General features: G+C 36.1%; 2 protein-coding genes across 3 annotated transcripts; one reads left to right on the top strand and one right to left on the bottom strand.

Moving 5' to 3' along the window:
• Window positions 1–28,028: 28,028 nt before the first annotated feature.
• AO (L-aspartate oxidase) lies at window positions 28,029–32,920 on the top strand. Of its 2 annotated transcripts, none has more exons than XM_078985296.1 (8): window positions 28,029–28,379; window positions 28,553–28,672; window positions 28,797–29,148; window positions 29,251–29,493; window positions 29,594–29,731; window positions 29,879–29,940; window positions 30,521–30,951; window positions 32,097–32,920. In XM_078985296.1, the coding sequence occupies exons 2-8, from the start codon at window positions 28,557–28,559 to the stop codon at window positions 32,675–32,677; spliced, it is 1,923 nt and encodes a 640-aa protein (XP_078841422.1). In that variant the 5' UTR covers window positions 28,029–28,379; window positions 28,553–28,556; the 3' UTR covers window positions 32,678–32,920. The 2 variants fall into 2 exon arrangements, with proteins under 2 accessions (XP_078841422.1, XP_078841423.1); XM_078985297.1 differs by having other exon boundaries at window positions 28,045–28,129.
• A 5,232-nt stretch (window positions 32,921–38,152) lies between these two features.
• Window positions 38,153–39,350, bottom strand: LOC145036810 (uncharacterized). The gene has a single exon (XM_078985295.1). The coding sequence runs from the start codon at window positions 39,294–39,296 to the stop codon at window positions 38,454–38,456; it is 843 nt and encodes a 280-aa protein (XP_078841421.1). The 5' UTR covers window positions 39,297–39,350; the 3' UTR covers window positions 38,153–38,453.
• Window positions 39,351–72,089: the final 32,739 nt, after the last annotated feature.

Genomic DNA, 72,089 nt, shown 5'->3' with positions numbered 1-72,089 from the left:
ACTCCAATCTTAGTATGTGAAATCTTTTATGTTTGGGGCATAGACTTCATGGGTCTATTTCCACCATCATTTGAGTTTGTATAAATCTTGTTAGCAGTGGATTATGTGTCAAAATGGGTAGAGCCGAAATCTACTCGAACAGATAACATGAAGGTTGTGGTTGAATTCGTTAAAACCAATACTTTTGCTAGGTTCGGGACACCAAAGTCCATCATCAGTGACCAAGGCATGCATTTCTGCAACCACACCCTCGAGGTTGTTCTGAAGAAGTATGGTGTTACGCATCGGGTGTCAACTACTTATCATCTACAAACTGATGGGTAGGCTAAAGCTTTTAACCGGTAGATTAACAGTATCATTGAAAAAACTAAATAAACCAATTAAGAATGATTGGAGTATTCAGTTGGATGATGCATTATGGGCTCACGGGATAACATATAAAACTTCAATCAGAATGTTGCCTTATCGAATTGATTTTGGGAAGCTATGTCGACTTGCTGTGGAGTTTGAGCATCGAGCATACTAGGCTATTAAAAAACTTAATATGAGCATGGATGAAGCTAGAAAGAAAAGAAGTTTGAATATTTAAGAGCTGGAAGAAATTTGGAACGATGCTTACGAGAACGAAACAATTTATAAGGAGAAGACAAAAGCCTTTCATGACAAGAGGATCTCACGAAAGGTATTTATTACCGGTAAAAAGGTACTCATGTATCAATCTCATTTTAAACTTATTTAAGGTAAGTTAACGTCTCGTTGGGTGAAACTTTTTATTGTTACTAATATGTTTGACCATGATTCCATAGAAATTAAAAGCAAACAAACAGGAAAAATTTTCAATGTTAATGGTCACCAGCCCAAACCTTTTTATGAAGGGTTCCAAGTCACGAATGAAGAAGTGGAGGTAGTCAAGATTTCTACATACCAAAATTGTAGGAATCAACTAACAATGTCGAGCCAACGATAGTAAATACTAGCAGCTTACCGTGAGGCAACCCGAGTGTTTGAACCTCTTATTTCTCTTTGCAACTTTTTCTTTGTTTTTGGTGTGTTGTCTTTTAGAAGTTTATTAAGTGGTTTTTAAAAAGTATTTGTGTTTACCAAACATGGGAAATAGAGAGAGTTTGCATATTAAAAACTTTCAAAAATTAGGTCAAATTTTCAAAATTGTGATCGCATTTCTTATTTGGGTGATCACATAAATGCTTTGTGGTTTTTCATACAGATTTTCGAGAGAAAAAATTGGAATTTGCGATTGGGGAATGGATTTTTGTGATCATAGAAATATATGTGTGATTGCATATTTTATTATTTCGTTCGTATTTGTTTTTCGAGGATTCCTAAACCCATTTTCAAGAAAAAGGGAAAAAATGTGATCGCAAATCTTGTCGATCACATAATTTTTTGTTTCAATCACATATGATTTTTGAGGTTTGAGTTACCAGAAGAAAAAAAAAAAAAAAATTATGAACGCTTACGTGATCGTAGAATGGTCGCAATTTTTCAAAAATGCCTTAAAATTCTCCTTTCCGGCGCATTTGACATCACCCACTTTTAGAAATCCGAAAAATCACTCTAGTTTCCCTTTCACGTGAAAAAGAACACTTAAAAATTCATAAAGTTCTCATTTTTTATCCAAATAAAGCGTAAAAGGTATTAAAATCTTCCTTTTTTACTTATACTATGCTTTTATGCTTCTAAAAACATGATTATACAGTCAAAATCTTCTAGGATTTTCATGTTATTCATTTTGAATTTTTGAACTCTCCTTAAGTTACGTTTTTCAAATCTACACCTTGTTAGAGAAGAACATGAGTTTGAAATTTGATCATTTGTTCTAGCCACTAAACAAAAGAGTTTCATCGGAACAAAAACCGAAAAAAAAAAAAACAGCCACGAAAAATACAATGCTGCTCAGCGCACAATCCTATGTATTCGTTCTAATATCAAAACTCTTCATTTTCTATCATATATATATATATATATATATATATATATATATATATATATATATATATATATGTGTGTGTGTGTGTGTGTGTGCGGGCTTACGTATCTGCCTGGGGGTAGTTAGTAAGTTATTTTTGCTTCATATTTATTTATCTGAGAAAATCTGTGCTTAGACCTGGGCTCCCAGTGCCACTCTTCTTGAGGAGTTGAACATTTCTGAAGGGATCCATACTCTCTTTGCCAACATTGGTTGGGAGAGGCTTTTGGACTTCTACTTCCCGACATCACCCTTATTAATCAGAGTGTTTTTATCTACTATTAGTGAAGTTAACCATGAAGGTTACTTCAAATTTTGTTGTTTCAACAACACTTATCAACTCCATGTAGATCAACTCTGTGCTTTTTCGATCTGCTCACCACGAACTGCTCTGCGAGTCCTGTTGGTTTTCATGCACCTAGTTTTTGGAAATTCATTACTGATCTAAACACATACAAAACTTATTCATTTTATCAAACCAGTATCAACCATCCAATCATGGAATTTTGTCTGAAAATTATTTGCAAAATTCTGTTCGCACAAGCTGAAACTGCTAAGGATGGAAAAGTTGAATTGACAATACTTTGGGCTATGGTGAGCGGTTCCTACCATTTGCATTTCGATCATTTACTTATGAAATTATTTCACAAGGTTATTCGTCTACGTTGGGGGTGGGGGGATTTCTACGGCGCTTTAATCACTTTAATCAATTGTGCTATTACTTATGAAAGGAGTCGGATACCTAGTCTCATGAGGCTTCGGTTGCCCGGATGCATAAGCAATGACTCTACCTCTTTGCATTTGAACCGCCCGTAAACCTATGATCCATGCATCACAAAATAACAAAAAATCCTCCACATCTTTAGGAAGGGTCAATACTAGGGCCTCATATAACTTCCTCCTCAGAGTCTCAAATGCCCACCTGTTGCTCAGAACCCCAATGGAAATCCACACCCTTCTTTGTCAGACGGGTCAGAGGAACAACAATCTTGGAGAAATCCTAAATAAATCTCTGATAATAGCCAACCAATCCTAGAAATCTCCTAATCTCAGATGGAGACTTTAGAACCTCCCATCGCATCGCTGCCTTAATCTTGGCTGGATCAACTAGAATCTCGTTTTGATTGAAAGGGTGTCCCATAAACTGGACCTCTCATAACCATAACTCACACTTGGAGAACTTAGCATAAATCCTCTCCTATATCAATACTCCCAACAGATCTCTAAGATGCTCCTCAGGTTGCTCCCTGATCTTGGAGTAAACCAAGATATCATCAATAAAACAATGACTCATCGATCGAGTATCAGCCTGCACACCCGATTCATCAGATCCATAAACGTTGTCGGTGAGTTGGTGAGCCCAAACGACATCACCATGAACTCGTAATGACCAAAAAAAATATAGAACATTGTCTTATCCTTGTCCTCTTCTCGGACCCTCATCTGTTGATAGCCTGATATCAAGTCAATCTTATAGAACCAAGATGTACCTTGCAACTGATAGAAAAATATCATAGTTCTTCACTGTCAATTTTTTCAACTCCCGATAATCAATACACATGCGATGAGATGCATCCTTTTTCTTCACAAATAGGATCGATGCTCTCCAAGGAGAACTTCTTGGTATGACAAACTTCTTGACCAATAGCTCCTGCAGCTGATAAGACAACTCATGCACCTCGGGTGGCGCAAGGCCATACAGTGCCTTGGCAATTGATGCCATGTTGGGGATCAGATCGATCCTGAACTCCACCTGTTTGACGGGAGGCACAACAGGTGAATCCTCAGGGAATACATCTGGAAACTCCCTAACCACTAGCACATATGAACCCTAAACAATCCTATCATCCTAAGTGTCAACCACATATGTAAGGTAACCCAAGCATGCATGTTGGAGATACTGCTAAACCTTTGCAGCTAAACAAAAAGTTGAACCTACCCTGGTACCTTCGCCATAAATAATTAGTTCTCCCCCACTTGGGGTTCGAACTACAACCTATTGTCTGTCACAGTAAATCATGGCTTCGAATCTACTCAATCAGTCCATCCTTACTACCATGCACACATCCCCCATAGGGATGGGAATCAAGTCAATCGGGTAAGACACCCTGAATATCTCCAAAGTATATTCTGAAAAAACACTCAAGGCTGCGATCTCGTGTTTTTTGGTAATGGAAACTCTCCATGGACATTCCATCTCTCAAACAATCATAAAAGAATTCATACTAAAGGACTGGGATACAAATGATTGACTCACACCCAAGTCAAAAAGCACAAGATCAGGTAAAGAGTTCACTAAGAACGTACCTATCAAAAATACAAGAATAATAATACAATGAATAACTTGAAAGAATAACAAATGAAAACATACGAGTAATGATATAGGGCACCTCCATGGTCTCCCCTGTTGTGAGACAAAAAGAACGACCTTTGGCCTTTGAGGCATTAGCTCTCCCATAAGTAGTCGGGGGTGGTGCTTGCACGGGACTTGCAGCAAGCAAGGGACACTGGGTCTTCACGTGGCCCATCTTATCATAATGGTAACAAATCTAGGTAGGGAAGCAGAACCGGAACCAAAATTGGTAATAAGGTTCAGTTACCGGTTCTTCATTTTTATGAAAACTGGCCTCGGTTCTAGAAACCAAAACCAGTTTGACATTTTTCTCATTTTTTAAAATGCGTATAACTCACTCATATGAAGTCAGAATTACTTGATTCTTTTTCCAACATGTAATTTGAGTTTTTAATTCATTTTTTATGGTACAAACATATATTTTGGTTAGATATTGAATCAGACACATGCCCCCCGAAAAAATATCAATGCTGCATTTTTTCTATTTCAACACTTTTTTTTTTGTTTTTTTGAATCTGTCCTGTTTTTTTAAATATGCATAACTCATTCATATGACGTTGGAATTACTTAAATTTTTTTCCAAAATGTAATTTGGTGTTTGTACTTCATTCTAGACTGTACGAACACATATTTTGGTTAGATATTGAATCAACTATAGACCCCGGAAGACAACATACCAATGTTGTGTATTTTTTGTTTCAACATTTTATTTTTATTTTTAGAATCTATCCCGCTTTTAAAATGCGCATAATTCACTCATATGAAATCAGAATTACTTGGTTCTTTTTTCATTATGTAATTTAGTGTTTGTACTTCAATTTAGAATGTAAAAAGTCATAATTTGATTAAATATTGAATCATTTACATGCTCCAGAAGATAACATATCATCTACAACATTTCAAACGGTTCTAGTTTAAAAAATTACTGAAAAACTGGGACCGGAACCGGCAGTCTGGTTCCCGGTTCTTATAATATAGGAAAACCGATGGTTCTAAAGCTTATTCCTAAATATGAGTACTCAAAAGTGGAGCCTGCTGACGCTAATACCTCACAAAATGCCCCTCCATTCCACATTTTTGACACCTAATAGCTAATCGATATGCGCCCACATACGCCTTCCCAAACTTGCCACAAGTGCGGCCCCTCGGACCTCCAAATCATAAATCAGTGGGTTTGAACCGCTTCACTGCTCGCTGCATTTGACCTGGAGCCTGCCTCTTCTCCCTTGGTTAGGTCTCAGTCTCAATCTCTCTCTACTAAGAAAAAGATTGCAGCTTGGAGAGAGAACTATACCTCTTGGTAGACACAAACTCCCTGATCTCCGTCTTGAGCATGCTCAAGTAACGAGACATTTAGACTTGCTCCGAAGTAGCATTCTCAGTGCGGAAAAGGTCTCTCTGTGTGAGCATCTTAGTGATCTCTATCACTGATTTTGTCATCTGCTTCATCTCAGATACTCCTGAGCTAATATCTCCCTCTTCACCAGTAACACATACTCAGTATGGAACATCTCTGAAAATTGCTCTAATGTAACTATAGCTTTCTCCACATGAGAATAAGCATTGGTCACCAGCTTCTACCAGTCCTTCGCCCCAAAACGAACAAGGTTTAGGGCACACCTGACCTTTCGGTCCTCGGATCATATGCAAGTGAAGACACAACCCTCCACGTCTGATAACCATCTTACAACAACAATCAAGTCCTTGAATCCCTCAAACTCCGAGGTCTTTGTGTTGTTAAAGTCACGACACTGAAATGGCCCTCTCCTCTGAACCCACACATCAATAACAGCTTTGGTAGCTACAACAGCAACCTCCATCACAGCGGTGTATTGTTCATTGAACAACTCAATCATGGCGGTCTTGTTAGAACCATAAACCTCTAGAATCGCCTCCCGAATAGCCATGATCACCTGGTGATCATCTCCTGAATGTTTCTTCAATCCTGGTCTCACTGGGTGTCACACCCCAAAACCGGAACGACGGAAACATTCGAGGGCGGAGGACATCATGTTTAGTATCACAAGACATGCATCATAGTAATCAAAGTACTAAACAACCATTTCATTAGAAAGAAAGTGTTTGCAAAGTATGTGTTCACAAAACATAGACTACATATGTAAATAACAAAACAAGACATGAAGCTATACTGCTCCATCTCCTGAATTCCTAGCGCACATACCTGTCTACTAGTTTCCTGAGAATACAAGTTATTTTGAAAACGTAGATCATAATTTAAGCTGGTGAGTTCATAAGATTTTAGTGATGTAATGTAAGTTGTAAGAAAGTTGTATTAAGTTGTAAGTTCTGTTTAGAAAAGTTCACATGTTTGATCTTGAGCAAAAATTTTTAGGTTGTCACACCGGGCCACCTACTTGTGATCTTGAGCCTCTAGTGATGGACATACTTAAAATAAACTGAAGAAACATCATAAAAAATGAAATTCTTGAAATACACAGACTAACGTGGGTATCTTCTGGAATCACTTTCTTGGCTCCATCTGATTGTACACATCACATCCTCCTTGTTGGTTCTTTTATAGTTAAATTTTGAAAAAAAAAAACATTTTGTAGATCTTTAATTTTGAGTCTGGAATCACACAAGTGTTCATCCAATTCTCTCAAACCAGGGCTCTGATACCAACATTTAACCTCCTAAAATCATGATTTGTTTTTATTTTTCAAACCATTTCAAAATCCATAAGTTACATAAAAACATAGTTTCTCAAACCATAACATGAAGCAGAGTATCCCAAAATCATAAGTCATATAAAAATCCAGGATGATGTGTACAATCAAGCCTTCGCCTTTCCCATATCCTCTAAAGTACTTGAAACAAAAACATCAAACTGTAAGCCAAATCTTAGTGAGTTTCCCCAAAGTACCCCACGTAGTAACATAATACAATGCATGCAACCAGTCCTAGAACACTAGTTTGGACCGCCACCGAGCCTTCAGGTATAAGCTGGACCGCTCCCAAACCTACAACATACGTTGGACCGCTTCCTTGCCTAAACATAAGTTGGACCACTCCCCCGGGCCTATGAAATCAACTGGACCGCCTAGGTATCTTGGCCTTCAGCACATAGAAGGATAGTTTTAACCAATCAAACAATAACATGTTAGCGTATACAATAATAATCATAAAAATCCTTGCTTTTCAGACATGCATGTCCAATGCATGTCTTGAACTCGTATTAGGTTAAAATAAAGGTTAATGGACAAAAATCCATGCATGACACCCACAACTCATTTCTCATCCAAATATAAAGCACCAACGATGCCAAATCTCATAGACATTCATAAAGTTGCAAACTTTATGAGATCTCACCACTCAAACCCATCAAGACATAAAGAAAAGGTGACAAAATCTAAGATCTAACAACTTAGCAAGGAAAAAGGTTGAGTGTTGACACTCACCAAGGTCTAGAAGTTGTGGAAACTAATGTAGATGATGCTCGCAAGGTAAAACACCACACCAAAGGTTTCATTCTCCTTTAAAGATCACCAAAAGCACTAATATGAGCTCACAATTGAAATGGTGGGTAGGGTTAGAGTTTTTGAGCTTGAGAGGGTTACGGAGGTTGAATGATCACGAAACCCTGGCCTTAATGTTCTTTAAATAGGGCCCAAAGCCCTTGAATTAGGGTTTCTCATTAAAACCACCTATCGCACAGTGGTAGCTATGGCGGCCCCGTGGTGGGTCATTTAAACCCGCGATCCAAAATGGTACTGCTATGCCAATGTGGAGCTTCACTACATTGTGGCCTCCTCAAAATAAAATTAATATTTAAAATTTGATTCATACCCAGAATGAGTGTTACATTTGATCTAGATTATGGCATTCATAATACATAACAAGTAGTAGCATGGTAGTTTCTTTTAATTTATTCCTATAATTTCATAAAGATATATATGCCATAGTTGTTGTTAATAATGGTCTATGAGAAATTAGTTCTTCTAATTTTTTCATAGTTTAGGTCTATGTGTGCAAAGTAATTACCTAATTCTCTTAAATATAGATATGATACAAACTTGTAACATTTTCTCTTTCTCTTTCTCTCTCTCTCTCTCTCTCTCTCTCTCTCTCTTTATATATATATATATATATATATATATATGACATAATATAGTGACATTATTTTAATTAATGATTAGTGTCATGTCCAATGGAATTAGGTCCATATTTATGTATTATAATAGGTATTTATACAAAATAGGGAAATAGTGAAACATTACATATCTACAAAATTCATATTTCAAAAATTATGACTAATTGTGCTTCACTTCATGCTATTTCACAAAATTATATCTACATGTCATTCTCAAGAGTTTTCAACTAAGAAATTATATCCTCTAAATCTTTTCGCCTAAACCAAGAATATCCTCCTTAATAAATGAATGTTTTTTTTGTCACGTGTCAGTCTCTAATGAGTTTTGACACTTGTCATTTTATAGTATTTTTGAAATAAATATTATCTACTTGTCAATTTTTGGTTTGTCTCAATTTTTAAAATTAAAATCATATACTTATATATGTAAAGTATTAAATATCATATATATGATATTATTGCAATAAATACGTTTCTTCATTTCTTATTTTAAAGTTGTACATTAAAAATATTTTCTTTTTACATCTTAATTTAATGTTTAAATTGTTTGTAAATCAACCCGTGTAATACATGAGTATCACATCTAGTATGTCACTAAAACAATAGGACATAAGACTAACTTGTTTTGTGAGATGCATATGCTTTTTTAAAAAATTGGTCGTTTAAACCATTTGATAAAATCTTTACTTTACAACATATGAGATGGTTTTATACATTGTATGTAATGCATGAATTGCACGCATTGAGATTTGAAAGTCCACACCTATTTTCGGTAACTTATTAACACATTTATTTAATAATCTCATTACTTAGTATTGTCTATATACCAATTTCCTATTTACAGATAAGATATAGCCATTGTATCTATACCATAATAATTCTTTATATTGCTGTTATATATAAGTTACTATAATTTTTTTATGTTGTTTTAGGAAATTATTTTCCAGATTAAAGAGGAAAATATACCAAATTAGTTTTGGCGGAAACAAACAGTACTCAAGAAATGAAATATGACATAGAGAAAAAAAAAAGTCGGTAAAATTTATCTTTATGACAAACATACAATATTACTATATAGATGGGAGGTTTCAAGTGGATCTACTATGATGAAAGAATATGTACATGTCTTATACACATTGAAAACATCTCAATTAGCCTAAAAAATGAAGTGGATATGAAAAGTGAAGTTGTTGAACTCGAGGATGAGCTTTGAGAAAACAAAGAGAAAGTCAAATATAGTGAGAATAAATATGTAAATATGATCAAATTTTTATCTCGAAGTTCCTGGATTCATCAAACATATTATGTCTACTTGACAAAGATGGAGTCTTGCAAATGATGACATGACAAATATATCAAATCAAGAGTAATAGTCACGACCCTTCGTGAAAATTTAGAACCTTTTTAACATATGGTTCATCTATTTACACTTTCCTTAGTTTTGTTTTTTGTTTTAGGTTTGGATGTGATCTCTCTATTATGATTTTTTATCCATACATTTGTTTGTTAATGAAAAATCCATTGTATAATTTAGTCAATATAAATGCTAGTTTGAGGCTAAAATTTAGTCATAAATTGTAGCATTTGTAACTGATTATTAATACTAAAAGTATGTATCAAGGACCGAATATTAGTCCTAATAAACAAAAGTTAAAAGACCAAATGATGTTATATGAGTACACTTTAACTAGTCCTAAAATAAACACAATCGAGACTAAATGATGATGTATTTGAGACTAATACTCAGTCATTGAATAACAGTGTATCTAAGCCCGAATGATGTTCTTTTAGGGACTGAATGAAATTGTACTCGAGCCTAATATATAGTCCCTGAAAAACCAAGTTAGAGAATGAATGGCATTGTATCTGAGGCAGACATTCACTAAAAACTAGGTTAAGGACCGAATAACATTGGATCCAAGATTGGTATTGATCACTGAAAAATAATATTAAAGACTAAAATAGATAGTACAGAATACTGATAGTCAATCCCAAAATGATTGTATCAAGTACTAATATGATGTAAGTGGGGCATTGAAGGATGTATATTAGAGACTAGACATGATAGTATCAAATAATAATATTTAGTTCTTGAAATATTGTATCAGGGAGTGATACAATGTAACATCCCGGAATCACAAGAGTAGAGTTGAAGGGCTAAAAGTGTAAGTTTTAGAGGGTGACTCGGCGAGTCCATGGATAGACTCGGCGAGTCAGGTCGCGACTATGGTCGCGTATCAAGTGGCCTACTCGGCGAGTCCAAAGATGGACTCGGCGAGTAGGTGCTGTATGGAGAAAACCCTAATTTTCGGGGTTGAGCCCTATATAAAGAGCATTATACCCCTCCACAGCCTCCCTTATTCCCTCCTTGAGTTCCAGAAACCTTAAATTCGTGGAGAGTCCATTGGTGGAGCAAATTAGAGCTTGAAGAGGTGTTGATTGAAGGAATCTTGAAGGAGAAGTGGCTTGGATCAAAGGGTTTTGCTTGGATTCGAGTTTGGTTGCTATTGAGGCATCTTTTGGAGGTAATACTTTCGTTCTTGGGCTGTATCTTCCTAGTTTCTCATTTTGGGGTTGTGTAGGGTGCTTGGTTGTGTGACATTTTGATGTTGGAGGATGGATCTGAGGTTGCTACCTCAGATCTGGAGTGGAGAAGACCTTAAGAGCATTAAAGCCCCTGTTCTTGTGTTGTTAATGAAGCTACCATGTCCCAAACCTTGGTTCTAAGGTGAATAAGGCTTAGATCTCTTTAGATTCACGTAAAGTTTGCCACTTTACGTGATGGATGGATTGTAGGAGGTTGGATCTATGTTTTGGATCAATTGCATGGCCTGAGATGCTTCTGTATGGATTCAGACCGGTGGTACTCGACGAGTCACATGGGTGGACTCGACGAGTTGCTTGAAGATGGCCTGGAACTCGACGAGTTGGAAGAACAACTCGGCGAGTAGGTTGAAGATAGCCTTGGACTCGATGAGTCCATTTAGACTCAGCGAGTCTTGTCGAGGAAGTCCCAATATTTATGGTTGAGTCGATGAATCGGTGAGTCAAGGGATGACTCGGTGAGTTGGGTGCGAGTGGACTCAAAGTTGTTGGACTCGACGAGTCTTGGGGTGACTCGGTGAGTTGGGTCGCTAATTGAAGGAAGTTCTGAGCATATGGACTCGGCGAGTCATCGGGTTGACTCGGCGAGTAGGGTCAGTCAGGGGTTGACTTTGACTTGTCCAAGGTTGACCAGTTGTCTTCCAGGGGTATTTTGGTAATTAAGGGTATTTATTGAGTTGTATGTTTTGATGTTCAGTGGAGGAGTTCGTGTCAGAGTTCGGAGCAGCGAGATCTTACCCTTTCAGCCGACAGTTTCGAGGTGAGTTATCCTCACTATATCAACAGGGTCTAAGGCACCAAGGCCGGCCCTTTATTGGATTGAGATTCGGATATGGTTATTATGTTATTGTTTGATGTGTCTGCATCGTGGTAGTTAGGGTGGTACATGCTAGGAGACCTTGTTAAGGTCAGTTTCTCGATATACAGAGTGATGCTATGCTAGTGACCGGTTAGGTCGGTAACCCGGTTAGGGTAATGATATGCTATGTGATTTGCTTGTTCGGTTTGTTGAATTTGACTGTTATATGAATGTATGTTTTGTGCACATGGTTGTTTGGACTGGAGATGGGTTGAGGCAGGTCCTACTTTGTGCTATAGGCCAAGATACCCAGGGCGGACCGGTTGTTCCGAAGGCCCAGCGAGCGGTCCGGATAGGCTGTAGGCCCCACGAGGGCGGACCAGACGTGCCGAGGCTCGGAGAGCGGACCCGGCCGACTGAAGGCCCGATGCGGGGGGACCAGTCACACTGTAGACTCAGAGAGTGGACCAGGTGGGTTGAAGGCTCGATGCGGGCGGACCAACCCCTCTGTAGACTCGAAGGACATGACTAGACCTGGAGGATGGATCCGGTGGACTGAAGGCCCGATACGATGGACCAGTCACACAGTTGACCCGATATGTATGGCTGTTCTATGTTCTGTTATGTATGTATGTTTTATATGTTTTGAACCGGAAGGTCGCAGCCTGGAAGGGCGTATACGTGGTTGGTATTTTGGGGGTATCTCACTAAGCTTTCAGGCTTACAGTTGTGGTTTAATGTTTTTCAGGTTCTTCAGGAGACTGTGGCAAGGCGAAGGCGCGATCGTACCGCTCCTCATGATTTTGTAGCAATGTGATTCTAGGAATACTCTAATGATTTGTATTGAAAACCTTTTTGTAAACATTTTAATGAAAATCGGGTTGTTTTGAAAATTTTAAATTGGTTGTACTTTTCGGATGTTACAAGTTGGTATCAGAGCCTTGGTTTGAGTGAATTGGAGGAACACTTGTGTGACTCCAGTCTCAAATCGAGGAGAGTTTTCAAAAAGATAATTTAAAATGGTTTTCAAAATAGGTAAAGGAGGACGCGGAGGTACGATCAGCCGGAGCCAGTAAGTAACCCCAAATTACCATACATGACAAGTTTTTTATTGAGCTTTGATAGAACAGCATGCTAGAGTTAGGCTAGGGATCTTCAGGATTTATTGATGAGTTGCCTGATTTATGATGCCTGCTAGCCTAGGGTTCCTTGTGAGATATTTCTAGTGTTCCTCTAGTTGTGAGGATAGAGCGTTGTTATGTATGTCGCTAGGGTGTTGTGGGAGTACTTCATACAAATATGGGTAGGTGTGGAAGGTAGTATGGGCCCGTACTACTGAAAGCACGGACTCATACGCGTATCAGGGAAACCATGACCTCTAGGGTTGGGATGAGAGCTAGTTCCCGGGATAGTGGAATATGTCTGAGATTTGGTGTTTTATTTTCAGTATGGAGATTTCAGGGCACGCTGGGAGTGGATCCGGGTCAGGATCAGGAGCAGGAGAGGGAGTTCCGGGTGGGTCTGTGCAGCCAGAGGTTGTCAGTCAGATGAGTACGCACGAGTTGGATGCGAGGATTCGTGAGATCCTGCATGATGAGGTTGCTGCATTGTTTCGGGCTGAGCTGCCGGAGTTGTTTGGGTCGATCAAGACCGCCATGGTGGAGTATTTTGATGAGCGTTATGCGGCTCTCATGGAGACGGCTGCCGCAGCGGCTACAGCAGTTGTAGCAGCAGCAGGGGAAGGAGCTAGTACAGGTTTTCAGTATCGAGACTTCGATAATACGAAGCCTCCCACTTTTGATGGAGTTCAGGATCCGATCGTTGCTATGAGATGGTTATCAGATGTGGAGGGATGTTTCTTCATGTGTTCATGCCCTGCTGATCAGAGGGTGAGGTGTGCTCTGAACCTGTTAAGGCTCGGGGAAAAGGATTGGTGGAGATTGACCACGGGGTCGTACTCGGATGTGCAGAGAGCTGCGATTTCATGGGATCGGTTCAGAGAGAAATTCAGCACTCGTTATGTTCCGCAGGTCGAGAGGGAGAGGTTGGCTCAGGAGTTCTTGGAGCTGAAACAGGATTCGGAGTCGGTGACGGAAATCACCAGGATGTTTACTGAGCGGGAGATGTTTTGCCCTGAGTTCGCTTCGGAGCAGGCTCAGATGTCCCGATATCTGAGTATGCTAAAGAGAGACATCAGACAGTTTGTGTCTGCGCAGAGGTGCGAGACTTTGCTGGAGTTGCAGAAGGCTGCCAGGCGGCGTGAGTTAGAGATTGAGTTGCAGATGCGTGAGCTGAGGCAAGCTCCGGTTCAGTCGCAGCCGGCGACGAAACGGTCTAAGACCGTTGATTCCAGGATGGGAGATCAGGGTAGCCACGTCTGTGGAAGGTGTGGAAGGGGTCACGCCAGGGTTTGTTGGTCCGGTGGAGCATGTCGCAAGTGCGGAAAGGAGGGACACTATGCGAGGGATTGTCGGTAGTCAGTGCCGGTTCGGGATTTGAGGATATGCTATCATTGTCATCAGGTTGGACATTTGAAGGTCAACTGTCCACGGCTTGCTGCAGGACCGGTGCAGGCTCCAGCACCGGCTACGTTGAGGATCACAGGTGGAGGTCAGGGTGGAGCGGAGCCCCCAAGGGCTTAGGGTCGTGTTTTACAGCTTGCTGCTACGGGTATGTTCTTTTGCTGTTTTTGATTATTTATGATTATTATGGAGTATTGTTATCTGCTAGTTTCGTTGGTTGGTTATGGAATTGCGTTTCGGGTTTTCGTGTGGTATCCGTTGTTACTTGAAGGTTTGGCGAGTTGTGATCGAGATATTGTTTTGGTATCCTTTGCTCCCTGAAGGATCGTTATGGTTATGGATTAGAACTTCGAGCTATCGTTGATTATCTTTGTGAGGATTGGTGGCGGATGCGGCGTTGGTTTGAAGGTCGGGTAGATTCTGCAGTCTGGGGAATGGATATTTGGAGATTGGGTTCCTTTCGAGCGGGTTGTTCAGTGTGGAAACATGATTTTTTTTATGAAAGTTGTTGGCGCTGGTGAGAAACATTTTGCATGTAAGTGTTGATTTTCTGCAAGGTTGCTTTGGGAGATCGGTGATGGTGACCGGTGATTAATTGTCAGTGTCTTAATTGGGGGAGAATTGGAAATTCTCCGGATGATCGTTGAACCTGAGAGGTTGTTTAGATGCTTGGGGAATTCAGCGGTACTTCTATCAGTCGAGAGCAGGCTCGTATGGGTGAGTAACAGGTGTGCGGTGCGGAATACAGACCTAGAGTAGTTGATTGCAGAAGGCATGGGAGCAGGCCGGGATCGAGTAGGTATGATGGAGATAGAGTTCAGAACCCTAGAGGGCTAGAACGGTATGCACGGGAGGATATCCCGAAGAGATAGTTCGGAATGATGAATGTTAGTTGAGCGGTCCGGATAGACTGAAGGCCGGTAGGCGTACCAGTCAGGCCGAAGGCTCGGAGGACGGTCCAGTCAGATTGGCTGAAGGTTCTGAGAGTGGTCCAGATTGGCTGAAGGCCTGGGGAGGCGGTCCAATCATGCTGAAGACTCTGCGAGTATTGTTGGATCGGTTCGAGGTTATGGGTTGTGTATGTTGCAGTGGGATTACATTGGGAGGTCTGGCCCCGGGTAGCAATTTTGAGCAGTGAAGGTAGTGCATGGGCTTGAAAGTCACTGCAATGAGAGTCAGCATAGTGGTGATGCATGGATGTCAGGTACGCTTTAAAGAGGTAGTGTAGTGTGGGATGAGCACCATAGCGCCTGTCATGGTGACTGGGCGGACGAGTGGTTTCCTTGGTAAGGAAAGAGGGAAGGATGAAATTCCAGAAGGGAGTGCGAATTCACGGAAGTGAAAGCGGTAGTGTAGAGTTATGATTGGAGTGGTCCGTCGATGGTCTTTGAGTAGTGTGTTGCGGCTGTAGAATAAAAGCCCATTCGACTTGATATGTTGCTCTGGGCGTGGAGGGAATACCGCGGCGTAGAGCCAGGGAGAGGGGTTCGGAAGGGATACAGAGAAAGAGTCTTGGACTCTCAGTGAGATTCTGATCAGGATATTGGGTATGTATCAGCGGTTCATCCTGGAAGGATGTTTGAGGATATCATCAGTGTATCAGGTTATCCAAACCTGAGGGTGCTAGAGCTAGATCAGCATGTGTGTGTGATTGCGAGAGGAGAACTCGGGGGAGTTGCTCCGAAATGGAAGAATGGGTCTTTCGGTCGACATGGGATGGATAGAGTGGAATTCGAATCGGGGATCCGATGGTTCGTGGTTTTATAACCATATGAGTCAAGTGAAAGATGAGAATTGGAAGCAGTAAGGCATCAAGGGTAATTCTCGGTTGTTGAATGTGGTTATCAGAGGGTACAGTTGGTGCCGGTTTGAGTAGGTGGTGGGGACACCGTATGGAAGGAGAAAGTGAGCTTCTGGTTTCTATGATTGTACCTTGAGGGACTTGGTTCGGTCAAGGTCAGGTGGCGCATCGTGGGAAGTAATTTGAAGATGAGATGTCGTAGGCTTCGAGGGCGAAGCCTAATCTAAGTGGAGGAGAATTGTAACATCCCGGAATCGCAAGAGTAGAGTTGAAGGGCTAAAAGTGTAAGTTTTAGAGGGTGACTCGGCGAGTCCATGGATAGACTCGGCGAGTCAGGTCGCGACTATGGTCGCGTATCAAGTGGCCTACTCGGCGAGTCCAAAGATGGACTCGGCGAGTAGGTGCTGTATGGAGAAAACCCTAATTTTCGGGGTTGAGCCCTATATAAAGAGCATTATACCCCTCCACAGCCTCCCTTATTCCCTCCTTGAGTTCCAGAAACCTTAAATTCGTGGAGAGTCCATTGGTGGAGCAAATTAGAGCTTGGAGAGGTGTTGATTGAAGGAATCTTGAAGGAGAAGTGGCTTGGATCAAAGGGTTTTGCTTGGATTCGAGTTTGGTTGCTATTGAGGCATCTTTTGGAGGTAATACTTTCGTTCTTGGGCTGTATCTTCCTAGTTTCTCATTTTGGGGTTGTGTAGGGTGCTTGGTTGTGTGACATTTTGATGTTGGAGGATGGATCTGAGGTTGCTACCTCAGATCTGGAGTGGAGAAGACCTTAAGAGCATTAAATCCCCTGTTCTTGTGTTGTTAATGAAGCTACCATGTCCCAAACCTTGGTTCTAAGGTGAATAAGGCTTAGATCTCTTTAGATTCACGTAAAGTTTGCCACTTTACGTGATGGATGGATTGTAGGAGGTTGAATCTATGTTTTGGATCAATTGCATGGCCTAAGATGCTTCTATATGGATTCAGACCGGTGGTACTCGACGAGTCACATGGGTGGACTCGACGAGTTGCTTGAAGATGGCCTGGAACTCGACGAGTTGGAAGAACAACTCGGCGAGTAGGTTAAAGATAGCCTTGGACTCGACGAGTCCATTTGGACTCGACGAGTCCATTTGGACTCGAAGAGTCCATTTGGACTCGGCGAGTCTTGTCGAGGAAGTCCCAATATGTGACATCCCCAAAATCACGGCCAGAAAAGACCGGTTTTGTTTATACTTTATTTCAAAATCAGAGTTATCTTTTAATAAAAGGGTTGCGGAATTTGTCCCAAAACAATAATATGATAAAGATTTATCAAAAGCATTTCCGTAGAAATGTATTTCATTAAAAGACTCGGGATGTCATGTTCGTACAGATCAAAAGTATAAACAGTACAATATAAGCCTTACTACATTATTTCATATCTACAGGCCTATATCCGTAATTCCTCGTCCAAAACATCACACCTACGCTCATGCGCCACTACCTGTAATGCATAAAACTGAGTGGGTCAGGCTTGGGAGCCTGGTGAGCACATAGGGTTTTCAACCCACAATAAATAAGTTTATTAATTTCATCAATCAACAATAACCCGATTACCCATTCCCGTTATCCTCACTTTACGTCCCTAAACACCTATCATAAGGGACCTAGCCTAAGGATCATCATCGGGATGAACACTACTGCTAAGGGGATTCCTCAGCAATAAATGTCCTAATAGGCAACCATGTGGGGGATGGAGTACACCGGTGAACACATCGTTCACAACACCTACAGGTTGCGAGCCTGCTAGTGTTCCACTGGACTGTCTAGAAGAGTCCGTGGTCGTCATCTATACTCTGCTAGATGACTGGATCAACAACAACAACATCGAGGCCTCTCATCATTTTATCACACATCACCTATTACATGTACCCATGTTTTACCCCAACATTTTCGTAGATATAAAATACATATACAGTTTAAATCATTGAAAACATGTATAACAACGTTCATCTAACGTAGATAGCAAGTATTCAGATAATATGCACACATAGCACGTAATTTATATAAAATACTTCATATCAATGTGTAAGCTGAAAGTAACTATGCACTCACCGGAAAAGGTGGTGATTCCGAACTCAGACAGCGCTTCGCTTCTTAAAAAGAATTTTTCTTCGACGAAACCTAGTATTATTACCACTAGAGTTTAGTTTATTATTCGTCGAGACTAATTAATAGTCTAGCTATTATTATTATTATTATTATTATTATTATTATTATTATTATATAAGCGTCAAAAAAAATACTTATATAACCCATAATAATAGCCCAAGTATTTATTATAAGTTCCTAATAACGTTACTATAATTAAATAAAAGTTATATTAAAAATAGCGTAGGCGTAGCTCACTTACAGCGGGTTTTATAGAAAACCGGGCTTTGCTTGGAGCAGCGTTCCCGAGCCGAAAAGCTCTTCTTCTCAGAGCCTTCGAGCACTCCGGGGCTTCCGCGTCGTGCTAGGGAGGTTCCCTAGGCTTTTCGGGGGATTTCGGGGCTAGAGAGAGGTTCTAGAGAGAGAGAGAGTAAAGAGAAGAAAGAATGGGAAAGGTGTGAAGAAAATGAGGGTGGGAGAGGTGGTATTTATAGGGTGAAATGTGGCTGAACTTGGTGCCACATGTCACCATCTGGTGGCAAGCCTTGGGGAGAAAGCAATGGCCAAGATTGTGCCACATCACCCATTTTCGCACAGCACACTTCCGACTTCTAAAATCCGTAACTTTCACATACGACCTCCGTTTTTGACGTTCTTTATATCCACGCGTAGGTAATAATAAGATCTACAACTTTCATTTTGACACCGTCAACTAATTCTCGACCGATCTTAAATTTAACAGTACAAGGAGATTATACTGTTAAACGTCTGCGTAAAATTAATAACTTCTACATACGGACTCTGTTTTTGTCTGTATTTTTACCGTTGATTTCCTATTAATGAGATCTTCAACTCTCATTTACGTTGCGTAAGCCAAAAACCGCTCGAACTAAAATTCGAGTTTCAGGCCGTGCACTGCTAAGCCGAATCTTAGAAAAATCATAACTTCTTCATACGAAGTCAGATTTGGGCGTTCTTTTTATCGATGTTCTTAGTTTAACATATTCTACGACTTTTGTTTAGATTGCTAAGGCTAAAAAGTCTTCTATCGTAAATTCACTATTTGCGTCTCCCAGTGTCGTGCCGGTTTTGCCGTAAAACTTCGGCGGGCCATAACTTCTTCGTTATAGCTCGGATTTCGGCATTCTTTATATGTACGGAAACCTTGAGACATATTCTACAACTTTATGTAGAGATATTGGGATTATCTCACACTTTAATTTTGACGCTCATTTTTATTCTTTATTAATTATACATTTATAATTAAATAATAAACACATAAACACACATAATTCACATAATACTCAAATATTTCATATTTATTACTTCAAAAAGAGTTACAATAGTTGACCTAGACTATTACATTGACAAAAATGCTTAGCCCTGAAAACCCGGGCGTTACACAATATTTCTGGTTGAGTCGATGAATCGGTGAGTCAAGGGATGACTCGGTGAGTTGGGTGCGAGTGGACTCAAAGTTGTTGGACTCGACGAGTCTTGGGGTGACTCGGCGAGTTGGGTCGCTAATTGAAGGAAGTTCTGAGCATATGGACTCGGCGAGTCATCGGGTTGACTCGGCGAGTAGGGTCAGTCAGGGGTTGACTTTGACTTGTCCAAGGTTGACCAGTTGTCTTCTAGGGGTATTTTGGTAATTAAGGGTATTTATTGAGTTGTATGTTTTGATGTTCAGTGGAGGAGTTCGTGTCAGAGTTCGGAGCAGCGGGATCTTACCCTTTCAGCCGACAGTTTCGAGGTGAGTTATCCTCACTATATCAACAGGGTCTAAGGCACCAAGGTCGGCCCTTTATTGGATTGAGATTCGGATATGGTTATTATGTTATTGTTTGATGTGTCTGCATCCTGGTAGTTAGGGTGGTACATGCTAGGAGACCTTGTTAAGGTCAGTTTCTCGATATACAGAGTGATCCTATGCTAGTGACCGGTTAGGTCGGTAACCCGGTTAGGGTAATGATATGCTATGTGATCTGCTTGCTCGGTTTGTTGAATATGACTGTTATATGAATGTATGTTTTGTGCACATGGTTGTTTGGATTGGAGATGGGTTGAGGCGGGTCCTGCTTTGTGCTGTAGGCCAAGATACCCAGGGCGGACCGGTTGTTCCGAAGGCCTAGCGAGCGGTCCGGATAGGCTGTAGGCCCCACGAGGGCGGACCAGACGTGCCGAGGCTCGGAGAGCGGACCAGGCCGACTGAAGGCCCGATGCGGGGGGACCAGTCACACTGTAGACTCAGAGAGTGGACCAGGTGGGTTGAAGGCCCGATGCGGGCAGACCAACCCCTCTGTAGACTCGAAGGACATAACTAGACCTGGAGGATGGATCCGGTGGACTGAAGGCCCGATACGACGGACCAGTCACACAGTTGACCCGATATGTATGGCTGTTCTATGTTCTGTTATGTATGTATGTTTTATATGTTTTGGACCGGAAGGTCGCAGCCTGGAAGGGTGTATACGTGGTTGGTATTTTGGGGGTATCTCACTAAGCTTTCGGACTTATAGTTGTGGTTTAATGTTTTTCAGGTTCTTCAGGAGACTGTGGCAAGGCGAAGGCGCGATCGTACCGCTCTTCATGATTTTGTAGCAATGTGATTCTGGAAATACTCTAATGATTTGTATTGAAAACCTTTTTGTAAACATTTTAATGAAAATCGGGTTGTTTTGAAAATTTTAAATTGGTTGTATTTTTCGGATGTTACATACAACATAAAATAGATATTTTAATGAAGCATATTCGAGACTGAATGATATGTTATAAACGGATGATATTCAGTACCTAAAAGATAATATTAGGGACTAATATGAAATTAAATTGAGGATTTGAAGAAAACAAATACGACTAAATGAGATATTATCAAAGACTGATTTCCTGTTTTTGATACTTTATTGTATCATGGACTAATTTTCACCCCAAAATCCTCCCTAATAAATCAAAATCTTTTTTTTTTCCACATGTTTTTATCTCCTTTATTCGGACACATGTCATTTTCTAATATTTTTGAGTAAATGTTTTTACATTTGTCAATTTTTCATTTTTTATATTTTCTTAATTAACCAATGATATTTACACCTTAATTAATAATTGTCTTAATTGAAAATAGTTAATAAATTACAATATTATTACTCATATATTGTATTTAATATGTTTCCTTTTAAATTCAAAATTTAAATTTTAAATTTCAAATTCAAATAAATTTTTGTTTAAGTCTTCATACTTAATTTTTTATTTACCCAATCCGTTTAGTATACGAGTATCACAATTATACATAAAAAATCGACTATCTAAGCCTAGGTCTCATAGAGTAGCTAGGGACTAGCAAATCAGTCTCTGATTCTCATCAGAGACTGACTATTGATCATCAGAGACTAATAATCTTGATACCCTTTTCTTGTAGTAATTGTAGCCAGATTTAGAGACAATGAAATTTTATGTCCAAAAAATCTCCATAAAAGGGACCTTTAGAGGTAACCAATTAATCCATTTGAATTTAGGCTCAATCACTACTGTAATGTAGTCCAAAATAATTTTCCTTAACGAACACCAAAAGAACACACCAGATTAATCACCTAACCGTTTCCATCCTTCATTAGAGATCCTATAACTTCTAACCATCGAAATTAACTCAACCATCTCCCTTGATTCCATATAATCTCTAGTATTGCTTTTCCATCACCTTGGAAATTACATAACAGCAACAACCCTTTGTAAAATTAAACACTCCTTTTAAACCTCCATCATATTTAACTGGAAAAAGTTATTTTTAGATCTAGATATCCTAACTATACATCCTTCTAGAAAAAAAATGATATTTCCACCCCCATATTCCTATTAAATATAAACGTTGAGTGGAATTCCAATTTTCAACAAGTTCGCGCAACACTTTGCTAATATTGAGCTAGCCAAGTTCTTATGGTTGATTTTTTTTAATGAGCTTGTTATCAACAAGAAATATTTTATGCATAAATATGAAACATTAAGACGTTCCTTTGATCCCCTAATAAATAAAATTATCACACGTTACCTTCACTAAAACATTAAGACGTTCCACTTAAATAAAGAAACTAAAGGGTGAAAGTGGATCAACTTTTCAAACACTTCTTACATTAATGGATTCTTTTGTTGGGGAACTATTTACCAAAACTAACGCCCTTCTAGAAGAAAGATAGCCTTTAGTCCCATTTCTCTATTTGCTTCCAAAATTCACTTATTTTAAAATCAAATCCAAAATACACAATTTAAAGAGTCGAATTTCTTGTGTAAAAACATTTTAAAAATCAAAACTCCTTTTTAACCGTTTTGGCCTAAATATAGAGTTCATTAGTAACAAAAGGGTCATCAATGATGTTGATTCCTTAATCAAACATCGATAAAATATCACCTTTTGGAGATAGAATGGAAAGGTGTGGGAAAGTGTTTCCAAGGGTTTGAAAGATTAAAAAATGAATGCAAAAACATAGAATTTCAGAAGTGGGAACCCTAAAAATGGCTGCATTAGGTTTTTATTTATACTGCACCTCAAAGGAATTGAAACCGAGCAATGTGGAATGCTATATGTCCTTGGGGACTAATTCGATGTGGTAAGGGGCACTTGGGTGTCCTTGAGGGCGTTTTACAGGATATGTGTCATCCTTCATTTACACTGGAAAATGACCTAAAACGTGCTGACATCCTTGGGGACGTCCTTGACGCTTGAGTGGTGTCTTTCAGGGTTTCCAACATTTTCTTGTGACTATTCGTTACAACACGAGCTAGGGAAATGACGTCGTCATCTAGTGCATCCTTGACGTCATTAAGGATGCCGACGAGAATCGCCTTTTTTTTTCAGCTCTAGATTTTGCCTAAATGTTGAGTGATTTGACTAGGGCTTCCTTGGGGATGTCCTTGACGCCATAAAGGATGCCAAAATATTTGGCTTAAACAACCCATTTTGCTTGCAAGTTCTGCCCACTTTTAGTCATACTAGGCGTAACCTGGTGCGGTGCTCAAGAATGTATTTAAGTGGTTAAAATAATTATGGGAAAAAAAAAAGAAATATATTGAAATTTACGTTTTTAGTCATGTTTTGGGCATTAACCGAATTATCAAATAACATAAAAATCCATCAACTTATATTTTGATACTATCTAATATAGTCCATACCTTATAAACTTTACTTTTACTTTTATAATATCCAATATATATTATAAGTTTTTGTATAATATTAATATAATCTACTATTCTTATGTCCGATAATATTTTTTTTTGGATAAAATAAGAAATAAGTTGTTTTCAATAGGGGTGTGTATGGGGCAGTTTGGTTTGGTTATTGGTCAAAATTAAACCATAACCATTATGATTGGTTAATGCATTTTGATAACCATTGGGTATGGTTAATATTGTTTATGGTTAATGGTTTTTGTTGTTAACGATTTTGGTTAATGGTTAATATTGGTTAACCATAATGTTCAAAATAATATAAATGACGAAAGTATAGTTGCATAAAAAAAATGAAAAGAGAATACAAAAAGTTATTGACACCAATGTTTGTAACCTAGCTTATAGTAATAGAATAAAATGTGTACCTTAATACTCAAAGTGAGATAACACATAGTCACATTCAAAATCAAAAACATTAAATAAAAAGTATAAAACATTAAAAAAATTGACATTAATAACTTCATATATTGATAATTGATATTAGCATTAAAATAAAATCAAACATCCATACACGTTCAAAGAGATTAAATCAAAAACTATAAAATAAAATAGCTAAACATTTATATTACGTGTTATCTGGATAAAAAAAACAATCACTTATATATATATATATATATATATATATATATATATATATATATATATATATATATATATATATATATATTCAATGTGATTAAGTAAAAAACAGTAAATAAAAAAAAAGACAATTTAAAAAAATACATTCTTAAAATATTACGAAGTGGAGAAGAACCAAAACTTAACTTACCTAGAAGTTTTGATTATAAATTAAAAAAATCATTCGAATAAAACTATAAAATCAAAACAATCTTTAATTAGGATTAACTGTGTAAGAAACCTCCGATTGGGATTATGAGTGTGAAGCTTAAACTAATTGTGAATAATGTTTACAAATTATAGAATTACAACATTAATCAATAATCTTAGTCAATGCATCATTGGAAAATTGTGTGTGTCTGCATGATCTGCGTGATCATCCTTTGATGGTTTGATTGCACATTCGTCTCCTGATAAGTGATGATTAATGAATTATATTATGAAATTTTAATAAGTCTTAAATAAGTTTGACTATATTATTTTATATATAATCCATAATTGTTATGTATTAAAATATAAAGTTAGCGGTTCGGTTAATAATGATTCGGTTAACCTATAAAACCATTACCGAACCGTTTGTTATCGGTTAACAAAAATTAGAAACTGAACCAACTGTTTTTAAAACGGTTCGGTTATTATGGTTCGGTTATATTGGTTAATTTGGTTATGGTTCGGTTTTTCGGTTATTATGCTCACCCCTAGTTTTCAATGAGCTATTAATAAACAATACTGAACTAATAAACTTTGTATTACACTACTTAAGATACACCAAAACATCCAAAGTTTAATATATGAACTTTCAAATATTAAACATTGAAATTAAGAATGAATTCATACAAAATATATCATTATACATAAATGTCATCAAGAGTTTTACAATAAGTCGATTAGTAAATATGATATTTAATTTTAATTACATATTTTTCAAGGCGTAAATGGTGCGTCGAGAATCCTCTTTCTTAATTTGTATCCAAAAAATTAAGGTGAATAGGAATATAAAATAGGAATTACTAAACATTAATATAAATAATTAAAAAAGATATGTGGATCTCTTACCACCGGTTAAAGACAACATACATCTCTAGTGATATCGATTTATATGTGAAATTGAAGTAGGCATTCTATGTACATATTGTTTTCTAATTACATAAACAAATATAAGTAACCAAACATAAAAATATTATATTTATATGGGAAAAATATTTTAGTTAACTAACAAATTAAATAATATAAGTTTAAGAGTTAGGAGTTTCAAAACATTAATATTTTTATTAATCAATCAATTAAGTAACACATGTTGAAATTTTTTCAATCATTATTAAAAAGCATTTGAAATATTGGTTGAAGTATTTTGACCTCTATAATATATATATATATATATATATATATATATATATATATATATATATATATATATATATATATATATATATATATATATAGAGAGAGAGAGAGAGAGAGAGAGAGAGAGATGCAAAGTATAACATATGTATACGTATTAATTAATTATCTTTTTGAAATAGTATAATTACAAAACAAAAAAAAACATATTTAAAATATTTAATTAAATTTTTTCGACATCTATATAACATATGATCAATATATTAACGGTTAAACCATAATATACAACAATTAAAATATTGGTTGAAGTATTTTGACCTCTACGATTGTATTACAATAATCCAAAAACGAAGAAAATATAAAAACAAATTAGTATAACAAACTTACAAATTAAAAGCTCTAATATAATAACATATCTCCAAAAGTGATCATAATACCTCAACTCAATACAAAAAACCTTTAAGTTTGTTTTATTTCTAAAATTTATATAAGATTTGTATGCATGTCATCCCAAAAGATTGACATTTTTATAGTAAACTTTTCACTAAATGCTAATTAAACATAATATAAGTTATAAAACTTTTAAGTGTTAAATCATAATTAATTGCATTAGTTAAAAAAGAGAGTTTCAAATGAATGTGATTTGAGGAAGTTAAAAAAAAGGGTTTCAAATGCATGTGATTCAAAAAAAAAATACTAGCTTTAAAAGTATGTATGATGATATGATTACCTTCACATAATGTTCAACAATTCATCAGAGTAATCTCATTATTTAGCAAACGCAAGTCAATTGTTTTAATATAATTAAATACGTTCCAAAAATTAGCGTGATCAACCACATGGACAATTAGGGGTGATATTGGTTCTATAACCGAATCAAAACAAAGAAATCGAGAACCAAATTTATGAATATGAAAGAACCAAGAACCACATCTAGTTACATATTTGGTTCTTGTTTTGGTTCGGTTTCAATGATTATTTTGCCCACTCCTAGTTGTTAGGGTCTATAATCAGATCGAACCGAAAACCTGAGAACCAAGTTTATAGATACAAAGGAATCAAGAACCAAACCGAATTACATATTAGGTTTCCAGTCAATAGTCTGTTTTGACTTTGATTTGGTTTCTATGCAGGCCCGATCCAACGGGTGGAGCAACCTGGGCTATTGCCGAGGGCCCCACATATGTTTGGGGCCCAATTTTATAGCTATTAATATTTATATATAAATTTATATGTTAAAAATTATGTTCAAAAATAGTTGTAGATAACATGGTAACTTGCGTCCTTGCATTCCGGTTTCCTCTGGTTCGAATATCAGCAACCCTTTTTCTTTATTTTTTTCTCTTAATTTTTTGCGCTTTATCTTGGAAGGAATCGTTATCGCATTTCAATTAAAAATTTAAATCTATTGCCCCTGAACTATACAACTTGTTTCATATTCTACTCCAGTTTCCATTTTCATAAGTTAGGTAACACTTACTAAAATCCACATTTACCTCCTTTTCTTTTCTATTTTGCATTTATTCCAATTTTTTTCATTTCGGTTATTCATTTATGACATTTAACCCTTTGAATTAATTTAAATATCAAAGAAACTTCAATAATACCTTATTCTATCATATGCACTTAATGAATTTTAATTATTTATAATTACATATAATATTTAATGGAACATTGTCTTCTTTTTAATACCGGTTCATTATAAGGATGAGTCTATCATCAAAATCTCTATATTTCAGTTAAATAAATATATCATTCTTCTATGTTATTTCCCTAGCCATTTATATATATATATATATATATATATATATATATATATATATATATATATATATATATATATATATATAGTATTTGTAAACATTTAGACTTTTATTAAATAATATTTAAAATTACATACTAAAGCCTTAATTTCTAATATCAACTAAAATATACATCAACTTTATACAAATTATTTCCTTTTTTTAACTTTTGTTTTACACAAGACTATATTTAAATAAAGACATTATACCATACATCTTATCTAATTTAGTTGTGTAATCGTCTTAATTCATTAAAGTGTTTGGGTTCACGTTTGTAATTGACCTTATTTTTCAAAATTTAGTTTAGATATAAATCTGTTTTCAAATAACCATAATAAATTTGTAATAGAGTCGGTTAAAAAACTTAGTTATCTAGTTCCTATCTTAATAGTAAATTTTTTATAACATTTAAATTAAATTTTATTGTTGTACCAAAAAATGTTTGGGACGCCCTCTTTCTATAGATATTTTACTCATCCCTAAAACGAGTAATTTACTCGAAAATAGATAAATTCTTAAAGTTTAGTTTTGAGTGTTGAATGTTTGTGCCTTTGTGGTATACAAAATATTGAGTTGTGGGTTCATTTTTGGATCCAACAAAAAGGTGTTACCCGAGTGAAGGTTCTTTGTGTATCCATTTATGGTCACAAAGTTGTTGCGTCAAAACTACTTCGGGCTACGTGCCAATTATATATCTTGTGGATACAAAACACAACTTTGCCTTTGAATATATGTGATGACGAAAAGTCAATTTTTATTCTTTTATTTTTAGTTTTGTTTTCCAATATTACCCCCATCCTCTGCTTCCCACTACACCAGCTTCATTCTCTGGGGTTCAAATTCTCGATTCCTTGTAGTAAGTTTTCATCATTTCCATTCGCAATCTTCCATACGAATTCTTGCTGTGCAATTGCCTCGAAATTTCCAAAAACCCTAATCCCCAAATAACGAAAGGCGCCTAGTTGTTTCATGTTTGTTGAAACCAAATAGAAAGAGGCTGCTGCATAAATCTTCTTCAAGTTGCAAAATTTCATATTCCTACCCCATTAACTGCACAATTGTTATCATCAAAGTAGTCAAGCTCTAGTTGTCGCCTCTGCTATCATGTATGTTGTCTTTACTCTTTAGGATCTTCGATCCTTGTTCATCTTTCTTCTTGATCTGTGTTTGGAATTGTTCTAAATCCGATTTGATGTCTCGATCTTCATGAAAAAGCCTGCATGCATTGTTGATATACATCATCCTGATTCCTGTTTAATGGTTGCTGTAATTGTATCAGAAAAATGGCAACGAGTATAGCTTCGGGAAGTGCCCATCTACAATTCCGGGAAACACGCTGCTGGCGACAGACTTCTTTCTCTCCATTGGTGTCGCAGAGATGCTCTAACAAGTTTCCATGGTACATTTCAACTTATCAACAAATTTCAAGTTAATTTCGTTGAAATTTATCTCCTATCTGTCACAAAACCACAATGATTCAGCTACATACATTTCAATTACGTGTTTTTGTTATATGTTTATAGGTCAGATGGGTTGTCTAACAACTTAAAAATCAAGAAATCTCATCATCATCATCAAATTCCTGAAACTCAAAGACTCTTTCAAACAGTTGTGACATCATGCATGAAGAACGAATCCACAAAGTATTTTGATTTTGCAGTTATTGGTAGTGGGGTAGCTGGTCTTCGATATGCTCTTGAAGTTGCAAAACATGGAAGTGTTGCTGTAATTACAAAAGCAGAACCTCATGAAAGCAATACAAATTATGCACAAGGTGGTGTTAGTGCTGTGTTATGTCCTTCAGACTCTGTAGAAAGTCACATGCAAGATACAATTGTAGCAGGAGCTTATTTATGCGATGAAGAAACTGTCAGAGTAAGTGGCGTTATCTTTTTCAAATCGTTAAATGAATCCAAAAGGAAAATCAGTTTTTACATCTCATCAATCGTTTTTATAAAAGCTATAAAAAATGTGTAGGTGGTGTGTACAGAAGGACCTGAGAGAATTAGGGAGTTGATAGCAATGGGGGCATCTTTTGATCATGGAGAAGATGGAAATTTGCATTTAGCAAGAGAAGGTGGACATTCACATCATAGAATAGTTCATGCAGCTGATATGACAGGAAGAGAAATCGAAAGGGCGCTTCTTAAAGCGATTGAAAATGATCCAAATATTTCGGTTTTCAAACATCATTTTGCAATTGACTTGTTGACTTCTCAGGTTTGATTCGTGATAAATTGTACTACATGGTCTATATTTGTAAAATGAGGAAAGTATGTTGCTATTTCATGGGGGCATTTGTGTCATTTCCCATTTGTAGGATGGATTAGACATGATTTGCCATGGTGTTGATACGATAAATACGGAAACACAAAAAGTGGTTCGGTTTATTTCAAAGGTGACTTTGCTTGCTTCTGGAGGTGCAGGGCATATTTATCCATCTACTACAAATCCACCCGTATGTTTATCTCATTTAATAGTTGTTATTTTGGTTATTTTTTTTTCAAATAGTTATTAATTTTTTAAATGTCAAAGATTCATGTAAATAAATGAGTGACATGTCAATTGTGATGTTACATGATTCATCTTTTGGTTAATTTTACAGGTAGCTACTGGTGATGGAATAGCAATGGCGCATCGAGCTCAAGCTGTAATTTCAAACATGGAGTAAGAAATCTCGTATTTTTTAGGTTGTGTATTTTTAAACATGATGGGACATGACAGGTAGGATCGAAAATTGCAATTTTTTAGTGGGACAAAATAATTACTGTTTTTGGTGGGACAAAATTGCTTTTTTTTAATAAAAATATTCTTTTGCAGTTTTTTGGTCCGCATAAAAAGTTGCAATTTTAGATAGCACAAAATATTGCTATTTTTGAGTGTAAGTTTTTGGGTAGGAAAAAATTGCAATTTTTGTGTGGGACAAAAATTTGCAGTTTTTGGGTGGGACAAAAAACTTACCATTTTTGGATAAAACAAATTGTTGTTCTTTTAGTGGATCAAAAATTGTAAATATTGGGTGGCACAAAAAAAATTGCAATTTTTGGGTATGGCAAAATGTTAATTTTGGGTGGGACAAAAAGTTGAACCTTTAAATTGCAATTTTTCGTTGGGATCCTAATCGCAGTCCAATGCATGTCAAACATAGTATAAGATTGTCCTGTTCTGTTATGTACCCCGTAACAAATGGGGACTTGAAAATAACATTCTACTAAACACTTACACATTTTTTTTTTTTTATTTAAAGATTTGTGCAGTTTCATCCAACTGCACTAGCGGATGAAGGCCTCCCGATCCCACCAACTAAATCACGGGACAACTCTTTCTTGATCACGGAAGCCGTGAGGGGCGATGGTGGAATTTTATATAATCTTGACATGGAAAGATTCATGCCAATGTACGATGAAAGAGCCGAGCTCGCACCAAGAGATGTCGTAGCTAGAAGCATAGACGATCAACTTAAAAAGCGAAATGACAAATATGTCCTTCTAGACATCAGTCATAGATCTAGAGACCAAATTCTTTCCCATTTTCCTAACATAGCTGCTGAGTGCCTCAAATATGGGCTTGATATAACTCGCCACCCTATTCCAGTTGTTCCTGCTGCTCATTACATGTGTGGTGGGGTTAAAGCTGGTCTTCAAGGAGAAACCAATGTTCTTGGCCTTTATGTGGCAGGTAAGGGTTTTTTATTTGCAATAAACTTTTATAAGATTAGTTTTGTAGATTAATATATGATGGAATGGAATGAACAAGGTAATGGAATTGATCGTTGCGTGCTATTCCCATGTTTGGTTCGCTGGAATGGAATGGGTCATTTAACGTGTTTACTATTTATAATTAGAGAACTAATTGAAATTAAATCAACACATATAGAGAAAATAAATGTTAATTTATAGGGTTGATCTTATAACAGATCTTATATTTTGTTTTTTTTACGGATTACACCTCAATTTTACTTTTTTCCTGAAAAAGACATTGCATTTTTTCATTTTTTTCGATCTGGCCCTTTTAGTCACTTTTGTTTTCCAGCAATAGTTGCAAATGTGACGGTTTTTTTCCGAAAAAAAAGGGTTAAACTAAAAAAAGAAACCTTATATTTTGTGTTTTTTTTTTTTTCAGATGAAACCTTAAATTTATTTTATGGGGTTTATCGAAAAAAAGACCTTATATTTTGTGTTTTTTTTTCGGATTAAACCTTAAATTTATTTTGTTGCCTGAAAAAGACCTTGTATATTTTCATTTTTTCCGATTTAGCCCTTTTAGTCAGTTTTTGCAAAAAAAATTGTAAAATGTGAGGGGTTTTTTTCGAGAAATACTAAAAAAGTTGAGGGTTTATTTGTAAGCATTTAGTTTATTCAAGTTTTTTTTTTTCGGAAAAACATACAAAGTTGAGGGTTTTCTGGAAAAAATGAAAAAAATAAAAGGTCTTTTTCAGGCATAAAATAAATTTAAGGTTTAATCCGGAAAAAACACAAAATATAAGGTGTTTTTTAGATTAATCCAGAAAAAAAAAAGTTTGAGGGTTTTTTCAGAAATTACTAGAAGATTGATGGTTTTTTTCAAGAAAAAAAGGACAAAGTTGAGGGTTTTTTCGGAAAAAAAAAATAATAATAAATACAAGGTCTATTTCAGAAAAAAAATAAAATAAATAAAGTTGAGGTTTAATCCGGAAAAAACACAAAATATAAGGTTTTTCATGATATTAACCCTAATTTATAAAGATAAACTTTAATCAAGTAAAGCTATATCGTTAAATATATACTATATGTATTTCAAATCGTAAAAAAAAAGGTCTAATCTTTTTCAACATGATTGCATAGGTGAGGTTGCATGCACAGGATTACACGGAGCAAATCGTCTCGCTAGCAACTCATTACTAGAAGCACTCGTATTTGCCCAAAGAGCCGTAAACCCATCAATACAACACATGAAAGAATCATACACCGATCATCAAACCGTTTCCCAATGGTGGGACCCACCCGTTGTTCCCATGCAACTAGGGTCCACCATTCTCACCAAGATCCTCAAAAGAACAAAACAAGTAAGAAACGAACTACAATCCATCATGTGGGCGTACGTTGGGATCGTGAGGTCCACCACATGGCTAAAGACTGCGGAGCGGAGGATTGGGGAACTTGAACTTGAATGGGAAGCTTACTTGTTTCAACAAGGGTGGGAGCCAACCATGGTTGGGTTAGAGGCTTGTGAAATGAGGAACTTGTTTTGTTGTGCAAAACTTGTGGTGAGTAGTGCGTTGACTAGACATGAAAGTCGTGGGCTCCACTACACCATTGATTTCCCACATGTTGATGAAGAATCAAGGTTGCCTACCATAATATTTCCTTGTTCAATGAATACAACTTGGAGTTCAAGGCAACTTCATAAGCAACAGATTTGTTAGCACACAAGTAGCTGAGAACCATTTATTATGTGATAAACCACAGGAAATTCAAAATAAAGAGAGATTAAATGTAATGTTGTAGCAAGATTGCGTTGAATGATTATTTTTGTGTTTTTTCGTCTGTATGTTTATTTCAAGTTTGGATCAAGCAATGAATCTATCACACTTAAATGCTATAGTTGAATTTGGGCCCTTGTTAAGAGTTTGGGCTTGAAGTGATTGGCTGAAACTTTGGTTCTTTCACTTCTTTGGTCATTTGGTGGTTTTGTGAACGTATGAGTAGAGTGTAGAGGTGCCATAAACGACTTTTATTTTGAGTTTTTGATTAAAATTGGATTATTGAAAAAAATATTTACTAACCCCATCGATTGTGTATTTGTGTGTCTATATCTTCACTTCGGAGGGAATTAAAGCCGTGCAATGGTATATCCAAAAACAATTGTGCATATCTTACTATATGTGAAGAAACATTTTTTATTTTATTTTATTTTTGTTTTAGTTTAGGATTTTAAGGTTTATCTTCTACTTTGATTTAGGGTTTTTATTTATTTATTTATTTATTTTTTTTATTTTTTATACTGGGTGGAGGGATGAAGATAGTGAATTCGATGTTCGATTTAAGGTTTTTAGATTTTGAGATTTTCAACTTATGTGAAAACAAAGACGATGTTTAGATTTTGATTTTGGGTGGAAATGAAGACGATTTTGATTTTGGGTGGAAATGAAGACAGGGAAAAAAAATACGGGTATGGTTCTAGTTTGGTAAATAAAAAATATATATTAAAAAAAAAGAAAAAAAAAGTAATAAGAAAAACTGAAAAATATAAGAAAAATAAAAAATAATATTAATTTGTTAAATATTTTTTTAACTATACTAAATATATTTTTTTCAATAACCCTGTATTAATCAAAAACTCCTTTTATTTTACTTTTAAAGGCTAATTTGGAGATTGATTTTATAGGAGGGCAATTGTGAGATTGGTTGACATAATATTTAAAGGCCTTTTAAGTAGTAGATTTATTTGGTACCTTTGGCATGTATGGTTTGTAAGATAATTCTAGAACAATGTTTTGCGGTATTTTTTCGTTCGGTAAAATGTTTTATTTTTAGTTTGTATATATATGTTTTAATATTCTCTAATAAATGAAAAAAATTTATTTATTTATTTATTTATTTTTTATCATATTCTCATTCAATTACTAAATGTCATTTCGTAGTTATTTTGAATTAATTTTTTTTCCACATATTATATTTGATGAGTTTTCTATTTTATTAAATTACATATAATATTTTAATATAATACTCGCAATAAATGTAATATATTCTTTAATAGATGAATGTGTTTTTTATCACTTGTCACACTCTCATTCAATTTACAAAATGTCATTTTATGATTATTTTGAATTAGTTTTTTTTTCATATGTTGTTTTATGAGTTTTTCTATTTTATTAAATTCCACATAATATTTTAATATAATACTTGCAATAAATATAATAATAAATTGATATTAATTTCATTAATTGTCTTATCTTTTAATTTCAAAATTCTCAAAATTAAAGCTTATTAGTTTCTTTTATTTATTTAAATTAGTATTTGTTTAAATTTAAAAGATAAAAAATTTTCTATTATACTAATTCAATAATTTTTGTTTACTTTCTTATAAATTCAAAGTTCTCAAATATTTTGATCTTTATATTAATTTTTTAAAAATTAATCCATGTAATACATGAGTATTGTTTTTTTTAAAATTAATCCATGTAATACATGAGTCTGACAACTAGAATTAGTAATATTTATATCATAGGGAATTTTTAGAATTGGTCCCTTCATTTCTACAAATATAAAAAAAATGTTCATGCGTAAGCAAATTTATAGAACTAGACCTGATGTTTTATAAAATTAACAAAATAGTCCCTCGTTTATAAATGGTTCATGTGCTTATAGACAACAACATTAGGGGTGCAAATGAGCCGAGCCCAGCTCGAGCCCGAGTCTGGCCAGGCTTGGCTCCGGCTCGTTTAAGTTATATAAGGCCCGAGCTAGAGCTCGGTTCGATTCGAGCTTCTTTGTATTGAGTTCGGCTCGAGCTCGTAAAGAATTATACAAGCTCGGCTCGGGCTCGGACTCGACTCGTTTTTATCTGATGTATCTAAATAAGCTTAAGCTCGGCTCGAGCTCGTTAAGAAGCTCGTTTATTAATATCCTAAATCCATAATTCCCCTAGTATGTTTTTATTTTAATATATATAAATAATATTAAATTATATTATATAAAGGCTCGTTTAGGCTCGCGAGCCTAATCAAGCTTAATGACATAGGCTTGAGCTCGAGCTCGTTTAATAAACGAGCTTAAGGGGTTACGAGTATGAAAGGGTAATTTTTTTTAATGTTTAGGAGCTTGAGTTGGGTTGATATTTGGAGCCGAGGATTTTTAGCTACTTTCCAGTATTCAAGGTGAGTTACCTTCCTCTTTGAGTGGGTCGAAGGCACTAAAGCTGATCCACTAGTAGTTGTTAATAGTAAATATGATTGTCTTTGTGATAATTGTCTAGTGTGTCACTCTCTATTATGATTTATGTGCTTATTGCTATGTTATTATATGGTAATGGTAGGGGTGAAATAGACCCCGTAACCTGTTAGAATACACCAAAGGGTAGATCGGGCACCCAGATATGTCTGACAGTATGTTTATGCTATGTTATTATGTGGTAGTGGTAGGGGTTAAATAGACCTCGTAACCGGTTGAAATATACCAGAGGGTAGGTCGGGTACCCAAATATGCCTAACAATATGTGATTATATGGTATGATGGGGGAACTCACTAAGTTTTGCGCTTACGGTTTTCAGTTTTGGTTTCAGGTACTTATTCTTTGAAAGGAAAGGAGCCGACATGATTGCAGCGCATTACACCATGATTTCCGCACATGAGATCTTTGGGAGTTATACTCTCATGTTGTTATATTATGACATGTTTTGATTATTGACATATTGGTTTTGACATGAGATGACACCATGGATGTTTTTAGACTATTGGTTTTATAACTACTTAGATAAAAATGAAATTTTTGGCTCTAAATTTTAGGATGTTACACATTGGTCCTTAGTTCTTACAATAATAAGTCCTTTAAATCTATGGGTATAATCACATATAGGGGTATTTCATTATTAATATCGATGACTTGTTTCATGGATCTTTTGTGGAGAAGAAATCAGGGGGTGGATTTGGAATGGATACTCACTGCTTTTCTAAGTTTACCTTTCACAGAATCCATAATTTTGCCTAGCCTGAATGATAACTACCTGATCGAAGATGGAGGTTCCAAGTATGTGTATAAGCTTTCGGTGAACTTAGAAGATTTTGTGTTGGTAAAGAAAGTGTACGATTAGAAAACATAGTTAAAGTTACTAACAAGGTTTCTAAGGTTGGTAGTAAAATCAAGAAGAATAGAAAAGCTATTAAAGAGGATGATGATTTTCTGTTGAGTTCTACGGTAAAACAAGATCAGAGCACATTCCTGAATCAAGCTCTGGTCTTGATGATGCAAATCTGGCTAATATCATGTTTAGCGTCGATGGCAATAAGAAGATGAAAGTCTAAACCTTTAGATGGATGATAAGATAGCTTGATTGTCATCAAGACAAGAAGAATGGAAATCAGGTGGATTTTCTAATGTTAAAGGAAAGAACAAGGTTCCATTAATGGCAATCAAATGAACATGTGGCGATGGATTCAACCGCATATGGTGTCTAATTCTGATCTAGTAGTTTAATCGGGTATTAATTAGAACAATAAGTAGACAAGGAAAAGCAATCTTGCAATGCACCTGATACTATGAATCAAGAGTATGAAAACTGAAAGATGTTTGTCATCAAGATTGTACGAGAAGCGACTAAGAAGCTCCTTCTTCCAAAAGTCCCAGATCAATCGATTAAAGGTGAATGTATTTCAAAAATAGATCATCAAAGTCACACAAATAAACTCATACTTCTGAGAAGTATTGTAACTGAATTAGAAAAGGGAGTGTTGGAGATGTGGAGTCTGTGGTATTTAGGGTTCTATTATTAGAGACACGTATTCTTCAAGCTGACCCATGATGTGGATTTTAGTTTAAAAACCACATCATAAAGTAAACCGGTAATTGCAAGTGAATGTTCTTTTTAAACAATTAAAAACGGTTAATGAAAACTAGTTGACATAAGGGACCATTTAAAACAGAACATGAAAACTAGTTTGACTAGAATGACATTAACTCTAATTAAAATCATTCAAAATTAAGTAACAAAAAAAAATTAAAAACATACAAAACAAACTCATAAATTAATTAAAAGCATACAAACATAATTTGATACAAGTTTTAAAGCATGATGTACAACTAACTAATGCATAGAAGAATAGAGAGAGAAAGCTAGGGGTGTTATTCGGTCAGTTTTTTCAATTTAATCTGTTTGGTTTTTTCGGTTTTTATATCTTAATCCTAACCATAACCAAAGCAAAATAAGGTTCAGTTTAATCGGTTTTGGTTAATTCGATTACGGTTTATTTGGTTCGGTTTACTGATTAAACCAAATAAAGTTTCACATGTAAAAATAAATATTAAACTAATAGAAAAAAAATTTGTTAAACTTTTACCAAATGAAAAAAATACATTAATATATAACATATTATTTTTGGCCTTTCACGATATGTTGTCTTGAAGTATCGATGTAGTCATACAAGTTGTAGAGGCTGGTTAATATAACTTTAATCATATAAAAAGAGAAAAGAAATGACCGAAGGTTAATTGACATTTTGCTAATTAGTTGTGTTTAATACAAAATATAACAATCATAAATTTATAATGGTTAATAATTAAATAATCCAATTATGAATATTTTAGCAACTAATCTATCAATTTAAAAATAAAAGTTTTATATATATATATATATATATATATATATATATATATATATATATATATATATAGAGAGAGAGAGAGAGAGAGAGAGAGAGAGAGAGAGTTCATGTTTTTTTGGTTTAACCAAAATAATGAAAATTTAAAGAAACCAAACTAAGTAAGATATTTTTATTCAGTTAACCAAACGGAATTAACTGAATAACCAAATAACTAGAACAAAATAAACCAAACATTATTTGGTTCGGTGGTTTAGGTATTCGGTTTCCGTTTTTTATCACACCCCAAGACAAAGCTAGAGAGAGAGAGAAAGCAAGCGGTTCTACCAACCCACTGAAGAGAAACAGATGCTTAAGCCCACTTGATCCACTTGTTGAAGGAATGGTATCTTGGAGGTACCATTGGTACCTCCCCCTTTTTGCCATGTTGAAAAATACAAACTCGTATATTAAAAAATTGTTACAATAACTGGTGTAAGAATGGTTAACTGAGTAGAAATTTCATGACTGATATGTCGTATGTGATAATTATTCATTTAGACTTGTTGAAACCTGAGAATCATTGAGTATAACATGAAAAGACATGGCAATAAGTAAAATGTTCTATTCTTTTGACGAATCGAATTATTCAATCTTCAAGCTTCTTCAAACATACACTCTTGTGTACATTACAAAATGACGTTACTTTGGAAAACAGACATTGAATTTATTACAATAACAAAAACAAGTAGTACAAGAAAAGGAGTACATGGACATGTATTCAAAACAAGAAGTTTAATTCCATATCGATCATGCTTAATTTTGCTGCCGGAATTGCCCATAAACATTTCTTATATGCGACTCACAAACCTTGTAGACCCATGATTGAATTTTGGGATCGTGCTCTTAAGCTTGATCCATGGTCACACTACTGCCCAAGTTGAGAGAATGTTTAGGGGGAAGAATATTTAGGAGAGAGGCTCTTGTTTTGATCAAACTCCTAAACATACACTCCAAACCATTCTCCATTTCTTCAAAAAGGCTCTCTAGATCCCCATTGAAAATTTGAACCTGACTTTTTTCCTCAGCCGTTCCTTTGTGAATCATTTTTGAAACTATCGACCACCTTGTCGACTTTGACTTCGCAACAGATCCAGACAAGAACAACAAAAGCGACCTATAAACAGATGACCTCACGACACCAATATCCCTCACTACTTTGATAACTGATAGAACATGATGATCAAGATCTATAGGAGGCATGCCTCCAATCTTTTCATCAATTGTCTTCAAAGATGAAATAGCCTTTTTGGTGTCTTTCTTCAGGTTCTTCATGAAAGATGTTGCGATGCTTACATCTCCTTTTTTCCTTCTCACAGCAGACTGAACGTCTCTAGCATTTTCTTTAACTTGTGACACCAAATCTCTTGTAGATTCACATATATCCATAAGACTGATGGATTTATCCAACAACTCATTAACCAATTTCGTATATTGGCTATGAGTAAGAGCTTGTTGGGTCAAAGGCAAACTGAGAAGAGTGTCGACACATTCATATAAACCTTGGAGCCTCACTAGTGCACCACAGATTGTATCTGCAGTAGGAACAGATGACGTTGATGCCTCCCATTTTCTGAATTCAGATATCTCCTCTTCAGCTTGAATAGTGCTTGGATGTGCTAGGGCAGGCAAGCTCATCGACCGGAAGTGATGAATATTATTTTCGGTTGAAGAAAAGGTAGAAGCCATTGTTTTATGTTTCTCTCAATTGACTCTAAAGTTTTGTGATGTGGAAGTAGTGGGTTCAAAGCTGGTATATATACAAAGTGAAGAGGGATTGAATCAATCAAAGAAAACAAATGCCAATATGCCATGTGAAGCCTACATGTGCACTCCAATGTAACAGTTGACTAATTACTGGGTATTATGTTTATTACTGATCAAGGAATATATACTATTCTCTTTGGTATGTCTCATGTTTGCTTTACAAGGTTTGTTTTTAATTCAATATCATTCTGTGAGATTAATAATTGGATGAGATTAAATAAAATTGTTGATGCTGAGGAACGTATCTCATTAAAACATTAAAGAATCACGTTTGTTTATTTTTTTTTTAAAAATCTATGGTGCCCTCTAAATGTACGTACGTAATACCAATCATCTAAATACAAGTTTCCAATGGTATATTATGTAAATGCGATTATTTAGTATTGTACATGGCAATATGCTGTCTTTTGTAATAAAGTAATTATTAGCGATATATCATACCAATCTTCTAAGATTGTGTAGATCTCAATTTATAGGAATTGTTGTTATATATCTTTTCTTTTGCTTTGTTATGTAATCTTATATTACCATACCTTCCAATGATATTAAATCATTATATGGTATTAGCCTTTCAATCATTTCTCTGAACATTAGTAAAAAATGTAGTTAATTGTGTGACGAGTTATTTTTGGTGCGATGATAGCCCAAAATCGCACCATTAAAACATTTTCGCATCAATAACCCAAAGAACCACATAATTTAAAGCATTTGTTGGTGCGGTTTTCCTATAACCACAGTAAAAACATTTGTTGGTGCAATTCAAAACTGAACAATTAAACACGGTTATAAAAATAGAAATGACACCAATAAATCATGTGGGAACCGTACCATTTAACATTCCTTCTAGAAATTTAGTTCTGATTTTCCATTCCCTCCTAATTTTTTGTTCTAATAAATCAGTTTCCTTGTACCCTAATACTATTTATATGTTTTCCCCTTTGCAGACAACACAAAACGTAGTCACAAGTTATAAACCATTTTCTTTTCTTCTTCATTCTTTTCTTTTTATGTTTCATGATTGTGGTGATGGTTTCAACTGGCGGTGGTGTTGCTTTATGGTAGTGGCTGGCAGTTTTGTGTATATAGGTGGCAAAGGTAAAGATGGCGGTGATGGTGTTGGGTAGATGGTTACTAAATGAGGTGATGGAAGTGGTTCTCGGTAAAATTAGTTTTTTAGTGAAGCTGTAAAGGCTTCTCAATGGTTTAATTGTCTGAAAAAGTGGCGCTTTCCAATGGAAATGACAAGTAGCGATGGTGGGTGAACGGACTGAGGTGAGTCTTCTCACTATGTCAATCAGTCGAAGGCACCAATGTCGACCCATTATCTAATATGTGGATTGTTATTTGTTATGCATTCACTGTATTAAGACTTGGGGTAGCCTGTGACACTTATGTGAAGACCATGGGGGTAGCCCATGTAACCTAGATATTAGACCATAGGGGTAGCCCATGACATTTGAGGTAAAGACAATGGGGGTAGCCCATGCCACTTGGATATCGGAGCATAGGGTAGCCCATGACAGGTTGATGTATGTTGCAGGGACGGTCCCGAGGAATTAAATATATACTTAAAGGTCTAGGACGAACAAGAAAAAAGGACACTTGTCGTTATTATAAGTTGTTGTTTTTAAATAAAAATATATAATAAAAAATTGAGGCTTTTGCGGCTGTCCACTTAGCCCCCCCCCCCCCCCCCCCCCCCCCGGCTCAACGCCCCATGGTATGTTGCATGGTATTCTAGGGTTGTATGTTATGTGATATTTTGGGAACCCACTAAGCTCTTGCTTATAGTTAATTTGGGTGTTTTCAAGTACTTCCGATACTAAGGGGAAGGGCCCGGCTTAATGGTACAACATTCACTCTCCAAAACTTTCTACATTTATCTATTTTGTTACTATGATATTTGATACGATATGATGTAATGGATTTTTGGGAAGAAGTTTTGATTGTATTTCTATTTTCAAAAATGAAATTTTTTATTTGGTTTTTGGGTTGTAACACCTAGCATACGAGGCCTCGGTCCCACGATCAAATCTCACTTAGTACGCTAAGTGTACCATGTGGTATGCCCCGCGTACTAACTTCTGAGCTAGTACGCTAAGTGTACCCAATGTTACGCCCCACATACTAACCCTAAGGAACAAATTGCAAAATTAAATAAAAAGGGTCCCAAAAGGAATATACCCAAATCCAAGTGTTACATCGGGCGTACATGTCCATAAAGTTTTCATGTTTATGGACCTTTGGGGCCTCCCTTAAGACCTTCTATATAGTTAGAATGCATGGGTTAAACGATTAGGGGTGAATGCATTAAGATGACCATTCTGCATTTGTCACGACGTGATAATTCGATAGTCATGATGTGATGAAAAGAATTTCCCCGACTGTATTGGACTAGCTCTGTCAGGATGTGAGGGTATGGCCATCATGACGTGATGTAATAACTTCTACTATAGTTGCGATCGGTTCTGATTTTCGGAACGGAAGCCGTTGGAGAAATTTTGTTCACTTTAGATTTTCGAAACATAAACCATTGGAGAATTTTTTATTCCGACCATTACGATCTTTGGAGTCTATCGGTTTGCTTCCGATTGGTTGCGATCTTTGGAGCTTGTCGGAACTCTTGCGATCAGTTCCGATCTGCGGAACCCATTGTAACTTATAACCTTTATGATTATGAGTGGACCCGAGTTGATTTGAATCATGACTGAGCTGGGGTCGGGTGGGATTTGTTTCGCATGACGTAAGCATAAGATGGTCACGACGTGAGGGTTAACTGATGGAAGGATTTGTTGGATTAGGTTTCTAAACCCATAACTATAATTGGTATGTACTTGACCCGATAGTAGCATGGTCCTTTTGGGTTGCCTTTACCATAGCAACTTGACTGGATGAATTATGGAGAAAGATGTTAATTGTGATTTATTACTATATTATAAGAATAATATATTAATTGAGAAATCATATTATTTAATTAATATTGGTCACGAAATAATTTAGTGATCAAAAGATGTTAATTAAATTAAGGGGACTGATATTGTAATTATAAGTTAATTGCAATATTGACTATGGATTCATAAAAGAAGGAAGTGGGCGAAATTTATGTGGAAGCCCACATAGAAATCGTCCATAGGGGCCTTCTGGAAGGATCCTGTGGACTGCTTAAGGCCTAAGCAATCATATTAGGGTTTTGACTGAAACCCTAGCAGCTCAGCTATATAAGGAACCCTTGGGAGTCCTATTTTCGGCTACTTGAACCCTAGAAGAGTATCAGCCTAATTTTATGATCCCTAGCCTCTCTCTTGTATTCCTCCAACTTGCTCTCGGTGTTTTTGATCTATTAGAGGAATCACATTTGAGGTGCTAAGTTTTTAAAGGTTGAAGATCAAGCAAGCTACAAAGAAAGATGATCATCTAACCTTGTATTAGATGTTGATTTTGAAAATAGCATGCTAGTTTAGGGTTACAGCTTTGGATGAATATTATTGTATGTATTACTATAGAAAACCTAGATCCAAATCATTAGGGTTGCATGTGCACCATAGGAATGACGTAATGCTCAAAACCCATTAGTGGTATTAGAGCCTTGGTCGTTTTTCTATAGTATATGATGCATAGATTAATTGTTTAAAGTTGAAAAAGTCAAAAATCTGGATTCTGGTAGCAGGATTCGACGAGTCCACATATAAACTCGACGAGTTCACTATAAACTCGACAAGTCCAAGTCTGACTCGACGAGTTCGTGTGTCTATTGGCAAAATTCTCGGATTTTCAGCCTAAATTAGATCTAGATAATTACCATAAACTATTTTGACAAATTAAATCTGATTTTTATATTATGGTAATGATTATCTTCATCTAATAAAAGGATAATTGTCAAATTAAAAGATAATTACTAGTTTATATGATAAAATTAATTATTTTATTATTTGATTTGAATTATCTTGCCAAAGAAAGTGGATTAGGTTAAATTTTGTGATAAAGATTAATTATATGATTATTTAATTATTTTTCAAATTTGATATAAAAGATATTTTGATAAGTTTCAAAATTTTCATTCAAGTTTTGGAATTTAAAATTTGATTTTGGAATATTTAAATTCTAAACCCTAAAGTTTTAAAAGTTTAAAATTCAACTGTTATACTATTATAATATTAAAAAATTAATAATTATATATATATATATATATATATATATATATATATATATATATGTATGTATAAGATGAGTTAGTATTACCGTTAGTAGGCCTCATTCACGAAGCTAGTCTATAAGGGATATTTAAGAAAGCGGCCTATGAAATGACCGTCATTGGGTATCCACTCTTATCCACCGCACACTTAACTAGTGGAGGATCGTTAGCCGAACAGGTAGGATAGGACAAACTAATTCCTCATTAATAAGTATAATGACTTATAAAGTAACTAAATGTCTTCGTAAATTCCCAATCTTAGTTACTTTAGGAAAAATGTGAAAATGATGGTATTCTATGGGATTACACTTTGCACCTTACCAAGTCTTTAATGGAGCGTGTGTGGTTAACCGACACACTAATTTGGGACTAACAAAGGTTGAAAAGGGTAGCTCGATGGTTATCATATATCAATGGAGCGTGTGTGGTTAACCGACACGTTGATTAGGTGATAAACGACATCGAGAGTACCAATCACATTTGCATGGTTATTCACACATTGTTTGTGATCGTCGGTATCCCAGTGATAAACTTGAAGGGCATAATCGAGATTGAAACATGCCATTGAAAAGTTCAATGAATCTCAAAAGAATCTAGGAATTTCAATTCATTTAAAACTTAATATTCTTTTTCGTTTTTCATGGTGGAAAATGGTAAATCTTCATTTACCTACCTTCAAATATTTTGCAATTGGATTACGGCATCCCTCTTCCGAATTGTGAAATATTGTGTTGGGTCCTAGCCTTAATATTTCATCTGGATGTTATATTAAGGATCGTTATCTAAACTAAGCTTCGTCTCTTTTCCTTTTCAGATGTCAACTTCAAACAACGCTGCTAACTCCAATGCTTATGGCTCCTCCTCACTCATGAACTTGTGTGGGAGGGTGATCTTTGATGGAGCTAATTTTAGCGATTGTATTTGCAACATTCGCATGGTCACCCACTACAAGGACAAGGAGTACGTCATCGAGAAAGAGTTGAAGGAGATCAACAAAAACATTGCTACTCCTGAAGAAATCGAAGAATATAGGGCTCATGAGAAGGACACGACAAAGGTGTCGTGTATCATGCTTGCTACCATGATTGCTGAACTCCAAAAGTCCAACGATGACTACTATCCTTTTAAGATGCACCGGGACTTAATGGAAAGGTACCATTAAAGTTCTTGACAAGAAAGGTACGAGATCGTTGCTGCCATGATAACAAAAAAGATGAAGGATAGAGAGTCCATCACCGCCCACTTGTAAAAGATGCAATGATTTGTGGACCGCTTACTGAAGTTGAATGTCAACTTCGAAGACAAGTTGGCTAGTGACATCATCCTACACTCTTTTCCTTCTTGTTATGATTAGTTCATAATGACTTATCATATGAACAAGGAGGAAGTCACTCTAAGAAAGCTCCAAGGCCTACTAAGAACTATTGAGAGTAGTTTGAAAGGCAATTCGGTTGCATCAACTCCTACTGCTACTGCCCTTGTCTTGGCAATTGGACAAGGGAAAGGGAAGAATAGGAAGGCTCCTTTTAAGAGCCATAAGGGAAAGTCCCATGATGGATCCTATTCTAGTGCAACCAAAGATGGTTCTGTTGCTCCATCTTCAAATCTGAAGGATGCAGAGTGCTTCTAATTGATTGGTTTTAGTCATAAGAACATCCTATGTGCTCATACAAACCCTAATGCTTGGATCTAGGTTTCTCTATTGTACATGCAATTTATCCAAGAATATAAACCCTAGATCTAGCATATGATAATCAATACAACATATAATTAGGGTTTAGATCATACCTTGATTGTTATGTAGCAATAACAACCACAATTCCTCCTTGTAATGACTTTAGAAAGCTTAGAGTCACAAATGTCACTCCTCTAATGGTTCACAAACACCAAGAGCAAGAGGATGAAGAGGAGAAGAGAAGGAGGCTGCCCAAAATCGTCCAAAACCCTAGAGAACCAGTTCACCACGTTTTTCGGGCTTAAGGGTGCTATTTATACATGTAGGCTATTAGGGTTTTAAACTAAGAAACCCTAATCTGACTGCTTAAGCCCTAAGCAGCCTATGGATTCCTTTCTTAAAGGCCTTGGACGATTTCTAATGGGTTTCCCCATAGAATTCGTCCAACCTTATATAATAAGGTAATCCATAGCCCAATTGCAATTATCTTATAATTACAATTCCAGTCCCTTAAGTTTAATTAATCTCTTTTAGCACAAAATTAATTATCAATTAATTCTTGACTCATATTAATTAAACAATATGATTTCTCCTTTAATATATTATTCTCATAATATCATAATTAATCCTTTCTCTCCATAATTCATCCTATCAAGTTGCTTTGGTGAAGGCAACCCAAAAGGACCATGCACCATCGGGTCAAGTACATACCAAAATAATTATGGACTTAGATACTAATCCAACAGTCTCCCACTTGGATAAGTCTAATAACTGTTCTGCGTATGACTTCAGATCCTGATCTGCAATCGTAGGTTTCCAAAGCTGCTGTCAACTCTGATCCTCTCAGATACACGTGTCCTTTAGATAAGGGATCATATATTCCTCCATTCTAGATATCGTATAAGACATGATTTCTTATCATTCTCTTTGTACTATTTCCTGACTTCCGATTTATGACGACTGACTAATTGAACAAATCAAATTAGCCCTAGCCCGACCGAGCATTTACGTTTGTCATCACTAAATCATCGAGGGGCCCAAAGATATCGCATTTATCCTACTTTGGATAAAAGGAACGGATAAACTTTGATTCAATGCTCGCTTGCACTTACTCACCAAATCACACACAACAATATGTTTTATAACACCAAGTTACTGATGCGTTTACATATTATCAACGTGCAACCGATTTGCAAGATACAACTCACACATCTCGGTTTCAAGAATATAAGATGTTATCATCTCACCAATCACTTGTGATAAAATCCATGAAGTGATCCAAGTCAGTGTGGGTTTACTCCAATGCTCAAATCATATTCATAAGCACTCATGAACGTTGTAGCAAACATTTGCTTATGTCTAATACTCTTTAGACAATCCACACACCAATTCATGATAGTCTTCATTCATACCTACTTCCAACATATGAAAGACTGTGGCCCGTTTGAATAATTTGACTGTTCTTAACCAATTAAATTATTCAGGAAGTCAAAACATGCAAAGTGAAACACAAAGAATAACACTAATCCTACATGGCCTCAAACCTTTGAGTATAAATAAAACACCTTTTATTTATCACCATATCGATTACTCACTATTTGTTGTTTTGGGTAATCAACTTCTTACTTGAATTATAACACTTGTCCTATACTCTCAGCATGCACACAATGTTTAGCTATGGTTCTTACTTTGTGAAATAGATCAAATGAACACATTTCCAATCATACTCATTTCACAACTCCTAATCCTTTCCACAAGTGATAGAATATCAAATTCTTGCCACTTATAGAATATGTTAGATTCTAACATTATATGCAATGATCCTGTCGTAATGTCACTGCACTAAAGTCACAATGACTATTGCCAATGAAATTACAAAGTCCTCTATCGGAGATTGTTACAATACAATTCCTTAGATATGATGTCTCTCACTCAAAGTACATTCCTTTGAACATCCTTTTGCATAAAAGTTTCTAATCTAGACATAGATTTTCAATATTCAATTCCCAATATGGACACGTTTCCATGTTTTCCATATGACAACTCATTCCTAATAGAATCTTATCTGTTCATAATAATGTCGATATGGTCCATTCAATACTACACTTCCAACTACTCACAAGCGACCAATACTCGGCAAACTTTGGATTGTCCTTTGGTAGTTATTTAATTATCTTAATCAAAACCGATTCTTGTCGTTTTTCCCTCTAAATGCGCTAGACATTTGAAAAAATTTAGAATGGTCAAGTATTATAGCATTTGAAATCGATCCTATACCCGAAGAGTATGGGACACGATTCATAATGTCTTACATAAGGATTTGATACTTTATAAATCTTTTGCCATAATATTTTATGTACTATGTTCTCACAATTCGAATTATGAAGAGGAATCCTGTAATCATAATCGAAATTTAAGAACACACTATGTATCCTTGACTAAATTTATTAACATTCCACAACCTATGCCTTTAGTTTTGAAATGAAGCATAATATTCTCTCCCTTAATTATAGCAAAACAACTATTCAACCCTTACAACTTTGCAAAGTATAACTCTTGTTTTCTATAATTAATATTGCTAACTTGCAATACTTTCCTTAATAATAATACAATCATAACATTTATGCTCCCACTATCATGATGATTATTATAAACATAACGGTTATGCTCCCACTAGCTTTGACATGTATTCAGAAAACAACTTAACTTCAAGAAAAACAATACTTATTGAATTTCTTTAGTTTATGTTTCTAATACCTAATGCTATGATAATTCTTTATCAAGTCTTCTCAAACTTATACACCTTTATATTAGATAGCTCATATGTGTGTCTAAGCAATTAATACTAATTGCCAAATCTCACAATTCGAATCATGGAAAGGGATACCGTAGCCATAATCGAATTCGAGAATACTATTTTACAATCACTATCTTCTAGAAATCTCTATTAGTGAAAACATTTCCTCACAGTCATTTTCATGAAGGAGGGAATCTTATGACACTTAGATTTTAATGGTGTATGTGTTCCTATCCATGTGAATTTGTCAAAAACAAAGTTTACAACAAATTCAAACTCATATGTACCGAACTTTCTTAATCTTGATTTCTTGCCTTATGGTAACACGGTTGTCCACCATGTCTTCCAAGCAGTTAAGCAGCTCACCCTTTCATGTCAATGTACTTTTCATTTATTAAGGTCCTTGCTTTTTATGCATTCAAATGAGAACTCATAGAACTCACATGCATAATTAACTCAATTGGAATCGCACAGAAAATAATGTCAACACGATAGGTTATAAACCTCAAGTCGTGTGCTAGTGATGTTAGATAAGGTTTATTTTGATTTGTTCTTGAAACCTTTCAATACAATTAAGACTCCCACTGACTCCTTGACATATAAGATTCTCTTGTCAATAAATCATTACTCGACAAACAAATATTCAAGAGTTAGTGTAGCTTTTATCAATACACTTCATAAATAGGTACTAGTTGGTCTTTGTCTTATCCAAGACATCACAACTTTCCTCATTTGATGAATGTTATATACCTTCTTATTACTCAATATCACAATCTTAACTCTAAGACTTGTTTTGGAATGAAGTATGATTGACTTACTGATATAACCATTTCTTCAATTCTTGATTCCTCTTCTTAGACATACAGTTGTACTAAGACTCACTTAGAGGATCAATTGAGATATGGTTCTTAATCATTAAGACCTATCATAAAGTGTAAAAGTTACTCTCCGTTCTTCTTAGAATGGAGAAACTTTTATCTTTCTGCCTACTTTATTCTTCTTATTCGTTCTGCTATCGATTTAAACTTTTACAATTAATTTAGAATTACACTTAATCTTATAAGTGTACTTATATTTGCTAAACTTTTAGTAAATCATGATGAATATCTTTGTTACTCTTGTGGTGGACTTGATCAACACATAACCTTTTGTACTTGATCTCCTAGTTCCTCACTTGACATTTTGTCAACGAATTAGTCTAATCTCCAAATGTGAAAGTTTATTCATTCATCATACAATTCTTGTTGTACGATTTCAAATCTCTATCCAATAGAAACTTGGGCGATGAAAAACTTTCCCTATTTGGTAAATTCTCGATATTTCCACAAACAACATAATTAAGAATCACATCCATTTGTTGTAAATATACGAACATCAATTTTTCATAACGATTTCATTTCAAGGAATTAAATAAATAAACACGTCAAACAAAATTTATTTTATTTATAAAAGCAGCGGAAAACATTTGTCCTTACAATGCAAAATCAACTGAAAAACTATGTAATAAATATTCCTAACAACTATATCTAAGCTCAAAATCTAATCTTCGAATCCATGTCTTCGTGATTAGATTCATCTTGCTATTTCATTAGGCTTCCTCTCTTTTCATCGATCCTGCAAAACATTCAAATGCAATCTTATCACATTATGTATTAAGAATCAATGAATAGGAACTTAATCGAGTTAGATAGTGGATTTTACCTGAAGTATAGCCATACTCTTTGACTCTCCCATCTTCTGGATTCTTTAGGCTCTTAGGGCAGACTTGTATCCAACGCCCTTTCTCTTGGCAGCAAACGCAGGTTGGTTCTCCTAGAACGTCCTCGGAAGCATGGTTGGTTGACTTTCCCAACAAATATGCTCCATTGCTTTGCCAAACCATTTCTGATTCAGCAGCAATGAGCATGTAAGTTAGGTCAATGAGGTTTGCATCATGATCCATCATTATATGATTCATTATATGATTCAGGGAGTGACTGTAGAACCCAGTCTATAGCCAACTCATCAGGGAATGATGCACCTAACATTATCAACCTATCAATGTGTGGCTTCATTCCTAGAATGTGGGCACAGACGGGTTTACCATCTTCATGTTTCATTTCCAATAGGGCTTTAGTGACATTGAACCTTTCAACTCTTCGATCTTGTGGGTTAGGGAGACCAACGGGAGGAGGATGAGGAAGTGAAGCATGATCTCTTGTTCCTCGATCGTATTGTGGAATATAATCTTCATGTGGAATGGTTGTTCCACGGGACTTGGGAAGACCATAGTTGTCAAACTTTGACATCTACAAAACGGGAGAAAACATAAATTCGACTTAGTTGATAGATTGAGTCCTTAATAAATCAACCAAATGAGATATTAAGGCTAGGACCCAACACAATACGCTACAACCTAGAAAAGGGATGCCATAATCTAGTTGCAGAATATTTGAAGGTAAGTGAATGACGATTCACTAATTTTCTACCATGAAAAAGGAAAAAGAAATTTAAGTTTTAAATCTATGAAAACTCCTAGATCCTTTGAGATTCATTGAACTTTTCAATGGCATGTTTAAATCTCGATATTCCCCTCTTGTTTGTGACTGGGATGCCGAGGATCACAAAGCGGGTGTGAATAACCATGCAAACTTACATGGTGCCCTCACACGTTACAGTCACCTATTCGATGTGTCGGTAAACCACACACGCTCCACCGAACTATGACAAACATTAGGTCACCCTTTGCTACCTTTGCTTAGAACCATTTAGTGTGCCGGTAAACCACACACGCTCCACTAACGTCTTCGCAAGGGCACAAAGTTTAATTTCATAGAATTGCATCAATTCACTTTTGCCTAAAGTAACTAAGATTGGGAATTTGTAAAAACATTTAGTTACTTTTGTACTTCATTATACTTATAATGGAATGTTTTGTCCTATCCTACCCGTTCGGCTAACGACCCTCCACTAGTCAAGAGTGCAGTGGGTAAGAGTGGATACCCATTCAATCGCCATTTTAGAGGCAATTTCCTTAAACACCCCTTATAGACCAGCTTTGTGAATGAGGCCTACTAACGGTAAGACTGACTTTTACTCATACATACATATATAATGTTATACTTTTAATGTTATATATAGTATAGGGTTTATTTTACACTCTTAAAATACTAGGTTGTCAAATTTAACAATGATACTTTTAATTCAATTAAATTGTAAACCAAAACTTTTATGGATTTATTAAACTTCTTTTAATTATACACCTTAATTAATTAATAAAATCATAAGGGTGTGATATGAACTTTTCAAAACAATACTAGGGTTTTAGAATTTAACATTCCTAGATTAAACTTTTAATCAACTTTTAAATTCCAAAACATGAGGGCAAGTTTTGAAACATTTCAAAACATTAGGGTTTAGAATTTAAATATACATCAAATTAAACTTTTAATCAAAATTTAAATTCCAAAACTTGAGGGCAAGTTTTGAAACCTTTTCAAAACATTAGGGTTTCAACTATTTAAATTCCAAAACCAAACTTTTGAGTTCAAATTTAAACTATATAACCTAAAGGGGAATATTGAAAATTTTCATAACACAAGGATCAAATAACAAATAATATAAATTAAACAATTAATTTCATCATTATCTATATTTGACCTAATTTCAATTACTTGCAAAATAAGTTACCCAATTAATACAAATAATCCAATCTTTATCATATAATGAAGTTATTATCTAATCAATTGGTAATTATCTTTTGTTTAATCAAGGATATACTAAAAAAATGAATAAAATCGGATTTTAATGATCTAAAACAAATAAGGCAAGTATCCATGAGTAAAACAACAAGAAATCCCGAAATCCCCTCTTTCTGATACTAGAACTCGTCGAGTACCCCCATGGACTCACCGAGTAGGGGCCTACTCACCTAGTCCACAATGGGACTTGCCGAGTTCATCAGGCAGGTTGGCCAAAAATCGAATTTGCAACTTGAACAAACACATAATGCATCAATACAATAGAAACCAATCAAAGCTCTGATACCACTGATGGGTTTTAGTCATAAGAACATCCTATGTGCTCATACAAATCCTAATGCTTGGATCTAGGTTTCTCTATTGTACATGCAATTTATCCAAGAATATAAACACTAGATCTAGCATATGATAATCAATACAACATATAATTAGGGTTTAGATCATACATTGATTGTTATGTAGCAATAACAATCACAATTCCTCCTTTTAATGACTTTAGAAAGCTTAGAGTCACAAATGTCACTCCTCTAATAGTTCACAAACACCAAGAGCAAGAGGATGAAGAGGAGAAGAGAAGGAGGCTGCCCAAAATTGTCCAAAACCCTAGAGAACCAGTTCACCACGTTTTTGGGGCTTAAGGGTGCTATTTATACATGTAGGCTATTAGGGTTTTAAACTAGGAAACCTTAATCTGACTGCTTAAGCCCTAAGCAGCCCATGGATTCCTTTCTTAAAGGCCTTGGGTGATTTCTAATGGGTTTCCCCATAGAATTCGTCCAACCTTATATAATAAGGTAATCCATAGCCCAGTTGCAATTATCTTATAATTACAATTCCAGTCCCTTAAGTTTAATTAATCTCTTTTAGCCACAAAATTAATTATCAATTAATTCTTGACTAATATTAATTAAACAATATGATTTCTCCTTTAATATATTATTCTCATAATATCATAATTAATCCTTTCTTTCCATAATTCATCCTATCAAGTTGCTTTGGTGAAGGCAACCCAAAAGGACCATGCACCATCGGGTCAAGTACATACCAAAATAGTTATGGACTTAGACACTAATCCAAAACTAATGTCACGACAAAGGGCATTGGAAATGAAGCTACCTGAAGTATTTACAAGAAATCGAGGATGGGAAGATAAAGCCCACCTTCGCAGGCATTTACACTATTCAATCTAATAACTCATCACATGCTATTTCTTGGGTCCTTGATACAAGATGTGTTTTTCACTTTTCATTCTGATTTGCAGGTTCTAAGAAGAAGTAGGTGAAGGGTCTTGAGCATTCTAACACTCCTTAGGTGTGTATGCAACCCTAGAAATCTTAGATCTATGTTTTCTCTACTGTACATGCAAACTTTCATTTTTCCAAGGTTCATCCTAACTAGCATATCATGAAGTATATGTAATACAAAAAACAAGTAGAATAACATACCTTTTCTTGTAGCTTGATTCTTTGAGCCTTTAAGAGCCTAGCCCCCCCAAGTGTGATGCCTCAAATGCTTCACACAACACCACCAACAAATGGAAGAAACTTGAGAAGAGATATACACTCAAGAAATCAGCTAACACTTCTTACAAAGACTCTAGGTGCCATTTCATGAGCTATGATGCTTCTTATATAGTGTACACATTAGGGTTACACCATGTAATTCATGACTTTACACATTCCTCATGATCCATGAGTTTTAACCTCCACGGAGTATCCATGGGTCACCACATGGGTTTAGCCCAACATGAAGAACTATGGATCATAAGCCCACTTTATAAGAATGAATGATTTACCAAATCAATCCCCATTTATTTAATTAGTCTCTTTTGATCACAAAATTAATTTCAAACTAATTCTTGATCAATACGAATTAAATAATATGATTTCCTATTAATATATTAGAACTTATAATATATTAATAAATCATAGATATCCTCTTCTCAAAAGTCCATCCGTTAGATTGTTCCGGTGCCCTGCAAGCCAAATATACCATGTTACTCTCGGGTCAAGTACATACCAATTATATTTATGGGCTTAGACACTAAATCCAACAGTAGGGCTATGGAGCATGGGAAGATGAACTTTATCATGGGGAATAGGAAAGTGTCACCTGTCACCAAGATTGAAGTTTAATCTTTAATACTTAGTTGTGGGTTAGGTTTAGATTTGAATAATTGTTGCTACTCGTCAGAAATGACACAAAACATTATTTCTTTTCATGTTTTGTATAAACAATGTTTTAGATTTTCATTTAATAATGAAACTGGTTCTATTAATGCTTTCTTGAATGATACTTTCTATTTTGAAGCATTACGTTATACTGGTTCATTTGAAACTGTGATGGTTGTAGACAACATAGGAAATAATGTGTTGCATATCGATTTGTCTAATGGTTTGGACAAAGCATGCTTATGGCATTTTTGTCTTGGATAGGTCAACAAGAAACACATAGCCCAGCTCCAAAAGGATGGAGTCTTGGAGTCATTTGACCTTAGGTCCGATGATACGTGCGAATCTTATTTGCTTGGAAAGATAACCAAGTCATCCTTCACTAGTACTTATCAAAGGGGTGAGGATTTATTGGATCTCATACATACGGATGTATGTGGACCCTTTAGATCCACCACAAGGGATACAAAGCACTTCTATGTGACTTTTATCGATGATTATAGCAGATATGGGTATATCTACTTAATCAAGCATAAGTACGAAACTTTTGAAAAGTTCAAACAGTTTAAGAAAGAAGTGGAGAATCAATTGGGTAGGAAGATAAAGATGCTCCGATCTGATCGAGGTAGTGAGTTTCTTAGTATCGAGTTCCATGACTATCTTAAGGAATGTGGAATTGTTTCGCAATTGACGCCATCTAAGACACCGTAGTTGAATGGTGTGCCTGATAGGCGAAATCGAACCTTGTTGGACACGGTTCATTCCATGATGAGTCAAGCTTTGTTACCTTTCTTATTCTAGGGGTATGCCTTAGAGACTACCACCCATATCCTTAATCTAGTCCCAACTAAGAAGGTTGCCAAAACACCTCACGAGATGTGGACAAGGAAGGTTCCCTCATTGGAACATATCAAGGTTTAGGGTTGTGAGGCTTTCATAAGACGAGAGACTCATGACAAGCTCGGAACTCATAGTGAGCGATGTAGTTTCGTCGAATACCCACATAAGTCCTTTGGATATCTCTTTTATAGATTGAGTGACAATGTTGTCTTCTTAGCGAGGATAGGGGCTTTCCGAGAAAGAGAACTCATATGCAAAGAGGACAGTGGGAGGCAAATTGATCCTGAAGAACTCCAAAAATCAAGCAATGAAGCAACCTATAACACTGGCACTCAACCCGAGGAGGAAACTCCTGTTTAACCAATTGATGAGTCCTTACTTCTTAGACGTTCCGGTAGAGTTAGTGTCCCACCCGTATTATATGGTTTCCATATAACTGCTGAGGGTGATATGTTTATTAGTGATAGTACACTAGTAAATATGGATGAACCTAACAACTACAAGTAAGCCATGACAGACCCAAAGTCTGCGAACTGGAAAGAGGCTATGGACAGCGAGATTCAGTCTATGTATGACAATCAAGTTTGGAACTTGGTTGACAATGTGCCAGGTCGTAAGACGGTCAGGTGCAAATAGATCTTCAAGATGAAGACCGACATGGAAGGGAAAGTACAGACATATAAGGCGCGATTGGTTGCGAAGGGCTTTACTCAAACTCATAGAGTTGACTATGATGAGACCTTCTCACCAGTAGCAAAGATTAAATCTATAAGGTTTATGCTAGCCATAGATGCGTTTAATGATTATGAAATATGGCAGGTAGATGTTAAAACCACTTTCCTAAATGGGAAGTTGGCTGAAGATGTTTACATGAGTCAGCCAGAGGGTTTTGTTGATGCGAAGTATCCTAATAGAGTGTGTAACCTTGAGAAATCCATCCGTGGATTAAAACAAGCATCTCACAGATGGAATCTTTGTTTCGATGAGAAAATAAAAGAGTTTGGTTTTTCAAGAAGCGAGGATGAGTCCTGTGTATATGTCAAAGTCAGTGGGAGCATATTTAGCTTTCTCGTTTTGTATATGGATGACATACAACTTATAGGAAACGACATCCCAACCTTGTAGGAGGTCAAGTGCTGGCTTGGGAATTGCTTCGCTATGAAAGACCTTGGAGAAGATGCTTATATTATGGGGATAAGGATATTGAGAAATAGGAGTAAAATACTAATAGGACTAAGTCAAAGTACTTACTTGGATAAAATGATGAAACGTTTTATCATGAAGAATTCCATGAAAGGGGAACTACCAATCCAAAGCAATACCAAACTGAGTAAGACTCAGAGTCCGAGTATCGATGTTAAGATGGCAGAAATGAGTCGAGTACCATATGCTTCCACCGTTGGCTCGATCATGTATGCTATGATATGTACTTGCCCTGATGTGGCTTGTCCTTAAGCATGGTTATTCGATATCAAGGGAACCCTAGTAGAGCTTACTGGACCACGGTAAAGTACATGCGGAGGACTAAGGACTGGGTTCTCATCCTCGGTGGGAATGATGACTTGAGAGTGCGAGGGTATAGAGACGCCGGTTTTTAGACTGGCCAAGATAATTTTCGATCTCATTCGAGATGGGTTTTTACCATAAATGGAGGAGCAGTAACCTAGAAAAGTTCCAAGCAGGTGAACGTAGTTGATTCAACGTGCGAATCAGAGTACATAGCAGTGAGCGAAGCCTCGAAAGAGGCAATATGGCTAAAGAACTTCATTAGAGACCTTGGGGTTGTACCTGACATAAAGGAGCCTATTTATATTTTCTTTGATAACGAGGGTACGGTCGCCTTAACCAAGGAACCGAGGGATCATGGTAGATCCGAGCACATTGACACAAAATACCACTTCATCAGACATCGAGTAGAAGAGAGACTCCTCGTAGTGAAGAGGGTATTGTCAGAAGAGAACCCAACATATCCCCTTACGAATGGAGTGAGTAGGGTTAAGCACTTGCAACATGCTAGGAGTATTGGGCTGAAGGACAATATTAGTTTTGTGATTAGATAGCCATTTAGAAACTTGTTACAGATAAAATGTAATTAACATTTAATGATTAAATAAATGAGTATTATTTATGAGTAAAGTTACTATCTTGGGTCAATTGTTTACTACTGTTTCATTTTGTATGTTTTGACTTCTAGAATAATATGATTATTCAAACTATCCAAAGTCGATCATACTTTGTAAGTAAGTATTGAGGCAAGACTGTCATTGTAACACCGTAAATTTCAAAACAAATTTTTCCAAATTTTCGTAAAACATAATTCATTTAATAATCATAAAACAACCATATTAATTATCCAATTCATGTAAATACAAAATCCCAAGATCACAAATGTATAAACTCCGTGTGTGTGTACGGATCAAGCCGACGCCTTCCCGCGGTTGTCACTAGTACCTGAAACAATAACATCAAACACTGTAAGCACAAAGCTTAGTGAGTTCCCCAAAATACCACATATAACACATATTAGCCACTCGAGGCTATAACTCTGTGGGTCCGTGAACCCAAACTCTGTGAACCCTCAGGTTCTAACTCTGTAAACATGCACATCATAAATCACATTGAAATAATGCAGTACAACACATAACATACATAGCATACAAACACTATATCACATAACTCTGGTTACCTACTCAAGGTAAAGTATAGTGAGAAGACTCACCTCGCGTCTCGGTAAGTCGTGAATCCTGAAATCACTAGTGCTCGATCCCCCGAGCTAAAGTCCTCCTATATCACAATACATCTCTAATTAACACTTTCCCAACTAAGGTTGACTACTCTTTAACAAGTCAACCTAGGTCAACGGTCAACTTTGACCGGACTAGGCGAGTGCACAATAGCGACTCGGCGAGTCTGAGCGTATACACTAACTTCCCTGAAATCCTCCCTTGACACGTCGAGTATCCTCCTAACTTGACGAGTTCCACGTGGCATGAGTTGTGGGGCCACCACGACTCAACTCACCGAGTCTCACGAACAACTCGGCGAGTCCAGCTCGACTAAGTCCACCTGTCCACTCAGATTCCCCCTGACTCACTGAGTCAACCCTCTCCAACTCGGCAAGACCACTCGCTGTGTGATCGGGCAACATTCATACTACTCGCCGAGTATGTTCTTCGGACTCGGCGAGTCCGTGCCATGCAATGACTCAAACTTGCTCATAAGGTCAGATCCAGTCCATTAACCCATAGATCTAGTCCTTCCAAGCATATTTAGCACGTAAAGTCACTATCTTGATGCACATACAATCTCTATATGACCATAAATGATGTTTTTGTCTCAAATACTACAACCCAAGGTCTTAAACTCCATTGCTATACATAAAGCCTGAAGAATGAGGCTCTCTGGACCTCTATGGATCCAGATCCAGAGCCTCAACACAAGAAGGGAGCTATTTGGCATCAAATCATCCCATAAATGTCCATAAGAATCCCTAGATCCCCTTATTCATCACAAAACAGAAAGTGATTCGAAATCATACCTCTAGATTGATTATCTAAGCTTCAAATCCACAGAATAGCAGCCTCCTTTGCTTCCTTTTGCTTAGAACCTTCTCCTTCTTTGCTAAATGACACACACAAGGGTCAAGCATGCTTCCTTTCTCTCTCAAAACGCTCAAGCACACAAGGGTTTCTCTCTAAGGGTTGGGTGAGCACAAATGACGACCATAAGGCCCTTTAAATAGGCTGCAAACCCCGGAAATTAGGGTTTCACCACACAGCGTGGACTCGCCGAGTCCACTCTTGGACTCGTCGAGTCTGGATGCGAACCCGTGCCCAAAACCGTGATCCTACTCGGTGAGTCTGAGCTCCAACTCGCCGAGTCCACTCACAATATTCATAAATAATTTCAAAATAAATACCTGAAAATTCCGATCTGTTACAGTCATGAATTGGCTTGTAGATTGTCTAAGCGTTTGGACATAGTAAAGGTATGATGCAACGTTCATGAGTGCTCTTGAAATAATATTTGAGTATTGAATTAAACCTACGCTCACATTGATCACTTCACGGAATTCATCACGAGTGATTGTGAGATGATAATATCATATAGTCTTTAAACCAAGATATATGAGTTGTTGTTTACAAGTTGGTTGTACATTGATAATGCGTAAACACATCAGCAACTTGATTTTATAAAACATATTGTTGTGTATGATTTAATAGGTAAACAGTAGAAGGATATACCTCAAAGTTTATCTATTCCTTTTATCCTAAGAGGATTAAAAGTGATATCTTGGGCCCCTTGATGATTTTCTGTTGACTTATGTGTTGGGCCTGGTCAGTACTGAAGCGATGTGTTTAGTTGAGTTCTATGTCAAACAAATCCGAAATTGGGAAACAAACTGTTGGACAATAAGTATAACTATGTTCCATGTATTTGTCCGCTTGATATCTTGACAACGGAGGACTACATGATCCTTTATATGTAGGACATGTCAGAGTTTGACAGTAGTTTTTGAGAGCTACGATTGCTAATCGGATTTTGAAGTCATAATTGCATTTATAGTTATTAGACTTATTCGATTGGGAGACTGTTGGATTAGGTGTCTAAGCCCATAACTATAATTGTTATGTAGTTGACCCGATAGTAGCATGGTCCTTTTGGGTTGCCTTCACCATAGCAACTTGACTGGATGAATTATAGAGAACGAGATTATGTGACATCCCCGATTTTCACGGCTACAAAAGACCGATTTTGTTTATGCTTTTATAAAAATCAGAGTACTTCTTTTAATAAAAATGTTGCAGAATTTGTTCCCAGTAAAACATGATAAATACGTTATCAAACCATTTCCAAAGAAATATATTTTTATTCATTTTAAAACATTCGGGATGTCATTGTCAATACAGAAACATAAGCATAGGCAGAACTTACATTCATTATCACTAGTGTTTTATGTCTCCTTAACTCTCAGTGTAATCTAACTTCATGTCAACACCTTTGATACAAATAAGTTGGATTGGGTCAGGTAGGGAAACTTGGTGAGTACATAGGGTTTTCAACCCACAATAATATAATTATTATGTTTAATCATCAAACAATTAACCCAATTACCCATCATCATTATCTTATTTACTCTTAAGGTCTACTCTAAGAATCAACTATTTCTTGTTCATTCATTCCTAAGGATCATCTTAAGGAATATGCATGAAATCTATCGTTCCTAGGGTTTACTCAACAGACACTAAATCATAGTTGCTAGAGTTTGCTCATCGGGCACTAAATCCATAGCTTCCAGGGTTATATCGTTTATCGACAGTATCGTTTCCGAGAATCCAATCATAACACATGTCAATGGGTTTTTATCTTGTTTATCAACAATATCGTTTTCGAGAATCCACTAGCAATACATGTCAATGGGTTTTTAGAGCACGACTGATGATTACACAATTGAAATAACATTTACAGGTTGCGAGCCTGCTAGTGCTCCACTGGACTGTCTAGAATAGCCCGTGGTTGTTATCCTTACTATGCTTGATGATGGGGCCAACACTTAGGTAAAAGGATTCTCTCATGGTTCACCTCTCACCCTTATCTCATGGTCTATATCACCTCTTATCATTGTATTTTTGTCACACAACAAATATTTTATCTACCCATGTTTTACCCAACACATTTTGTAGATATAAAATACATATACAGTTTAAATCATTTAAAACATGTATAAAAAACGTTCATCCAGCATAGATAGCAAGTATACATTCAATATGAACACATAGCATGTATTTTATATAAAATACTTCATATCCATATGTAAGATGAAAGTAACCATGCACTCACTTGTTACAGTGATGATTCGAAATTCGAGCAGCGCTTCGCCTCTTAACAATATGATTTCCTTCGACGAAACCTAGCATTATTATTGCTAAATTTTAGTCTAATATTTATTGGGACGAATTATTAGTCTAGATTCATCATTAAATCAAAGTCTACTTTATGATCTATCAAGTAAGGAACAACCAGGTAGGATCATATCGGAGGTAGGGTCCGTTTGGTATACGAAGTATATTATTTGGAAATCCCGCTTTAAACACCTCACTAAATCACAACCTAGACATCATCCCCGTAAGTAGATCAATCAGTATAACGAGTTAGGATCACTGGATTTATTTATAGGTTCATAATAATGATATTATATTTATATATAAGCTATATTTAAAGTATGGCAGGTGTATCTTACCTACAACGAGTTTTTATTAAAAACCAGGCTTCGCTGGAGCAACGTCTCTAAACCGAAAAGCTTTTCTTCTCGGAGCCTTCGGGCAATCTGGGGCTTCTGCCTTGTGCTAGGGGGGTTCCATAGGCTTTTCAGTGGGTTTCGGGGCTAGAGAGAGGTTCTAGAGAGAGAGAGAAAGAAATGTTTATGGTGTGAAGAAAATATGAAGGATTCATCCTTTATTTATATGAATTTTCTCGTAGAGTAGCCCATAAGTTTCATCTGTATCTTCCACGTACGAGCTCCTTTTTCTACGTTCCTTGTATCCATGCGTTGAAATTTATGAGTACTACAACTTTCGTTTAGACCCCGTAGGCTAATTCTCATTCTATTTCAGATTTACAAAACTGTATTCGAATTCCCCACGCTTAAAGAGCATAGACTAAGTTTTGTCCATATATTTAACATATGAGCTCTATTCTCGATTTTATTTATATCAGTGCATTGGTATTTATGAGTAATACAACTTTCATTTAGCCCCTGTCGGCTAATTCTCATTCTATCTCAGAATTACAAAACTATATCGAATTCGCCGCGCTTGAATAGTAAAGACTAAGCTTCGTCCATATCTTTCGCATACGAGCTCCATTTTCGACTGTATTTTTTTATCATTGAGCTCCTATTAATGAGACCTTAAATTCTATTTTAGACTATTTTAGTTAAAAATCGACCGATCTAAAATTCGAATTTCGGGCTGTGCACTGTTATGCTAAATCTTAGAAAAATCATAACTTCCTCGTACGAAGTTAGATTTGGACGTTCTTTTTGTGCACACTTTTGGTTTAAAATATGGTACAAATTTCGTTTAGATCGTTAAGTCTAGAAAGTATTTTATCATAAATTCACTTTTTACGATTCCCGATGTCGTGTCGGTTTTGCCGTAAAACTTCGACGGGTCATAACTTCTTCATTATAACTTGGATTTCAGCATTCTTTATATGTACGAAACCCTAGACATATTATACAACTTGGTTAAGATTATTTATTCTAAACAGTCATTTGTCGAAAAGTGTTTTTCGACACTTATTGCCTCTAAATTGACTAGCCCGAATCCGCGGGCGTTACAGATTAATTGTGATTTATTAATATATTATAAGAATAATATATTAATTGTGAAATCATATTATTTAATTTGTATTGGTCAAGATAAGATATACATAGTGGATATACCTGAAGTAGAGTCACACAACTTGACTTTACAATCTCTAGGATCGTTTAGGTAGTCTGGGCAGCTTCACATCCAATGCCCCTTCAATTGGAAATAGAAATTAGAAGTTGGAGCTATCTCAAAATTAACCTTTCGCTTTACCATATGGTCAAACGGTTTGACCGTGGCCGATCCATTTGCATTCGGAAGAGAAACCTTTTCTGGACTACCATTGTTGCTATTGTCCATGGAGTTTTGGGAGACAGATCCTTCAAACTAATTTGTTTGACCAGTGCACTTAAGCATTTTTGCTTTAGCAACAATTAGCAAATATGTCAGATCGATTAGGTTCACGTCATTGTTAGTCATATAGTAGTACTTAATGAACTGACTATATAACTCAGGAAGTGAGTGAAGAGCCACGTCAATAGCTAGCTCCTTTGGGAAAACAACACCCAACATTCCTAATCTGTTAATGTCTAACTTCATTTTTAGAACATTTCCACACACATACTTTCCATCTACGTGTTTACATGCCAATAGGGGTTGAATGACCCTGAACTTTTCAAGTTAAATAAAATGCGGGTCAAGGAGAATCACTGGAGGAGGTGGAGAAAGAGTTGGAGAAGCATGATTTCCATTTCCCCCATTTGAAGAAGGGAGCATTCTTTCACCTTAATCAACTTTTGGAAGATCAACTTTAGATTGAGAAGGAAAACCATTTCCAAAAGGATGAGGAAGACCATATTTGTTTGAACTCGATATCTATAAAGGGAGATAAGAGAATTCAAGTTAGTTGATTTGTTAATCCTTAGTTGTTAACACAAAATTTAGATTAAGTCTAGGATCCATATTTTCAATTCAAATTTTGAAGAGGGATGTCGTAATCAAATTCAAATTTATTTTAGGTTGGTTAGCATTGATTGGTTTCAAATTAATGAAACTCTTAGATCTTTAGATTCATTGAACTATTCAATGGTTTATTTAATCTCAATTATGCTCTAACTTTTGTGACATGGATCCCAAGGACCAGAAACGAGACGTGAATAACCATGAAAATTTGCTTGGTACTCTCGATGTCATTTATCATTTAATTAATGTGCTGGTTAACCACACACACTCCATTAATCAATAATAATTTACGAGACACCCATTTCCAACAATATTAGTCCCATATTAGTGTGTTAGGTTAACCACACACGCTCCATCAATGACCAATAAGGTGCAATGTGCAATTTCATGGGTTAGCTTCAAATTCATATTTTTTCTAAAGTCACTAAAAATGAGATTTTAGAAAAAGGTTTAGTTACTTATCATTATACTTTTAATGAGGATTAAGTGAGCTATTGAACCCGTTCAGCTAACAAACCTCCACTCGTCAAGAGAGCGGTGGGTAAGAGTGGATACCTAATGACGGTCATTTTATAGGCCGCTTCCTTAAACTCCCCTTATAGACCAGCTTTGTGATTGAGGCCTACTAACGGTAAGACTGACTTATATATATATATATATATATATATATATATATATATATATATATATATATATATATATATATATATATATTAAACTATAAATCTTGCATATAGTACAGGGTGTGTTTTAAACATACTAAAATACTTAGGGTTTAATATTTTAATAAATTAAACTGTTAATTTAATTAAATTTAAATTACATATGGGTTTATATCCATAAGGATATATTTTAAGGTTTCCATTTTAAATTTCCAAATCTAAATCTTTTTAATTTCAAATTTCACACAACCCAAAAATATTAATTATTAAGTCTAATTAATTATTATCTTGTAACCATTTATTGATATATTAATTATCCTTTAGTTAATCTTTTAATTAAATTATTAACCACATCCAAAAGGATAATTGTAATCAAATAAATTATCAATATCTAATCTATAATTATCTCCTAACATTTAGGTTTTTTTATTGAATTATCTTATATTACCAAAAACAAATTATGGTAGAATTATTAGAAGATAATTACCAAATATAAACCTAGTAAATCAAGTTAGGCAAAAAAATCCGAAATTAGATATGACACACCAACTCGACGAGTTCATGCAACTCGAAGAGTGTCAAGAACAACTCGACGAGTTCATTGAACAAAATGTTGATTCTATTCCCTTCTTCTTTGAACAATTCACAATTACATCATATTCAATAGAAAATTAATCCTAGGCTTTGATACCACTGATGTGTTTTGAGCATAATAAGATATCCTATGTGTGCATGCAACCATAAATTAATTGGATCAAAGTTTTCTCTAATTGAACATGCAAACTACAAACACAAATTATAAACCCTAGGTTCTATGTATTATAATCAAAATTCCCATAATATGGATTAAAGTACTTACCTTGATTGTTATATTGTAATAACAATCTAAAAACCTTGCTTATAAGAGCTTTGGTAGCAAGCGTCAGAAGTGTCGCGCCTCTAATGGCTCACAAACAAACTTAGCAACTAAGGAAAACTTTTTAGAGAGAGAAGGGTGGAAAATTTCGGAATTTCTATAAGGAATCAAGTGGCGGATGAAATCAAACCCTATAGGGTTTATATAGGTGATAAGGAAGGTATTGGATTAGGCAGGTGTATCCAAGATAACCCTAATCTCTTAACTTCCACCCTAAGGCCTCCAAGGCACCCTTAGAGCCCAAGGAAACCCTAGGAACATCTAGATTTCATTCACCCCTCTTTAGGGAGGTTCTAGAATTGCCCAATTCTCAACTATTAAATATTGACACCTTTAGTCCATGCAATTTCAATTAATTCCTTTAATCCCAAAATTAATTCCAAATTAATTTTTGATTAAATACTAATTAAACAATATGATTTCTAATTACTATATTATTTCCAAAATACATTAATAAATCATCTATTTTGATTTATAATTATTTACTAACCAAGTTATAAATTAATAAATCATTCTTCTCTCTCTAACAGTCATCCTATTGAGTTGCCATGTTTGAAGGCAACCCAAATGGACATTGCAACTATAAATTTACGTACATACCAATTATACTTATAGACTTAGAAACTTAATCGAACACTTTACCCTTGCCTCATTGGGCCTCACTCCCTCCAAGGTCAAAATCTATAAAAATTCAAAAAAGGAAATCAAACCCAACTATAAGGACTCTAAGGCCCAATGTCGCTCAAGAACATCTAACTTGCCCTTAGGCCTAAAAATTTCCGATTACAATAGGTTGGACTGAGGCCCAATCTAAAAAAGTCCAAATTCCCAACACTATTCGAACCCAAAATCATCTAAGCCCACATACTATATACACACGACGTACACGGATCGTACGCCTAATGTATACTGATAACCATCCACAGCAAGGGCACTGACCCAGTACACGCAACGTACTCTAGAGTACGCCTAACGTGCTAGCTAGTCAGCCCTTTCTCATTTCCAAGTCTTAATCCATTCAATCTTTACGTCCAAAACTTAGATCCTAGCTCAAAATAACGTCTTAAGCCATAAGGTTGCAAACTTTATGCTTTTGCATGCCTGGATGGGACTCAAACCATGAATTAAGTCCATTAACTCACTTGGATGGTTACTAACACTTGCATGGTTGAGTCTTAACCACCAATATCTGATTTTTATGACTCAAAACATCTTCCAACAGTCCAAAAGGAGATCTCAAATGGCTTGGAGTTGCTCCTACTCCAAGAAACCAAGCAATGGGACCAAAAAATGCCATATTCTACCCAAAAACTTAGATCTAAGATTGTAATGATCAAGTGGAACGGCCATCACATGAGGTAGTAATTATAAAATATTTCTTAATTAATTGTTAGGCTAAGAGGTTATAGAAGGACTAGTTGAGTGTACTTTTAGTGAGGGGGCCGAGGACTTGGGCTGCCCATAAGTCGTATGCTGGGTGTAGCCTTAATGTACGTGGGGCATAGAGAAACGTTGGATGCAGGGATGCATGCACGTACGTGCACCGTACCAAGGAGTACATGCAACGTACGTAGGGCATACAAAAACCCTAGCCTGCTTACCAGCCCTTCATCCTTAGAAATCCTAGCTAGCCTCCCATTCTCATCCATGTTTGTGTTTTGGCCTTGTGAAGCTTGTTTAGAGATTTGAAGCTTGAAAGAAGGAATGCGAAGATAGTGAAGACGAACTTGAATATCTTGACCTCATAGATCCAAAACAACATCATCTTTTTGGAGTTATTGGAGGTATAAAGCTTGTAACATTCTCTTTGAATACTTAGATCTAGTATAGTGTTGTTTTGGAATCTTTTTAGTTCGAAGAATGGGCCTTTATGACTCAAGTTCATTTCTAGGCCAAGAGGTGCCACTCTCAGTGAGATTCATGTCCAATAAGTAGTAAAGTCTTTACCTTTAAGGTCCTTTAAGGTCCTTTTTTGTCCATGTAAGAGTTTAGAGTCATTACATGGTGGTTAGTTGTTATATTCCAAGTTTAGTCTTACTTGGTGGGTTACAAGCCATCATGTAATCAACTTTATGGGTTAGGATGGGTTTTTGGACTCAGATATATAATTTGGACATAGTGTCTTAAGGGATTAAGCAGTTTTGAATGAAATGGCTTAACAGAGGAGTACACTAGGCGTTCATGCCAATACGCGCAACGTAGAAGCCATGCAAGCTGTACGCGTAGCATACAGAGGAGTACACTCAGCGTACTATCATATTTTGGGCTTTACCACATTTGGGCCAATCTTTTGGCTTCGCAGAGGTTGGGCTGAAATGAGCCATCAAAAGTCAGATAATGGACCAAGGACACGTTTGGGCTTTGAGGAAAAACCGATTTGAGGAGTTGGGCCTAATTTCTAAAATTGGGCCATTAGTGGGCCTTCAGTAGGCCATTCGAGAGTTTGGATAGATTAGAAGGAATTGAGCTTAGTTCATGGTCCGAATTAGATAAGGAGGGGGTCAAATAGTCGTTTTACCCATAGAAGGATTCTCAGTTTTTAACTAAGTGTTTATTATGATAATAATAGTTGGGGAGTCATTGGAGCAGCCTTCAGAAATACCCTCACATGATTTTTCAGCTGTCAGGTTGAGAGGTGAGTTTTCCTCCATTAGGAATGGATTGAAGGCACCAAATCCAATCTGTTTATGTATGTTAGCATATGTCGGACTTAGGTCCGATGCCGGTGTTAGCTCGATGTAGCTTATATGTTTCCAGAATTCGGTCTGATGTCGGGGCAAGCCCGAGGAATGTTTTTATGCTTCATGTCTTGGTAATACTTTCATGTTTTTATTTATATGTTCCGGACTTCGGTCCGATGTTGGGGCAAGCCTGAGGAATGTTTAAATTATACGTTATGTGTTATGTGTTCCGGACTTCGGTCCGATGCCGGGGTAAGCCCGAGGAAGTTTTATATGTTAATATGTTATATGTATATGTATTATATGCATGTTGCTATGATATATATATATATATATATATATATATATATATATACCAGACTTCAGTTCGATGCCAGACTTTGATCCGGTGTCGGACCGAGCTTGATGCGGGGCGGGGCCCAATGAAGTGGGTATGGCCCAATATTTGCTTTTATGTGTTTATTTGTATGGTATGTGGTAGTTTGGGGAGACTCACTAAGCTTCGTGCTTACAGTTTTCAGTTTTCGTTTCTGGTACTTCAGGTAGCAAGGGAAGAGCTCGGGATGACTGCATGACACACACCACAGTTTTCAGCCTGGGATATTTTAGACTCTGATATTTTGATATATGGTTTTGATACAGTATTTTGAGATGATGTTTGAGATACATGACATATGATATTATTATGTTTTTTTTTATGAGTTATGGTTTTTCTTTAAGGTTTTAAAACAAAAATTTTCGACTATATTTTTGGGACGTTACAAGTTGGTATCAAAGCCTTGGTTTCAGGGATTCATGTACACTTTCAGGTGTGTTTGAACTCAAACTAAGGAATTGGTATTGAAATTTTCAAAAGAAAAACCATTTTTATAAAATGAATTTCAGAAGATGGCTTTTAGGACTCGATGTGGCTAGTATGAGTTTGTGGTGATGCCGTTTGGGCTCACCAATGCTCCAGCCGCATTCATGGAACTTATGAACCACGTGTGCAAACCGATGCTGAATCGGTCTGTGATGGTCTTCATCGACGATATCATGGTCAATTCCAAGACTCGGGAGCAGCATGAGGAGCACCTGAGGGAGGTGTTGTAGACATTGAGGAGTGAGAGACTTGTTGCAAAGTTCTCCAAGTGTGAGTTCTGGTCGCGCGAGGTGCAATTTATTGGGCACCTTGTCAACCAGAAGGGTATTCTGGTCTATCCGGCCAAGATAGAGGTCATGATGCAGGGAGAGATCTCAAGGTCTCCAACTGAGATTCGGAGTTTCCTGGGTCTAGCGGATTATTACCGAAGATTTATTCAGGACTTCTCCAAGATTGCAGTTCGTTTGACCCGATTGACCAAGAAGTCGGTGACCTTTCACTGGGGGCCTTAGCAGTAGGCAGCCTTCGAGACTCTCTGAAAATGGTTATGCGAGGCACCGATCCTGACTTTGCCATAGGGAGTCGATGACTTCCTGGTTTACTTTTTAAAATTCCCGGTGTCGTGCCAGTTTTGTCGCGAAATTTTGACAAGTCATAACGTCTTCGTTATAACTCGGATATCAGCTTTCTTTATATGTGCGGAAAACTTGTGACATATAATACAAAATTAGTTAAGATTATTTTTTCTTAATAATCCTCTATCAACATTTTTTATGATTATCCACACATAGCATTCCATATCTTATGTATAGTATCTGGTATTTTGGGGAGCTCACTAAGATTTAAGCTTACAGTTTATGGTTTACCATCTTTGAAGTACATTCAGTTCCAAAGGAAGGGGTCCGACTTGACTGCACATCATCCCCTGATTGCTTTTCTGCACCGATTGGTATTGTATAACTTTGATGTTTGAAAAATACATTTTACGTTGATTTGTTTGAAACAAGTGGTTTTATGAAATTAACGGTTTTTTAGCAAACAAATTTATTGGCATTTTTGGGACGTTGCAGTTAGGCAGGTAGATTTATTATGATTACCTATGCTTGTTTGTTAGATAAAATATGTCTACATATTGTGGGTAGGTTGAGGCGGTCCTACTCTATGTTATAGGCCAAGATAGTCGAGCGGTCTAGTTACGACAGTAGGCCCAAGGAGAGTAGTCTAACTACATGTTGTATGCTCAAGAGAAAATAAGTATACAAAAAAATATTGAAATTTTCGTTATAGATCTATACGGGGTTGACACCCCACCCGTGGTTGCTAGCTACAACTTTGGTGGAAGAGTCACATCAGGGATAACTATCTAATCTTTTTACTATGTCTTGTGAAGTGTCGTGCGTGGGCATACTCTACACAAGTGGAATGCTCGATTACAGGAACTCATTGTAATAGTGTTCCTCTAGCCTTAAAATAATAAAAGTATATACGAACGTTAGACAGGGGCACATCTCAAGAAAATAATAAATGTATATACAAACGTTAGAGAGCGGCACACCTCAAGGGAATAATAATATACATAAATTATATTGTGAACAATAAATGAAATATGAAAGCAATAATACCTATAAATAGTAGAATATTATTTTAAAAATGAGGGTACCCTAACAATGTAAATTAAAATACTTATACAACTAATTAAAACTTTTTAAAAGTATTTTTTAAGATAATAAATTCAAACTTCTGAGCTCACCAACATTATATTGACGTTTTCAAAAACACATGTATTCTCAAGAGAATGAAAGGGAGAAGTGGCATTGGTTAGGATAAGAACATAAGTTGAATTTGAATTTCTTGTGCCTATACTACAAAGAACATATAATATATATAACAAAAATAGTGTTTGTGTTATATCTTATGTGTATTATTCAATATAATCAATATCTGAAGTCCAGAAAAATGTCGCATATAACTACGTATCCACCGTCGGTCGGGGTGTGACAAAATATTTATGTTTCTTCAAAGGATCGGGGAAGGCGAAAACATGACTGTATACATGTACGATCATGACTTCCAGGTATATGATTTATTTCTTGAAAGGAAAAATCCCCTTGGCACTCGTCGAGTTAATAGCCTCAACTCGACGTGTTGAAAACCTTTGGGCCGCAGACCTTTTGGACAACTCGATGAATCGGTAAGGAAAAACTCGACGAGTTGGCAACTGGATGAGAAACCATAATTTTAGGGTTTTCACCCTATATAATCTCCGTAAGTCTTTGAGGTTGATCTCTTATCAGCATCCAAAGCCAAATATCGACCTCGTGTTCCCTAATCTTCATTCCCTCTCATATTATGAGTTAGTGTGGCATTATGGAGCAAAGAAGGAATAGATTGGATGAAGGAAGCAAGGATCTAGCAAGCAAAGCCTTTAGTCTCCAGTTTGGCAATCTTGTGGACTATTGTGAGTATTCAAGATCCAATTTTTATCTATATGTGTAGATAGATCTTGATTTTTGCTCATTTTTCTTCCTTATTCTTTGTTGTTGCACGCATGGACTTCATAAAGTTTGAAACTTCATGAATCTCCAGAGCAAGATGGCCTCATAGTGGGTTAGATCTGGATTTTTGTCAAGATTTGATGCCATGCGTGGATTTTAAGGCATATTACCCCTTTTTAGCCCATTTTAGCTTCAAGAGATGCATTGGATATGCAAATCTATAAAGCATCAATCTTTGGGACATTTTTGAGGTTAGAACCTCTTCCAGTAAGGATGGGTTTTAGATCTCTAGGGTTTTGGGCTTAATGGTTAATCCTTTGAGTTTTTAAGCCTTGGATAAGAGCTTTTGAGCATTTGCGGAAGTCCCAAAGGGTAAAGTCAGAAACTTTATCCTTTAAGAAAAATTTGGAGTTTAGATCTATGCCTTAGAGTTCGTGGAATCGAAGAATCATCCGAATGTGTTTAGCAGGGCGAAAAACTCGATGAGTTGTCCAGCCAACTCAGCAAGTTGGCTAGGTTTTTCTTAAATTTCCGAGTACTAAAGGAGCTTAATGAGTTGGTAGGTGCACTCGACGAGTTGGGTCAATATGGACTATTGACCTTAACTGTTGACTTTGAATTTGACCATGGTTGACTAAGCTTGACTTTGAAGGCATTTTGGGTATTTCGGCGTTTTGATAGAGATGGTCACATGTTGGTTGTAGGAATTCGAGTCAGGAGCTAAGATTTGAGAGTTAGGTATTATCAGTCAGTGTTGCTTGTGAGGTAAGTTTTCCTTACTGTACTTGCAGGACGACGGCACCGATGTCGGCCCAGCGGATTGATATTCTGTTATGCATGTTGCTATGCTATTATGACTTGTTAGATCGGTATCCTAGTAGATAGGATTTTGCTATGTTGTTATGATCTGTTAGATCGGTAACCTGGTAGATAGGATGATGTTATGCTCAGTGGTCTGTTAGGTTTGTTTTACTGCCTGTAGACTCTTTAATGATTATACGTTATATGGGTATATATTTGATTGGCAGCTAAGGCATTCTGCTTTGTGCGTAAGCCAACAGGCCGAGGCATTCCAACTCGATGGTTGAGGGTCAAGGGTATTCCATCCCGAGGATGATTGGACATATAGTATCTTGGAATTCAAACCCGATGGTTAAGGGCTGGGGTATTCCAACCCAAACGTTGACTGGACTCATAGTATGGTGGCATTCCAACCTGAAGGTTGATTTGGCCCATAGTATGCTTTTATTATATGTGTGGTGTTGTTGTATTGGTATTTTGGAGGAACTCACTAAGCTCTGGGCTTACAGTTTTTGGTTATGTTTCAGGTACTTCAAAATGATAGTGGAAAGGCAAAGGCTTGATCGTGCATCTCCTCGTATTTTATGTTATGATTTTTGGGAAAAAG

Source organism: Lactuca saligna, chromosome 3 (assembly GCF_052625555.1).
Source record: "Lactuca saligna cultivar CGN05327 chromosome 3, ASM5262555v1, whole genome shotgun sequence".
NCBI lineage: Eukaryota > Viridiplantae > Streptophyta > Magnoliopsida > Asterales > Asteraceae > Lactuca > Lactuca saligna.
Note: the sequence above shows the minus strand (reverse complement) of the source record. Positions and strands in the feature narration are given on the sequence as shown.

Bases quoted from the DNA above. Each gene is read 5' to 3' on its own strand.
- AO (XM_078985296.1), top strand. From the start codon at position 28,557: ATGGCAACGAGTATAGCTTCGGGAAGTGCCCATCTACAATTCCGGGAA. The intron at 29,732-29,878 runs GTATGTTTATCT...TTAATTTTACAG, and splicing joins CATCTACTACAAATCCACCC to GTAGCTACTGGTGATGGAAT. The intron at 30,952-32,096 runs GTAAGGGTTTTT...ATGATTGCATAG, and splicing joins TCTTGGCCTTTATGTGGCAG to GTGAGGTTGCATGCACAGGA.
- LOC145036810 (XM_078985295.1), bottom strand. From the start codon at position 39,296: ATGGCTTCTACCTTTTCTTCAACCGAAAATAATATTCATCACTTCCGG.